The 72,089-nt window shown below is 39.0% G+C and overlaps 2 protein-coding genes across 2 annotated transcripts; both read left to right on the top strand.

Moving 5' to 3' along the window:
• Window positions 1–4,157: 4,157 nt before the first annotated feature.
• On the top strand, window positions 4,158–7,118 carry LOC140858834 (uncharacterized). The gene is made up of 4 exons (XM_073260112.1): window positions 4,158–4,434; window positions 4,807–4,956; window positions 5,016–5,248; window positions 6,897–7,118. The coding sequence occupies exons 1-4, from the start codon at window positions 4,158–4,160 to the stop codon at window positions 7,116–7,118; spliced, it is 882 nt and encodes a 293-aa protein (XP_073116213.1).
• Window positions 7,119–57,105: 49,987 nt separating this feature from the next.
• On the top strand, window positions 57,106–64,317 carry LOC105060137 (homeotic protein knotted-1). The gene is made up of 6 exons (XM_010943745.4): window positions 57,106–57,933; window positions 58,032–58,145; window positions 58,237–58,375; window positions 61,802–62,022; window positions 62,281–62,538; window positions 64,130–64,317. Exons 1-5 carry the CDS (start codon window positions 57,613–57,615, stop codon window positions 62,491–62,493), a joined length of 1,008 nt encoding a protein of 335 aa, XP_010942047.1. The 5' UTR covers window positions 57,106–57,612; the 3' UTR covers window positions 62,494–62,538; window positions 64,130–64,317.
• Window positions 64,318–72,089: the final 7,772 nt, after the last annotated feature.

Below are 72,089 nucleotides of genomic sequence, written 5' to 3'. Positions count from 1 at the left end.
GCAGGTCTCTCTTGACTCCAACCATCAATCAATACTACGTCAATTGGATAACTTAATAGTTTTGATAAAATTTACAAAGTAAAATCTTCTTTTTGATAGTTAATAATATTCTTAAGAAAAATAAAGAAGACGAACATGAATATAACAATCCGAGATCTTATTCAAAAAATCTAGTTAAAAAATATTATTTAGTTCTTTTAATTCGATATAAATATATGTGCCTATATCAATCTTGTATATTTCTCCGTCTAAACTTAATGTACTTGCTAGGCCAAAAGTCCAAATATATTTAAGTTTAATTATAAATAATATAAATTGAATTACAAGCATTATGATCAATCTACGCTCAACCGCATAACCTATTCGATATATAGCTGGTATGAACTAAATACATATCCATAGAGATCCTCATAATATCATATCATGATCATGAAATGACAAGTAAATCAGATTTTAGATGCCACCAGTAAGGTTCGAAATGGACATCCTTCGTGTGGAAAGGGATGCAACCAATTGAGCTAAGATTGATTGACTAGACGTGAAGTTGATATTTATGAAGTTTCTAATTATATCACGTGAACATCACGTGCGCTCGATACTTGGTCCCTAAGATGAGGAGGAATTGAAGAGCTAGCGGGGACATGCCCTGTAGCTTGAGGAACGTGGAGAGGGTTCTTGAAAAGAAAAGGATCAAGAGAGCAAAGCGTGCGGGGCAAGGAAGGAATGACAATGATTTCAACTGAACACGAGAGGAGCCTCCCTTCTTCTGTCCCCCTTCGGAGGAGGCCACAGTGGGTCACGTCCACGTGATGTCCCTCCAACCCACCCCTGAAGGGGTCTTCCCCCGGAATTAGTTCTACTTTGGAAGGGTCCTACAACATTAGTCTTATGTTCCTCTTAGAATCCATGCAATCAACTCCTTTGTCTTTTAATGCTTCAGCTTTTCTTTTACGTTCTCAAAGTCCAAGTTGATTGGAAGGTGTCACATAAATGGATAGACTTTGAACATCGAATTAATTGCAATAGTTTATACATGGTATGTCAAATACCTGCAACGTGTGGCGCACGAAGTGACAAATGGTGCAATCCTGCATGTGCCATGCAGGGTTGCACTCTTGAATGGTTTTGTTTGATATAAAGAGAGCTATCAATACGGTCTTATGTGCCGAATTTTCGTCAACACATACATATCATGCCAGATGGAAAATATGTCATCCGTCCTGATGTGATTTATTTGACATGATCTCTGATACAAGAGATCTACAGAGAATTTTATCCAATGGGACATTCAGATCTCAACAAAGATGGTGGTGCAATATAAGGATGGATTGTGATTGTCATTCAAGACGTGTGACATGTAATCCAAGTCCAATTTTACCTTGTTCACCTTGAGAATAATAGATTAAATTCAATAGCAAAATGTAGGGAAAAAAAGGGGTGAAACAAATCCTAGTCTGCCAGGAGCCTACATTGGAGACCGTTGTGGTCCCAGCCCAGGCGAAGTTTCTTGGCTACTTCTCTGTTACTTTCTATACTACTACTATAATATTTGTTTCTGGGAGCGTCCTGAGCCATGAAGCGTGCGTATCATATCTATCACATTCATCACTGTGAGTTATCCATTTCGCCACGAAAGATCTTGTCAGGACCACCTATATTTTTTCCTTTTGACAAGCCAAAGCAACCCCTGCCCCTCTTTGATCTTTACCTACCTAGGTGGGAGACACCTACCTTGCTACCAGATGTTTCCTGTCAAACACCCAAGGCAGCAAAGTGTTTTATTGCCAAAGCCCACCAAAGGAATGCCACACCCTCTTGCCTCAGTTGGGCTATGATGTAGCCTGCAATTAGTAGTTTGATGGACTACCCTCTGGCATCCACTTCGATGATTTGTATTTTAAGCACCCCTATTGCTTGAGGATATGTGTGTACTATATAGCGGTGCACACCATCAAGCATAGCTGCTTGTTTCTATGGATGCTTATCTTAGTGCACCAATGTAGAAATGAGCGGTTATGATTGGTGGCGTATACAATCATATGGTGCATACCATATTGTGGACGTCGCTCATCAAGTACTCATCTCAATATATCATTATAAAAATATGCAGCTATAGTTGGCGGTGTACATAACCATATGGTGCATGCTGTGCACAATATAATTTCTAATTTTGAGTTAGGTTTCTTTCGTGTAGTACCTGTAGCAAGTATTGTGCTAAGTGTATGATGACAAGGAGACTACTTTGTGCCATAGCTTGTGGAAAAGGACTTTAGCTCTTAGTCACCCTAAGGAGAATGGAATAAATATCATTGGACAATAGACACACTAGATATATGATATGGAAGAATCATTAGGACCACATAGATGTGGTCCAAGGGTTGGTGATCACCTGATCTTATGAACACAAGAGGACCATTCAATGAGAGAACTTCCAAGGGATAAAAAGGCATCCTATACGTGAATCATTGGGTTTATGTAGTACAAAGCAGTGGGCTCCCAGAACTTCCATTATCTGCTTTTTCTGGATTGGGATAATAGCTAGGGAGATGTAGCTCTCCCTTTCAACCTTATTCTCAATAATGATTTTTCTCCAGCATGTAATAATTAAATACTCTTTACAAGATATATATCAAATAATTAAATAATAGGGAGAGATGAGCAAGATGCTTATGATTAGCATGCTGAGTATACTGAAATGCTTCAGCAAGATGAATGCCCCACTCACTCATTCTTTTTGAGTAAAAAAGGGGAAAGGTATCCTTAAGTTGCATCAAAATCTAAACTCATGAGTACTGATCAGAGATAATAAATTAAGAAAATATTAGCGAATGAGGATCTATATCTAACTGGTAGTCAATTGTCTCCATAGTGAATGCAACATCATTAATTGGTTAATAAAAAAATATTGTGGAAAATACTTGAGACAAGGAGAACTATGAAGCATAAAAGAAAATAGAGAATATAGAAAATTTACATGATTCTGCTTATAGCATACACCGAAGAAGCTTCTATAGAGATGTGGAGAATATTAAGGGATGAGTGCAGAAAATTTTCCTTACAAGAAACAAAAAAAATGGCTGCAAAAAGTTAAACAACGTTCAAACCATAAAATATAGACCCTTGCATCCCAGCACAGACCATGACCTTAGGCCTCTTGAAGGGCCATGGTCTAAAATGGTCCACGTCTAAGTAAATGAAAGAGATCTCCAACAGCAACCAATTATACAAGACACCATCAAAACTGGTATTTTTGACACAGTATTTAGTACAGTAGAGGCACTTGGGAGTTTGTTTCTTTCTTCTTCTCTAGAAAAGAATGTTGAAAATAAAATTATGAAAAATATAATTTTATTAAAAAAAGAAAATTAATTATGAGTGGGATAATATGTAGTTGAAATCAACATTATTTGCTTTAATTAACATCATGAGACTTCACTCACTGTAAAGGCATCGGCCTAACTCTTATTCATTACTCTGGACAACATGTACAAGAAGAAGCAGGTGCAAAACCCATCCTCTCCTTTTATTTTTTCCCTCTTCAAGAAATATCCAGGATTGGAACTTGGACCTCTCCAATGACAAGTCCTTTGGGGAGAGGTGTTCATTTTATTCAAAATGATCAAATGAAGAGTTACAAAATCTAGCAGATATCATCAATGTTGGAAAAGGTAAAAACTTAATTGTGTTGAAGAAATCAAAGAGTCATGTTGAATTTTGTAAACTTAATTATGGTGACAAAAAATCAAGAGTCGCATTGAAAACTTAAGGGTCGCTTTGAAAACTTAAGGGTCACATGGAAAATCCAAAAGTCACATGGAAAGTTTAAAGATCACACTTGTTGCATAATGATAAATTTATTAGGAGAGTCAAAAGATCACTTCTTATACCTATAAATAGATGGTTGTTGTGAAGAAGAACGTATGGTGAAGTGAAGAAAAGAAAAGAAAAGGAAAAGAGAGGGCTTGTGAGAAAAGAAGTTGTACTCTATTGTTTTATATAGTAAAAAATATTGTCTTATACTTTTGTTGTATGTTCCACCACCGTTGCATACTCTATTAAAGTGGTATCAAAGTGTGGAGGTTGAAAAATTGTCTAGCAACATACAATTTTTCATTCCACGGCTCACCACTACCGATTATGAGAACTGAAACATCTAGATGAAGGCATTGCTAAGCTCTCAAGATATTTGGGAGGTTGTTGAGAAGGGGTATGAAGAACCTCAAGATGACCACGGACAAACGGCGGCGCAAAGAATAGTGCTTGTCGAACAAAAGAAGAAAGACAAGAAGGTCCTTTATTTCATCTATCAAGGGCTAGATGAAATTGGATTCGAAAAGGTTGCCTGTGCCACCAACTCGAAGCAAGCTTGGGAGATCCTCGAGAATGCTCATAAAGGCGTTGAGAAAGTGAAGGTGTACCTCCAAATGTTGAGAGGCGAGTTCGAGACTTTAAAGATGAAAGAAGGAGAATCTATCTCGGATTACTCACAAAGTTTCTCTCTATTGTAAACCAAATGAGAAAAAATGACGAGAATGTCGAGGACAAGCATATCGTGGAGAAGATCCTAAGATCCTTGGATCAGAAGTTTGACTATGTTGTGGCTGCAATTGAAAAGTTCAAAGATGTGGACACTATGACAGTTGATGAACTCATGGATTCTCTACAAATCCATAAGCAGAGGATCTTGATGCAGAAAAAAAAACCTTTGGAGCAAGCCTTGAAGTGCAAGCTCACCATACATGAGAAGAAGGATGGCCCAACTAGCGAAAGTAGTTAGATAAGTCGCAGTCATGGTTATACCTACAGATATGGTCATGGATGAGGCCGTGGATGAGGACGAGGTTCCTTTGGATGTGGCAGAGAAAGAGGAGGCTCAGGAGTTTCACCTAATAAAGAAAGCACACAAGGTCCCTCTGATTGAAGAGGGCAAGGAGGTTTCTCAAGAGGAGGACGAAGGTATGACAAAAGTAAAATTAGATATTATACTTGTGGTAAATATAGTCATTACTCCTCAGAATATTACCATAATGAGAATAATCAAGTACATGAGAATGTCAACTATGCAAAGGAGGAAGCAGAAGATGGTATGCTACTATTAGCAGAGAAGGAAGAAGAAGCCTTCAATGAGAACATATGGTACTTGGATACCGGTGCAAGCAATCATATGTATAGATACAAACACATCTTCAAAAAGTTAGATGAGACAGTGGAAGGCAATGTTTCTTTCGGTGATACCTCAAAAGTTCAAGTGAAGGGGATAGATAAAATCCTAATTCAACTCTAGGATGGTTCTCAATAGTTTATTTCTAATGTTTACTATGTGCCTAATATGAAAATAAATATTTTGAGTCTTGATCAATTATTAGAAAAAGAATTTGATGTTGTCATGAAAGGTAGATATCTTTACTTGGAAAAACATGATCAGCTGATTGCAAAAGTACCTATGACCAAGAACTGAATATTCATGTTCAATATCAAGTATGTTATGACAAAGTGCTTGAGTGCATGCATGAAAGATGATACATGGTTATGGCACTTGAGGTTCAAGCATGTGAACTTTGGTTCCTTGAAGCTCTTATCCTCGAAGGCGATGGTGAAGGGATTACCTCTCATTGAGGATATCCCTAAAGGAATATGTGAAGGATGTATTGTCGGAAAACACTTAAAAGCTAGCTTTCCAAAGGAGTTCATTTCATCAAGCCCAAAGGCCTTTACAACTCATCCATACGGATATTTGTGGTCCCATCACACTAGTCTCATTTGGAGGTCGTCATTATTTTTCAATATTTATTGATGATTTTAGTAGGAAAACTTGAGTGTACCTCTTGAAGGAGAAATGGGAGGCCCTAGAGACATTCAAAATGTTCAAAACTCTTGTGGAGAACCAAACCGGGTGCAAAATCAAAGCTTTGAGATCAGATCGAGGAGGAGAGTTCACCTCGAAGGTATTCGAAGAGTTCTACAAATCTCAAGATATTTGAAGGATCTTGACTGTACCATACTCACCCCAGTAGAATGGCGTAGCAGAGAGGAAGAACTGGATCATTCTTAACATGGTGAGAAGCATGTTGAAGATGAAGGAAATGCTAAAAAAATTTTGAACGAAAGCTGTGAATTGTGTGGTGTACATTCTCAACTATTGCCCAATAAGGAATCTTGAAAGAAGGACCCCTCAAGAAGCATGGAATGGCTATAAGCCAGATGTATCTCATCTGAGAGTGTTTGATTGCATTGCCTATGCACACATCCCAGATCAAAGAAGAAGCAAGCTTGATGACAAGAGTTATCATTGCATCTTTATAGGATATGACCAGAGATCCAAGGTGTACAAATTCTATGACCCAAAGTCGAAGAAGATCCTCATAAGCCATGATGTGAAGTTTAATAAAGAAAGAATCTAGAATTAGAGCACCAACATGATAAAGATGTAAGAAGAAGAACAAGTGAAGGCTCAAGTTGAAGATCCCACACCTCCTTCATCACCTAACACAAGATCTCCATCCTCAAGTGAAGAATCCAGAAAGACAAGAAATATTCAAGATCTCTATGAGGTGACAAGTCTCCTTAATCTTATTTGTTTATATGCTAATGAGGATGTGATCTCTTTTGAAGAAGCGATGAGAAATAAAAACTGAAGGACGGTTATGGATGAAGAGATGAAGGCAATCCAAAAGAATAACACATGGGAGCTTACTACTCTTTTAGAAGGTGATGAGCCCATCGGAGTAAAATGGGTGTACAAGATAAAGAAAAACATAGAAGAAAAGGTGAAAAAATACAAGGCTTGATTAATAGCTAAAGGCTACAAGCAGCAAGTTGAGATTGACTACGAAGAGGTATTTACTCTCATAGCATGTATGGAGATAATTCGCCTGATGATTTTCTTGACTGCACAGAACAATTGGAGCATCTACCAGCTAGATGTGAAGTCGGTATTTCTGAATGGCTTTCTAGAAAAAGTGTATATTGAACAACCCAAAGGGTACATGAAGAATGGACATGAAGAGAAGGTTTTGAAGCTAAGAAAGGCACTTTATAGCTTAAAACAAGCTCCAAGAGTATGGAACTCAAGAATTGATGACTACTTCAAAGCAAATAGCTTCAAGCAATATCCCTAAGAGCATGCTGTGTATGTAAAAGAGAAAAATTCTAACATTCTCCTTGTGTGCTTGTATGTGGCTGATCTTATTTTTATAGGTAATAATCAACAAATGTTTGAGGAGTTCAAGCATGCCATGATGAAGGAGTTTGAGATGACAGACATAGGATTAATGACATATTTTTATGATTTGGAGGTCAAACTACATCAAGAAGGAATTTTCTTATCCCAAGAAGGTTATGCCAAAGAAATCTTGAAGAAATTCAAGATGGAAGATTGTAACCCTATAAGCACCCCTGTTGACTATGGAGCAAAGTTGTCAAAAGAAGATGAAGGAGAGGCCATGGATCCTATTCTCTATAGAAGCTTAGTAGGATGTCTGAGGTACATAACATGTACAAGGTCGGACATTCTATATGCAGTCGGCCTAGTCAGCAGATTTATGGGGAAGCCCAAATCAATGCACTAGAAGGCAGCAAAGAGGCTTCTTCGTTACATCCGAGGTACTAGCACTGATGGACTATTTTATTCCTATCATAGTAATTTTGGACTTGTGGGCTATTCAGATAGGATTGGGCTGGAGACATGGATGACCAGAAGAGTACTTTCGGATTTGTATTTTTCATGGGAGATGTGGCTTTTTCATGAATATCAAAGAAGTAACCTATTGTTACTCTTTCTACATGTGAAGCCGAATATGTTGCTGCATCCGCATATGTATCACATGCTATATGGCTAAGAAGCTTGCTGAAGAAAATTCATTTTGAGCAAAAAGAACCTATCGAGATAAGCATTAATAACAAGTCAGCTATTGTACTAGGAAAGAACCCGGTGTATCATCAAAGAAGCAAACATATTGATGTGTGTTTTCATTCAATTAAAGAATATGTGAAGAACAAAAATGTAGAGCTATAGTATGTGAAGACACAAGATCAAGTTGTTGACATATTCATTAAACCATTAGGAGCAGAGTTCTTCACCTAGTTTAAAAGTTCTCTTGGCATGATGAAGAAAGAATAATTAAGTTTAGGGGGAGATGTTGGAAAAAGTAAATTTAATTATGTTGAAGAAACCGAAAAGTTATGTTGAATTTTGTAAATTTAATTGTAGTGGCAAAAAATCAAGAGTCACATTGAAAACTTAAGGGTCACATGAAAAATCCAAAAGTCACATGGAAAGTTTAAAGATCGCACCTATTGCATAATGATAAATTTTTTTAGGGGAGTCAAAAGGTCACTTCTTAAATCTATAAATAGATGGTTGTTGTGAAGAAGAACATATGGTGAAGCAAAGAAAATAAAAAAAAAAAAAAAAAAGAGGGCTTGTGAGAAAAAAAATTGTACTTCTTCATTGTTTTATATAGTAAAAAATATTTTCTCATACTCTTGTTGTGTGTTTCACCACCATTGCATACTCTATCAACCAAGAATGTTAGAATTTTGTGAATGTTGCATAAAACTCAAAACACTGTTAAAGAATTAGGGCTGCAAGCATATTGGATTTACCAACTTCCAATTAAGAACTAATCTAAAATTAATTTGGTCCAATGCAAACCAAAGCTATTTAAATAAGCTTGGATTTATAAACATCAGCCATGTCGAATATGGATTGGGTTTGGATTACTAAATTCTCAATCCAATCTCGGAACAATATGAAATGAACCAAAAGCAGTATGCAATATATTTCAAAACCCTCCTTAAATATAACAGATTAATTTTGTTTTATAACATAGCCTGTTAATAATTTATTCTATTGATTATAACTGCATCTATTTGTCAACCAAATGTCATAAAAACATGTTTATAATAATGTCTATAATGTCTAAATATTGCTTACTATTATTTTATTACATAATATGTTTATTATATATTCAATAATCAATTTATATGTTTATATGGTTTGTGTTTGGATTATTTTTAATCCACTTTGATTCAAAAAATTCAATGGCCTAATACAATTACCATGAAGTCCAATCTAGTCCAACCCAAAAGGAATTGGATTGGGTCTGAATTGAAACTTTTGACCTGATTGAAATATATATTGACTCTGGATCATTCCGAGTTGGTCCTTTTTCATTCCTGAAATTAGATAAAATAAAAGTTTTCTTTCATGCGGGCCTTCTTTATTTGTAAAGAGAAATTTTTTGTGTATCGTAAGTGGTGCAGAAACATGCACACCGCCCATGATGATTGGCTCACGCATAAGGTCGGAAAAAAAAAATTTTTTTTTTTTTTTGCATGCCATGCTCTGACCTCATATATGAGCCAATCACCATGGATGGTGCGTGCATTCTGCACTACCCGCGGTGCCCAAAAAATTTTTTATTTGCAAAATATTAAGGCTTGCTTTAACTGAAACAAGGGGGATTTTGAATCCACCTGCTTCAATTGAAACAAGGAGGGAGATTTTGAATCCATGATCGACAACATGTTCAAAAAGAGGCTTAAAGGAAAATTCTTTGTGCACTGCAAGCGATGTAAAAAATCCAACACGAAGTGCACTGTCTTATTCGATTGGTCCACATAGTCACTGTTTTCTAATGCGCATTTAATGTCTGCAATTTTACTTTTTTATTTAAAATTTTGAATGATGAATATATCCCTATTCTTTAAAAAAATTATAACTTTCTATGTCCATATTATGACATCCTGCATTTAGAAAATCATAATTTTTATCTACAGGATGTTATAATATAACGTAAGATGTCATAATATAACGTAGGATGTCATAATATATATAGAATGTCATAATTTTTTCTAAAGAACAGAAATATTTTTGTCATTCAAAATTTTCAAATAAAAAAATAAAACTGCAGGTATTAAATATGCTTTAGAAAATGATTGGATAAAAATGTCCCTTCCATATTATGATATCTTGGGTCATATTATGACATCATGGGCCATATTATGACATCCTGCATGCAGAAAGTCATAATTTGATGCAGAATGTCATTATATGTACAGGATGTCATAATTTCCTAAGCCATATTATGACATCCTACGTATAAAAAATCATAATTTTTTTAAAAGATAGTATTTTCGTCATACAAAATTTTTAAACGAAAAGTAGAACTGTAGATATTAAATACACATTGAAAAACGGTGGTAATATGGACCAATCATATAAAACGGTGCGCTCCACGTCGGATTTTCTACACGGCCGTAGTGCATAAAGAATTTCTCGAGGCTTAAATAGTGGCATACATGGCCCATGCTGGCCCACTAAACATGGCTCCAAAAGAACAAACCATGGGCTAAACTATTCAACCTCAATGCCCAATAAACGCCCAATTATTTTGGCCCAGATCTCTGGCCTTGTCGGTCTCCATCCCAGCAGGAAAAATACCCAGTTTTGGATTGGACTCAAGCCTGGTATCATCGTCCCTGCGGCCGAAATCCGGCCAGACTTCTAAACCATGCTAACTCTGGCCCGACCCGGCCTAGTTTGTGGCGTTAGTTTGCCTTCACATCTAAAGTAATCTTGCAAAGATCACTAAATCTAGAATTTTAGCTGCAGGCATATTCAAGAAAGCATTTCAAAGCAAATGACAAATAATTTCAGTGATTCTTTGACATATTTTCTTTTCAGTTAAATTATTTTAATATGGTTGGAGATCAAACAAATTGCTACACTCTAAGCCAGTAGAAAGAGAATTGAGTATGAGGTACCTACCAAACTTGATCGCTAAGAAGTGTCAAAACATTATAATCTTTTATTATCTTGTTTCCAACATAGAATCTTACATAACATCGAAAAAATGAATCTAACTTATAGCATACTAGAGAAATTTATAGAAAAGCAATGTTGCGTGGTTATTTTTTTATGATTTTTTGAAATTCAACATGAACAATGGGCTGTGCCATTCCTACTGAGTATGAGGTACCTACCAAACTTGATCACTAAGAAATGTCAAAACATTATACTCTTTTATTATCTTGTTTCCGACATAGAATCTTACATGCCATCAAAAAATTAAATCTAACTTACAGCGTATTAGAGAAATTTATAGAAAAGCAATGTTGCGTAGTTATTTTTTTTATAATTTTTTGAAATTAAACATGGACAATGGGCCGTGCCTGAAACGGCACCATCCAGGCCCATCGGGCTGAGGGCTTAATGGGCCGTGTCTGGCATGGCCCATTTAAACAAAATCAAGCTTGGCATGGCCCTAGGCTCAGGGGTGGCGGGCCGTGCCTAGCATGGCTCATTGGCCTATTAGGCCCATGGGACTGATGGGTCTTTTTTTTATTTCTTTTAAAAAAAGATCATGATGGGCCGTGCCTAACACAGTTTGTTTGGTTCGTTATAGGCCAAAAAAAAATATTTCCTCATCTTTTTTATATTTATTCCCAGACGATCCTAACCTTTTTTTAATTTATAAAAAAATTAATTTTTTAAATTCAAAAAAAAATTACAGGCCATGTCAGACATGGCCCAAATGAGCCAAACTAGGGCACGACTCATGTTAAGGGGGCCGGGCTGGCATGTGAGCCGGGCCTAGAGGTGGCAAAAATGGACCCGACCCACCAACCCGACCTACGTTCGACCTGTCTTAAACAGATCTAGTTTTGGATTAAATGGGTTCGGATTGTAAACGGGTCAATCCGTTTAACCTATTTATTAAGTGGATCGGATTTGGATTTAAATTTTTCAACCTGCCCAATCTATTTAACCTATTTATGACTTTTATTGAAAATTATTTAAGCCTAGGGCCCTGTAGTTTCTTGGGCGATCATCCATGCGGGCTTGCCGCAGAGCGCACTTATTTTTCCCAAAGCAAAATATTCGCCCGCTCGCGTGCAAAATTGGACCGCGTCTGCACTACCATTTGATTTCATGCCTGAGAGATCGAGTCCGAGCCCCAGTTCCCTGTTCCCATCCCATAGCCTGCTCGGGCTTTTCTTCTCTTCTTGTCGGCCCTCTCCTTTCCAGTGAAGCGAGAGAAGGCGGAGAGGAGAAGAAGGGCTAGGGTTCTCTTGAGGTCAGCCAGCTCAGGGCACAGGGGCAAATGAGGGGAACCTCGAGGTGGAATCGCCCTATCATGGAGGCTTCAGAGCAAAGGAAAGGAGAAAGAAGCGTGGAACCAGAGAGAACAAAGAGGAGACCACAACCCGGCTAGGGTGAAATGATTCGGGGTAAGCTTATCTGCCTCTTCTTTTCTCGTCTTCTCCTCTTCTCAGTTTCTCTTTGCTTCGATCGCCTCTGCCTCCTCTTTCACTTCTGCTACCTCTCTAATCCCTATCCTCCCTTAAAGGAAACGGTAGGACGGCATGCGGATGTCGTCCCCGATGGCTCCATCATTGAAGTTTTTGACGTCACTGGAGGCGGTTGAGAGCACGAGGGTAGAGGTCGGAGAGACGATCGGGTAGAGATGTAGCGAGGGCAAAAGTGGAGACAGTCAGCTACAGAGAGTCAAAGATGGAACATGTATTTTTTTTTTTTTTGTAAACAGACCATTAAACAGGTTGTATTTTATTTTTTTAAAAGAAGTTATAAACGAGTTGTAAACAGGTCGGATCGGTAATCTGTTTATTAAGTGGATTGGATTCAGATTTTAAAATTTGACCTATTTAAATAAACAGATCGGGTCCAAATTCAGAGTTTTTTTGACTCGATCCGTATCTGATCCGATCCGTTTATATCCAATCCGACATGCTTGCCATCCCTAGTCGGGTCGTGCCGAGCCTGCGGGTTGTGCCAGCACAGGCCCTTGTGGGCCGTGTCAGGTGTGGGCCATAAAATTTCGAGCCTAATCCGGCCTCCTTATACGTACCGTGTCTGATACAGTCTGTTACTGTAGCAAGTAAGCCATATCAGATATAGCTGAATTCATACCGGATCAAGCTATGTCATGAGTGGCTCGGTCCAATGTCCATGTCTACTTAAAATGCTCATCCAGGGTGCTGTTAGAACAAGAAAAATGACAGGAATTCTGAGAGAGAGAAAAGTGACTGAAATTTCAGGGAGTTAGTGTTAGATGTATGTCTTAAAAGTCAATATAGCTGACATATTGTAATAAATATAGGACACAATTTTGTACTTAATTCGTTGATTGATAAATAAAAGATAAGTTTGATTTTCATCAAGTGTGATATATTCTTGAATCGTCCATAAAATTAACATTTCAATACATATTCTCAAAGTATTGAGAATTAGAGACATGTATATAATTCTTAAATACTTTCGATCATAGTATCATCATGAGAATGGTGATCGATCCGAATAGACCGATGCACAGATCATTTTCTTTGAGATAGATAAGTTTCTGATCTATAGTGTAGAGATACTGAGCGACGAGTGTGGATAGTTGTTACAGAACAACTAACACTAAGCGTGACCATACGAGAGATCACTTAGATTTTTACTTGATCGTCAGTGATTATCTCGATACTGTAGTTGTGTGAATGATCTTTTGATCTATGATGGTACGACTGCTTGCAGTAAGACTGCTGAAGTTTGACTGACACATAAACATGGTCTCAATGAATTCTTGTAGTAGATATTGACGACAGTTGGTCCACTATAAGAGTAAAGTACGTATCTAGATGGAATCTATCGATCTTGATAGAGAGGAATAGTCCTATGAGATTTGAGAGGCAAAGTCTGAGAGTTTATAGCCACAGTAGTGTGATTGATGGAAAAATTTTTTTATAAGGATCGTAATTGGATTTGAACTGATCGAATCTATCATATGACTGATGATAAAATTTGACTATTTATCTATGATCTACCATCTAGTCGGGACTCATGATAGAGGGACTGAATCACATGTGAACTACATCTTAAGGTTCTTTTTCAGTTCTACCACTACATACTACTAGGTATCATTGGTGGATGGTAAGAGCTCATTAAGATTGCTCAGGATCGATAATCCTTGATGAGTTAGAGTGGAACTATTTCGATCCATTAAAAAGAATTTCAATGATGCTATAATAAAGATCATTATATATCTCACTACTAGATAGAATTGAATTATAAGATCACACAATAAAGAAATTAGATATAGAATAAGCAATTGGGCTTGTGAAGTCTTGATTGGGTTTAGAGAAATCCTATTTGGTTCAGGATAACCTTACTAGCACATGGTTGGACCCAATTTTCTCTTTGCGTTTGAATTTTTTATTTGATAAAATTAATTCAAATTAATTACCTCCTAATAACCTAAATGAATTAGATTTATTAGGCTTCAATTATTAGGTGCCTAAGGTTTTGGATCAAATGTATTAAGGATTCAAATCCTTAAAATATTTTCTTGATAGTTTTGATTGGGCACCACTTAATTTGATCAAGTTAGGTGTGCACACACTAAAGAGGGTGTGTGGACCTGATTGGGGCATCCCATGGTAGCCATGTGGCATGTATATTTATGGGTGCAAGGGCTCCAAAAGTTGGTGCTTAAAGGATCTCCTAAAGGGGGTTAAATAACTAAAAGAATAAGGATTCCTAATGCAAGTAGAACTTGTATTAAACGATAGTTTGGTTTTGAATGGGATTCAAACCTTATGCTTATTTAAAAAGGCCTTCCCTAAGGATCTTTAGCTCTAAATTTCAGCAGTTCACGCCTCCCTTAAAAGCTCCCCATGCCCCCTCTCTCTTCTCTCTCTCTTCTCCTCTTGAAGTCCAATGCCCAAGGTGTTGGGCGTCCCACTTCTCCATGCCCAAGAAGAGCTTGGGAGTCTCTTTACTTATTATTTTTTAGACCTTGATTGCTTCATAATTAAGAAAAAAAAGTAAGAGAAAAAAAAAAAAAAGATCAAAAAAAAGATCAAAGAGTTGATCACGATCCAGGCTTCATTCAGATTCGCAGGCTGATTGTTCTTAAAGAAGAAAGATCAACACCAAAGAGAACTGATCCAGACTGATTCTGAGTGGATACCCATAGAGGTCGAACACTTACATGATTAAAAGAGAACTTACTCTCTTTTAGATCCAGATTTAAAGAAAAAAATTGTGAAACAGATTTATGATTTGATCACATATTCAATTTCAGCTTAAAATTCAGCATGTGTTCAATTTTAACATATGAAGTAGATCCTTGTGTTCTATATTTTATGCATACATAATTAAGATTAAAAGATATTTTAATCTTCTATTCTACTATATTATTTAGAAAAAAAATTTGAAACATACATTCATGCCCCGACATAAAATTTCAATAGTGGTATCAAAGCCACGGATTTCATATGTATGAAATTGACATATATATTTTGAAAATAAAAATTAAAATTTAATTTTTCTTGATATGTAAGATATGCAAATATTTTTTTTGAATCTAAAATTTATTTTAAATTTAATTTTTAGATCATATAGTTGATATGTGTTAGCATGCATAGATCTAAATTTTATTCTAGAACGATTTCTAGTTCATATTTATACAATATGTAGATGCATGTATAAATCTAAAAGTTAATTTAACTTGATTTATGATTCATATATGAGATATGTGATTGCATATTTAGATCTAAAAATTATTTTTAATATAATTTATGATTTATATTTGAGATATATGACATCATGTTATGATCTGAATTTATGTTTAGATTTGAATTTTACATACATATATGAGATATATGCTTGTATGTTAAATTTAAAAATTAATTTTATGATTTAAAAATTATTTTTTATGCAAATAGATCTGAAATTTAATTTTAGAATCTAAAATTTATATTTATGCATAAAAATTTTGATTATGAAAAAATTAAAAATTAGATCATATAATCAGATTGCATCTAAAATTTTTGATTTGAACACAATGGATCTAATTAGATTAAGTAATTGATCAAACTGAATCAAGTGTTGATTAGGGTTAGGTTAATTAAGTTATAAGATCAAACAATTATTGTTAATCTAATCGATTGAATTTCATGTGTAGAATCAAGTGACTTAAGGACCTAATTCAGCTCGATGGCTTAAGCCTAATTTGCTTAAGCTAATCTATTTGGATCAATTAACCTATTGGTGTCTAAGGCAAGTAATTGAGAGATGGTTATTTAATTAGTTCTGTTAGCTGATCTGGTCAATTTATTGGTGTCTAAGAAAAGCAATAGGGGGACCCCCACCGACCTCTACTTATCTGGCCAATTTAAAAGATTTGAGTTCTGAATAAGATTGCTTGATAGTTTGATTTAGTCTATGTCAATTAGATTGGTCATAAAATGACTGATTAAATGAGACCTAAACCTAAATCTCCTCATAAATATTAAGTCCATAGGTCTTCCACCGTTGTAGATGTGCGGGTGTGCTACTGATGTTGATTGTTCTCGGCTGGTCATTGTGGTTCAATTATACCGAAAACATGCAACCACTCTATTAGCAAAGAGTTGCTCCAGGATAAGGATAGGGTTGGGTCCAATAACTATTAGGTGAGGGACCCAACGACGGTCTTGCACCTACTTGTGAATAGTGGGTCAAACTTAACTAAGAAGTGTGATCAATAACTATTAGGTGAGCCCACATGACTTAGAGACCAAGTCGCTGCAACATATTTAGAGAAGCATCTAGATAAAGAGTTATCCACGCATCGATGTGCGTATAACTAATAATTATTAGGTAAGGTACATGGCATCGGTGGGACCGTAGCATCCACTAGGAATCCAGTTATCGTGTCAAAATTTTTATTTTCCACCCAGAGAGTTGAGGGATCCAAAAAATTAGTGGAAGTTATTGTTTGCATCTTAAAGTCTCTAGAAGTAAATATAAATTTAAAGTACAAAAGTCTAACTTAAATTTCTGCTATCGTAGTTAAACAATATCATCTTCAAACTCTCTAGCCTGCATCCTTGAATCTAATCATTTAATCAGAACAAACTATAAAGACCGGCTAAGAAATCTGAAGAATGTCCTAACTTCTAAAAAATTAAGTCATGTACTCGATCAGAAACCCCTAGTGTTATCAAACTTTCTACTATAGAGCAAAAAATTGCTTATAAAAAGTGGACGGATGAAGACAATCGGATCAAGTGCTATGTGCTGGCATCCATGACAAATAAGTTGCAGAGCCAACATGAGCATATGCCCACTGCTAGGGTTATAATCACTCACCTACAAAAGTTATATGGTGAACAGAGCCGTACAATGTACTTCGAAGTATCCAAAAGACTCTTCAATTTGAAGATACACGAAGAGCAGTCAGTCCATGAGCACTGTATGACAGTGATCAAGGACATCGAGGAGCTTGAAAAGCTTGGGCTTGATATGCAGAAGAAATTATAGATAGATTTGATCATTTAATCCCTTACTAGTTCATATAGTCAATTTATTATAAATTTTTATATGAACAAACTTAATTGCACTATACCCAAACTGGTCAACATGTTGGTCACTACGGAGGGAACCTTAAAGAGTTCAAGGGGCACTGTTTTCACTGTGAAGAAGACTTCTTTGATCAAAAAAAAATCTGATTAGAAGAAGAAAAATAAATCTGCTAAGATGTAGAAGAAAAAGAGCAAGCCAAAGAAAGACATTCCAAAGAAGACTGAAGCAAAGAAAAAGTATTTTCACTGTGATGCTGACGGCCACTGCAGGAGAAACTATCCACTTTACCTAGAGAGCCTAAAGACTAAAAAAGATGATAAACTTTTAGAATGTATGCTCGTAATTGAATCTAACCTCGCAGTTTCTTCTACTTTTAGTTGGTTATTGGACTTTGATTCGAGTGCTCATATATGTATCTAAATGCAGGATCTAATAGAAAGTAGAAAGTTGGAGGAAGGTGACATGATCCTTCGGATCAGTAATGGAGCAAAAGTTACTGCAGAAGCTGTTGGCACTTATATTTTTTGATTACCATCGAGATTTAGATTAGATTTAAAAGATTATTATTTTATTCTTATAGTCAGTCAGAATTTGATTTTCGTGTCTGTGCTAGCACAGGATGGTTTTGAATTTAATTTTAATAAAAATTTTTGCTCCATTTATTTATGAAATAAATTGATTACACGTAATTTTTAATTGGCAGTTTATATTACTTGCATATTGATACGAATGTAAATTTGAACGAGCAAATAGTGAGTGTCGTAGGTCAAAAGAGATCCAAAGATGAAATTAATCAGAAGTACTTGTGGCATCATAGACTAGGCCATATTGAAAAGGACAGGATAAACAAACTGAAAAAGGATGGAATCCTTGGCTCTCTTGATCTTGAGTCATATCCAGCTTGTGCATCTTGTCTTCGAAGAAAAATGATCAAGTTATCCTTTGTAGGACATGAAAAAAAAGCCACCGAGTTATTTGTCCTGGTACACATCAATATGTGTGGGCCATTTGATGTGTAGACTAAGGATAGTTATAGCTGCTTCATCACCTTTACCGATGATTTATCTCGGTATAGATATATGTATCTGATGAAACACAAATCTGAAGCCTTCGAAAGATTCAAAAAATTTAAAAATAAAGTAGAAAAATAAATAGACAAACCCATTAAGATTCTTCGATCTGATCAAGGAGGTGAATATCTTAGTCAAAAATTTTTGAAATATCTTAAAAATAATGGCATAGTCTCTCAATAGACTCCTTTCGAAACACTTCAGTTCTACGGGATATCCGAAAGGAGGAATAGGATCCTGTTAGATATGGTCAAGTCCATGATGAGCTTCACTGATTTACCCCTATATCTTTGGAGACATGCCTTATTAACTGCAATTCACTTATTGAATAGGATTTCATTAAAATCTATTTCTACCACACCATATGAGATATGGTATGGTAAGAAGCTGAGTTTAGATTATCTTAAGACTTGAAGATGTCCGATCTATGTCAAGAGACAGATGGATGATAAATTAGAGGATAAATTTTTAATAGCTTATTTTATAGGATATCCAAAAGAATCAATGGAATACTACTACTTTTCACAAGATCATAATATGATTGTCAGACAGAATATCATATTTCTAAAAAAATAGTTTATCCAGAATGGTGGCAGTGGAAGGTTAGTTGAGCTTGAAGAGAAGGTCTTTGAAGAGTAAAGAGCTATGGATCCTCAGGAACCCACTATTCATGAGCCAGTAGTTGATATTCCTCTACCATCTCGTAGATCTAGTAGGATCTTCCGACCTCCTAAAAGATACATGTGTATGCTTACGGAGGAAGTAAAAAAATATTTCTCATGGGAGATAAGGATCATAGTGATGATCCTAATATTTTTGACGAGGCAATGTCTGACATCAATTTTGAGAAATGATTAGATGCAATGAAGTTAGAGATTGACTCAATACACTCGAACTAATTATGGACCTTAGTGGATTCACCTTAAGGTATAGTACCCATTGGATATAAATGGATCTACAAAAAAAAATATGTACCGATGATAAAGTAGAGATGTATAAAGCTAGGCTCGTGGCAAAGATTATAGTCAGCGCGAGGGCATTGACTATCAAAAAATTTTTTCGTCCGTAGCCATGCTGAAATTCATTTGCACTCTACTCACTATTGAAGCTTATTATGATTATAAAATCTGACAGATAGATGTAAAAATTATTTTTCTGAATGAATATCTTGACGAAGATATCTATATGGAGCAGCCTTTGGATTTTACATCTGATGATGGTGATTATAGAGTTTACAAGCTGCAAAGGTTCATATACGGATTAAAGTAAGCTTCTCGAAGTTGGAATTTTCATTTTGATGATGCAATCAAATTATTTGGTTTCATCAAGAATGAAGAAAATCTTGTGTATACAAAAAGATCAGTGGGAGCATAATAATACCCTCATATTATATGTGGATGATATTCTTCTCATTCAGAATGATATTTTCATGCTAACCACGGTCAAAAGATGGTTGTCTAAGAAATTTTTCATGAAAGACCGAGGGAAAGCATCCTATATTCTTGGAATAAAGGTCTACAGGGATAGATCTAAGAGGATGTTAGGCCTATCACAAAAGCTGTACGTAAAGAAAGTGCTACAAAGGTTCTGAGTTGTAAGTCGAGGGGTATACTAATTCAGACTTCATGTTTGATCCTGATGATAAAAAGTCTACGTCAAGATATATGTTTGCATGCAATGATGGCACAGTCAGCTAGAAGAGTTCCAAGTAACCCATCATAATGGATTCGACCACAGAGGCTGAATATGTTGCTACTTTGGATGCTGCAAAGGAAAGCTTCTGGTTCAAGAAGTTTGTCACAGAGCTTGAGATAATGACATCGGATACCATACTATTTTACTGTGACAACAATGGAGCCATAGCACTTGCTAAGGAGGCAAAATCTTATAAAAAATCAAAGCACATTGAGCGGCGATATTACATCATACATGATTACTTCGAAAAGAAATATGTCGAGATGTGAAGAGTAGACTCTACGGAGAATGTAACAGACCCGCTGATAAAGCAATTAAACTCGCCAAAGATGGAAGTCCACTTTGAGAAGATGGAACTTAGATTGGTGGCCAATTAACTTTACTCTAAATGAGAGATTGTTAGATATATGTCTAAAAGTCAATATGGTTGATACATTGTAATAAATTTAAGACATAATTTTATACTTAATTCATTGATTTGATCAATAAAGGATAAGTTTGATTTTCATTCAAGTGTGATGTGTCTTTGAATCATCCATAGAATTAACATTTCGATACATATTCTCAAAGTGTTGAGAATTAGAGATATATATATATAATTCCTAAATACTCTCAGTCATAGTATCATCATAAGGATGGTGATCGATCCAAATAGATCGGTGCATAGATCGCTTTCTTCGGGATAGATGAGTCTCTGGTCTACAGTGTAAAGACACTGAGCGATGAGTGCAAGTAGTTGTTAGAGGACAACTAATATTGAGCGTGACCATATAAGAGATCACTTGAATTTCTACGCGATTGTTAGTGATTGTCTCGATACTATAGTTGTGTAAATGATCCTTTGACCTATGATGGTATGACTGCTCGTAGTGAGGCTGCTGGAGTTTGACTGATACATAAACATAATCTCAATGAGTCTTTGTAGTAGATGTAGGCGATAGTTGGCCCACTCTAGGAGTAGGATGTGTATCTAGATGAAATCTATCGACCTTGATAGAGAGGAGTAGTCCTATGAGATTTAAGAGACTAAGTCCGAGAGTCTATGGCCACAATAGTGTGCTTGATGGAAAAGAGTTTTCATAAGGATCACAATTAGACTTGAGCTGATCGTATTTGTTATATGACTGATTATGAGGTTTGACGATTTATCTATAATCTGCCATCTAGTCGGAACTCACGATAGAGAAACAAAATCACATGTGAACTATACCTTGAGGTTCTTTTGTGATTCTACTGGGTTGTCACTACATATTGCTAGGTATCACCGATGGATGGTCAGAGCTCGTTAGGGTTGTTCATGATTGAAAATCCTTGATGAGTTAGAGTGAAACTATTCTGATCCATTGAAAGGAGTTTCAATGATACTATAATAAAGATCATTGTATATCTCACTATCAGATAGAATTGAACCTATGGGGTCATACAACAAAGGGATTAGATCTGAAATAAGCAATTAGACTTATGAAGTCTCAATTGGGTTTTGAGAAACCCTATTTGGTTCAGGATAATCTTGCTAGCACAAGGTTGGACCCAATTTTCTCTTTGCATTTCAATTTCTTATTTGATGAGATTAATTCAAGTTGATTATTTGCTAATAACCTAAATGAATTAGATCCATTGGGCTCCAATTGTTGAGTGTCTAGGATTTTGGATCAAATGTATTAAGGGTTCAAACCCTTAAACAATTTTCTTGATAGTTTTGATTGGGCGCCACTTGATTTGATCAAGTTGGACGTGCACACACTAGAGAGGGTGTGTGGACCTGAATGGGGCATCCTATGGCAGCCATGTGGGTATGTATTTGTGGGTGCAAGGGCTCCAAAAGTTGACATCTAAAGGATCTACTAAATGGGGTCAAATAACTAAATGAATAAGAATTCCTAATACAAGTAGGACATGTATTAAGTGGTAGTTTGATTTTGAATAGGATTCAAATCTTATGTCTATTTAAAGGAGCCTTCTCTAAGGCTCCTTAGCTCTGAATTTCAGCAGTCCATGCCTCCCTTAGAAGCTCCCCACACCCCCTCTCTCTTCTCCTTCTCTTCTCCCCTTGAAGTCCAATGCCCAAGGTGTTGGGCATCTCACTTCTCCATGCCAAAAAAGAGCTTGGACATCTCTTTGCTTGCTGTTTTTCAATCCTTGATTGCTTTATAATCAAAGAAAGAAAAGCAAGAAAAAAAAAGAAGAAAAGATCAAAAAAAAGATCAAAGAGTTGATCGTACGTCATCCAGACTTCGTTCAGATTCGCAGACTGATTGTTCTTAGAGAAGAAGGATCAACATCAAAGAAGACTGTTTCAGATTGATCCTGAGTAGATATCCGTACAAACTGGGCACTTACACAGCTAAGAGAGAACCTACTCTCTTTCAGATCTAGATTTAAAGAAAGAAATTACGAAACAAACAAGTATGTGATTCAATCACATATTCAATTTCAGCTTAAAATTCAGTATGTGTTCAATTTCAATACATGAAGTAGATTCTTGTGTTCTATGTTTTATGCATGCATGATTAAGATTAAAAATATTTTAATCTTCTATTCTATTGTATTGTTTAAAAAAAAATTTTAAAACATACATGCATGTCCTGACACGAAATTCCAACAGTGATATCAGAGCCACAAGTTTCATATGCATGAAATTGACATACATATTTTGAAAAAGATTTTAAAATCTGATTTTTCTTGATACATGAGATGTATAAATGATTGTTTTAAATCTAAAATTTATTTCATATTTAATTTTCAAATCATGTAGTTGATATGTGTTAGCATGCATAGATCTGAATTTTGTATTAGAATGATTTCTAGTTCATGTTTATGCGATATGTAGATGTATACATAAATCTAAAAATTAATTTGATCTGATTTATAATTCATATATGATATATGTGATTATATATTTAGGTCTGAAAATTATTTTTAATATGATTCATAATTTGTATATGAGATATATGATGTTATGATTTGAATTTATATTTAGATCTTAATTTTACGTATATATATGTATATATATATATATGAGATATACACTTGTATGTTAAATCTAAAAATTAGTTTTATGATTTAAAACTTACCTTCCATGTAAAGAATTTAGATCTAAAATTTAACTTTAAAATCTAAAATTTATATTTATACATAAAGATTTTGGTCATTGAAAAATCAAAAATTAGGTCATGTAATCAGATTGCATCTATGATTTTTTATTTGAACACAATGGACCTAATTTGATTAAGTAATTGATCAAATCGAGTCAAGTATTAATTAGGGTCAAGTCAATTAAGTTATAAGATCAAGTAATTATTGTTGATCAAATCGATTGAATCTCTTGTGTAGAATCGATTGACCTATGAACCTAAATCAGCTCAATGGCTTGAGCCTGATTCGCTTAAACTAACCTATTTGGACTAATTGACCTATTGATGTATAAGATAAGTAATTGAGCGGTAGTTATTTAATTGATTTCGTTCGCTAATCTGATCAATTTATTGATGTCTAAAAAGAACAACGGAGGGACTCTCACTGATCTCTACTTATCTGACTAATTTGGAAGATTGAGTTCTGAATAAAGTTGCTTGGTAGTTTGGTTTAACCCATGCCAATTAGATTGGTAATATAATGACTAATTAGATGAGATCTAAATCTAAACCTCTCTATAAATATTAAGTTTATAGGTCTTCCACCGTTGTAGATGTGCAGGCGTGCTACTGATGTTGATTGTTCTCGACTGATCATAGTAGTTCAATTGCAACAGAAACACGCAATCACTCTATCAGCAAAAAGTTGCTCCAGAGTAAGGATAGGGTTGGGCCCAATAACTATTAAGTGAGGGATCCAATGATGGTCTTGTACCTTCTTGTGAACGGTGGATCGGGCTTAACTAAGAAGTATGGTCAATAACTGTTAGATGAGCCCACATGACTTAGAAATCAAGTCACTGCAACATACTTAGAGAAGCATCTAAACAAAGAGTTATCCATACATCAGTGTGCGTGTTATCAATAACTGTTAGGTGAGGTACATGACATCGGTGGAACTGCAGTATCCATTAGGAATCCAGTTATCGCATCAGGATTTTTATTTTCCACCCGAAGAGTGAAGAGATTTGAAAAGTTAGTGAGAGTTATTGTTTGCATCTTAAAATCTCTAGAAGTAAATATAAATTTAAAGTACAAAAGTCTAACTTGAATCTCTACTCTCTTGTAGTTAAATAATATTAGTCTCAAACTCTCTAGCCCGCATCCTTGAATCCAATCATTTGATCGGAACAAATTATGAAGATCGGCTAAGAAACTTCAAGATTATCCTGACTTCTGAAAAATTAAGTCATGTACTCGACTAAGAACTCTTAGTGTTACCGAATCATCCTACTACAGAACAAAGAGCTGCTTATGAAAAATAGATGGATAAAAATAGTCGAGTCAAGTGCTATGTGTTGGTATCTATGACAAATAAATTACAGAGCCAGCATGAGCATATGCCCACTGTCAAGGCTATGATCACTCACCTATAAGAGTTGTATGGTGAGTATAATCGTACAGTGTGCTTCGAAGTGTCCAAGAGACTCTTCAATCTAAAGATACACGAAGGACAGTCAGTCCATGAGCACTGTATGATAGTGATCAAGGACATCGAAGAGCTTGGAAAGCTCGGCTTGATATGCAGAAGAAATTACAGATGGATTTGATCATTCAATCCCTTACTAGTTCATATAATCAATTTATTATAAATTTTTATATGAACAAACTTGATTGCACTATACCCAAACTAGTCAACATATTGGTTACTACGGAGAAAATCTTGAAGAGTTCAAGGGGCATTGTTCTCACTGTAGAGCGACTTCTTCGATCCAGAGAAAGTCTGGTTGGAAGAAGAAGAATAAATCTGCTAAGAAGTAGAAGAAAGAGTGCAAGCCAAAGAAGGACATTTCAAAGAAGACTGAAGTAAAGAAAAAATGTTTCCACTATGATGCTGACGACCACTGAAGAAGGAACTGTCCATTTTACTTGGAGAGTCTAAAGATCAAAAAGGATGATAAATCTTCAGAAGAAATACTCATAATTGAATCTAACCTTACGATTTCTTCTATTTTTAATTGGATATTGGACTCTGATTCGAGTGCTCATATATGTATCTCAATGCAGGATCTAATAGAAAATAAGAGGTTAAAAAAATGTGACATGATCCTTCAAATCAGCAATAGAGCAAAAATTACTGCAAAAGCCATTGGTACTTATCCTCTTCGATTACTATTGAGATTTAGATGAGATTTAAAGGACTATTATTTTGTTCCTGTAGCTAATCAAAATTTAATTTTCGTATCTGTGCTAGCACAGGATGGTTTTGAATTTAATTTTAATAAAAATTTTTATTTTATTTATTTATGAAATAAATTAGTTGCATATGATTTTTTAATTGACAGTCTATATCATTTGCATATTGATATGAATATGAATTTAAACGAGCAAATAATGAGTGCCATAGATCAAAAGAGATCTAGAGATGAAATTAATCAGAAGTACTTGTGGCATCATAGGCTAGGTTATATTGGAGAGGATGGGATAAACAAACTAAAAAAGGATGGGATCCTTGGCTCTCTTATTTCTGAGTCATACCCAGCTTGTGAATCTTGTCTTCAAGAAAAATGATCAAATTACCCTTTATAGGACATGGAAAAAAGATCACCGAGTTACTTGCCCTCGTACACACCAATATGTGAGGGCCATTTGATATGCAGGCTAAGGGTGGTTATAGCTACTTCATCACCTTTACTGATGATTTCTTGATACGGATATGTGTATCTGATGAAATACAAGTCTGAAGCCTTCGAAAGGTTCAAAAAATTCAAAAATAAAGTAGAAAAATAAACAGACAAACCCATTAAGGTTCTTTGATCTGATCAAGAAGGTGATATCTTAGTCAAAAATTTTTGAAATATCTTAAGGACAACGGTATAGTCTTTCAATAGATTCCATCCAAAATACCTCAGCTCAATGGGATATCTGAAAAGAGGAATAAGACCCTATTAGATATGATCAAATCCATGATGAGCTTCACTGATTTATCCTTATATCTTTAGGGATATGTCTTATTAACTATAATTCACTGATTGAATAAGATTCCATCAAAATCTGTTCCTACCACACCATATGAGATATGGTATGATAAGAAGTCGAGTCTAGGTTATCTTAAGACTGAAGATATCCGGCCTATGTCAAGAGACAGATAGCTGATAAATTAGAAGATAGATCTGTATAGCTCATTTTATAGAGTATCTAAAAGAATTAATGGGATACTACTACTTTTCACAAGATCACAATATGATTACGAGTCAGAATGTCATATTCCTAGAAAAATAGTTTATTCAGGATGGTGACAGTGGGAGATTAGTTAAGCTTGAAGAGGTCTCTGAAGAGCCAAAAGTTATGGATCCTCAGGAATCCATTATTCATGAGCCAGTAGTTGATGTTCCTCTATTATCTCGTAGATCTAATAGGATCTTCCGACCTTTTGAAAGCTACGTGGGTATGCTTACGGAGGAAGTAAAGAAAATATTTCACATGAGAGATAAGGGTCATGGTGATGATCCTAATATTTTTGACGAAGAGATATCTAACATCGATTCTGAGAAATGATTAGATGCAATAAAATCAGAGATTGACTCAATGCACTCGAACCAAGTATGGACCTTAGGGATCCACCTGAGGGTATAGTACCTATTGGGTGTAAATGGATCTACAAAAAGTAAATAGATGCTGATGGTAAGGTAGAGATGTATAAAGCTAGGCTCGTGATAAAAGATTATAATCAGCGCAAGGACATTGACTATCAGAAAATCTTCTGGTTCGTAGCTATGCTGAAATCCATCTGCACTCTGCTTGCTATTACAGTTTATTATGATTATGAAATCTGACAGATGGATGTGAAAACTACTTTTCTGAATGGATATCTTGAGAAAGATATCTATATGGGGCAGCCTTTGGGTTTCACATCTGGTGATGGTGACCACAGAGTTTGCAAGCTGCAAAGGTCTATATACGGATTAAAGTAAGTTTTTAGAAGTTAGAATCTTCGCTTTGATGATACGATCAAATCATTTGGTTTCATCGAGAATGAAGAAGAACCTTGTGTATACAAAAAGATCAGTGGGAGCGCAATAACATTCTACATATTATACATGGATGATATTCTCCTCATTAGGAATGATATTCCCATACTGACCACAGTCAAAAGATGGTTGTCCAAGGAATTCTCCATGAAAGATCTAGGAGAAGTATCCTATATTTTTGAAATAAAAGTCTATAGGGATAGATCTAAAAGGATGCTAGACCTGTCACAAATGCTATACATAGAGAAAGGGCCGAAAAAGTTCAGCATAAAAAATTCTAAAAGAGGACTTTTACCTCTAAGCCATGGTATTCATCTTTCCAAGACGATATGTCCGACCATATCTGAGAAAGTTCAGTGCATAAGTAGGATTCTTTTTTCCTCAACCATAGGGAGCCTCATGTATGCCATGCTATATACTCAATCTGATATTGTCCTTGTTGTGAGTGTCACGAGCAAGTATCAGTCGAATCCAGAGGAGGAATACTGGATAGCTGTGAAAAACATCCTTAAGTACTTGAAAAGAACTAAGGATTTGTTCTTGATTTTTGGAAGAGGTTCTGAGTTGTGAGTTGAGGGGTGTACTGATTCAGAATTCATATCTGATCCTAATGATAGAAAGTCTAGTCAGGGTATGTATTCACATGCAATGGTGGCACAGTCATTTGGAAGAGTTTCAAGCAATCTATCATAGCGGATTCGATCACAGAGGCTGAATATGTCACTGCTTCAGATGCTGCAAAGGAAGACTTCTGGTTTAAGAAGTTCGTCGCAGAATTTTGGGTAATGATATTGGATGCCATACTACTTTATTGCAACAATAATAGAGCCATAGCAATTGCTAAAGAGCTGAGGTCTCATCAGAAATTAAAGCACATCGAGTGGCGGTACCATATCATACACGACTACCTCAAAAAAAAATATGTTGAAGTGCGAAGAGTAAACACCACGGACAATGCATGTGACAGATTTGCTGATAAAGCAATTGAGCCAGCTAAAGATAGAAGTTCACATTGAGAAAATGAAACTTAGATTAGTAGCCAATTGGCTTTATTCCAAGTGAGAGATTGTTAGATGTATGTCTTAAAAGTCAATATGACTGATATATTGTAATAAATCTAGAATATAATTTTATATTTAATTCATTGATTTGATCAATAAAGGATAAATTTGATTTTCATTCAAGTGTGATGTGTCCTTGAATCATCTATAGAATTAACATTTCGATACATATTTTCAAAATGTTGAGAATTAGAGACATGTATATAATTTCTAAATACTCTCAGTCATAATATCATCATGAGGACAGTGATCGATCCAAATAGACCGACACACAAATCGCTTCTTTTAAGATAGATGAGTCTCTGGTCTACAGTGTAGAGACACTGAGTGATGAATGCAGGGAGTTGTTAGAGAATAATTAGCACTGACGTGACCATACGAGAGATCATTTGAATTTCTACTCGATCGTCAGTGATTGTCTCGATGCTATAGTTGTATGAATGATCCTTTGACTTGCGATAGTACGACTGCTCGAAGTAAGGCTGCTGGAGTTTGACTGTCACATAAACATGATCTCAATAAATCCTTCTAGTGAATGTTGATGATAGTTCATCCACTGTAGGAGTAGGATGCGTATCTAGATAAAATCTATCAAACTTGATAGAAAGGAGTAGTCCTATGAGATTTGAGAGGCTAAGTTCGAGAGTCTGTGGCCACAGTAGTGTGATTGGTGAAAATTTTTTTTCATAAAGATCATAATTGAACTTGAGCTAATCGAATCTATCACATGACTGATGATGAGGTTTGATGATTTATTCATAACCTGCCATCTAGTTGAAACTCACAATAGAGGAACTGAATCATATGTGAACTACACCTTGAGATTCTTTTTTGGTTCTGCTGGGTTGCCACTACTACTACTAGGTGTCACTGATGGATGGTGAGAGCTCTTAGGATTGCTCAAAATCGACAATCTTTGATGAGTTAGAGTGAAACTGTTCTGACCCATTGAAAGGAGTTTCAATGATGCTATGATAAAGATCATTGTATATCTCACTACCAGATAGAATTGAATCTATGGGATAACACAATAAAAAAATTAAATCTGAAATAAGTAATTGGACTTATATAGTCTCACTTAGGTTTAAAGAAATCCTATTTGATTCAAGATAACCTTGCTAGCACATGGTTGGACTCAATTTCCTCTTTGTGTTTGAATTTTTTATTTAATTAGATAAATTCAAGTTAATTACATGCTAATGACCTAAATGAATTAGATTCATTAGGCTTTAATTGTTAGGTGCATAGGGTTTTGGATCAAATGTATTAAGGGTTCAAATTCTTAAATAATTTTCTTGATAGTTTTGATTAGGCGTCACTTGATTTGATCAAGTTGGGCGTGTACACACTAGAGAGGGCATGTGGACCTAATTAGGACGTCCCATGGTAGCCACGTGGCATGTGTATTTTTGGGTGCAAGGGCTCCAAAAGTTGACGCCTAAAGGATCTCTTAAAGGAGGGGTCAAATAACTAAAGGAATAAGGATTCCTAATGCAAGTAGGATTTGTATTAAGTAGTAGTTTGGTTTTGAATAAGATTCAACCTTATGCCTATTTAAAGGGGCCTTCTCTAAGGCTTCTTAGCTCTGAATTTTAGTAACTCATACCTTCCTTAGAAGCTCCCCATGCCCCCTCTCTCTTGTCCTTCTCTTCTCCCTCTCTTCTCCCCTTGAATTTCAACGCCCAAGATGTTGGGCGTCCCACTTCTCCACACCCAAGAAGAGCTTGGGCATCTCTTTGCTTGCTATTTTTCAGTCCTTAATTGCTTCATAACTAAGAAAAAAAAAGCAAGAGAAGAAGAGAAGAAAAGATCAAAGAAAAGATCAAAGAGTTGATCACGATCCAGATTTTGTTCAGATTCGCAGGCTGATTGTTCTTAGAGAAGAAGGATCAACACCAAAGAGGACTGTTTCAGACTGATCCTAAGTGGATATCCATAGAGATCGGATATTTACATGACTAAAAGAGAACCTACTCTCTTTCAGATCTAAATTTGAAGAAAAAAATTATGAAACAGATATGTGATTCGATCGCATATTCAATTTCAGCTTAAAATTCAGCATATGTTCAATTTCAATATGTGAAGTATATCCTTGTGTTTTATGTTTTATGTATGCATGACTAAAATTAAAAGATATTTTAATCTTCTATTTTACTGTATTGTTTAGAAAAAAAAAATTTGAAACATACATGCATATTCCCATACGAAATTCTAACAGTTAGTTTGTGAAATTTCAATTTTCGTTGAGTCTATAAATCAAGGAAGTTGGAAGGCAAGTGAACTTCTAGGTGGTCAGAAAGAAAGATAGTATATACATAAAGAATAAAGAATGGTACTTTTTTTTTTGACAAAATCAGATTTATTAAACTAATCTAGGGAAATATGTACATTCGTGTATATCAAAAAAAATAAACTATACTGTTGGGGAATACCCACCGACCGACCGACCGACCGACCGACTGGCGGCCCGACCAACTCCGACTGGCCGATAGACCGAGCGATCGTCGGTCGGGGCGACCGACCGACGGATGCCATCAGCGGCTAACTACCGGCCATTCAACGGTCCATCGCCGACCGAGGGTATGTCGGGCGTATCCATCCCGACCGACTGAACCCAGAGGTCTAATGGCCGACTCACATGAAGTTCGCCGACCGACGGAGGAACCCGACGCCACTCTGATGGCCGCCGACCAAGGGTCGGCCGACTCCTCCGATCGCCGTACAGCCGTCAGACCTTGTCAGCTCTGACACGAACATGTGGCGCAGTTACCTAGGGGCATTGTCCCGCCGAGAGTGTGGTCAACCCTGATGATTAGACGGCCACACGGCGACATGACGTTTTTACGGTGACTCTGACAGTCTACAGTGAGTTGACAGTTCCTCACTTGTCCGCACCATTAATGACGGCGCCATACCGCGCTCCGCTATATAAATCGGGGAAGGCAACAGCGCAGGGGATCGATCCGCCCGTCTCTCCCACATACGCAGGCTCGCTCCTCCCTCCCTCTCTCTCTCTCTCGGAGCTCTCTGTCTACATTTCACTGTTGCCCAGTCACCTCTCTGACTTGACCGTCGGAGGGTCCCCGCCGGAGCCGCCTCCGGTCAGTGCAGACTTCCTTTTGCAGGTGCACGCTCCCCGGCGATCGGACGACGAGGCGATTGGCCGCAACAGATTGGCTCGTCAGGTAGGGGCCAGCATGACAAAGACAAGAGCTCAACGATCGAGAGTCACTGGGTCGGCCAGGCGCTCTTCCCGTCGGGAAGAGGCCTCCCCGCCCCCACCGGCTGCGGAGCCTAGCTCTCCGCGCCCCGCGGTGACCACGGAGGCCCAGATTGCGGCCATCGTACGGCAGATGACCGTACTGACCGACGCAGTCAAAAGCCTCCAACAGCAACCGGCGGCCCGACCTATGCCCTCCAGGAGCAGCCGCCTACGACCGCGCCGATCCCTGTCACCTCCATGCGAGCGCTCCCAACAGCGCTCCCGCGGAGAGGAGGATGGACGGCCGCGGCGCGACGACCGACGGTCCCAGCGGCCCTCTCCCTCCCCATTGGAACGGGCAAGGAAGGAGAAGCGGCCGCGCACACCGTCGGCCTCCCTCTCGGAATCCTCCAGAGACTCCACTCCTGGGGTCTCCCAGCATCGACGAGCAGACGACTACGAGCGACGGTTCGAGGAAATCGACCGCCGACTCGCCCAGTTGCAGATGGACGGCCAGAAGTCTTCAAACGACGTCGACTTCCAGACCGCCCAACCTCTCTCCCGACTGGTCCTCGACGAACCGATTCCTAGTCGGTTCAAGATGCCGCACGTGGAGCCATACGACGGCTCCACCGACCCAGTCGACCACCTCGAGAGCTATAATGCTCTCATGACGATTCAAGGGGCAACCGACGTTCTTTTTTGCATCGGCTTCCCCACCACACTTCGCAAGGCTGCCAGGGCCTGGTACTCCGATCTCCGATCGAAAAGTATCCATTCCTTCGGGCAGCTCGAGCACTCATTCGTGGCCCATTTCAGCACCAACCGGCCAGCCAAATCGCTCCCATTGTCGCTCCGTGGCCCTTCGCTCAGTGGGGAGTCGACATTCTCGGCCCATTCCCACCGGCGTCGGGCCAGAGGAAGTTCATCATTGTCGCCATCGACTACTTCATGAAGTGGGTCGAGGCCGAGCCCTTGGCGCAGATCACTGAGCGGAAGATGGAGGACTTTATCCAAAAGTCCATCATCTTCAGGTTCGGATTGCCGCACAACATCATCACCGACAACGGACGACAATTCGACAACCAAGACTTCAAAGACTTCTGCACCAGGTTCCACATTTGCCACCGACTGACTTCAGTCGGGCACCCACAGTCCAACGGCGAGGTCGAGGTGACCAACCGAACCTTGCTCCACGGACTCAAGACCCGACTGAATGAAGCCAAAGGTCTTTGGGTCGACGAGCTGGGCTCCATTCTGTGGGCTTACCGAACGACCCCCCACATCCCGATCGGGGAGTCGCCGTTCAGTTTGGCCTACGGGACGGAGGCGATGATCCGGCTCGAGATTGGCCTACCATCTTCAAGGGTCGAGCAGTACCGAGAGCCAGACAACTCCGAGAGTCGGAGGGCCGACCTAGACCTCCTCCCCGAGCTGCGAGACGAGGCTCAAATCCGAATGGCTTCGTACCGACAGAGGGTCGCCCGGTACTACAACGCCAAGGTCAAACCAAAGCTTTTCAGGCCTGGCGACCTGATCTTGAGGAAGGCAGAAGTGTCGAAGCCCTTGGACCAAGGGAAGCTGGCTCCAAACTGGGAAGGACCCTACAAGGTCGCAGACACCTTTGGGCCGAGAGCCTATCGGCTGGAGACCCTTGAGGGGAAGCCCATTCCCCAGATTTGGAACGCCGACAACTTGAAGCTGTATTACCAGTGAATTTTCTAATTCAAAAGTCGGAATACAAGTTCAGTTTGGAAGTTCGGAGTTTTAACTCTTCAACTAATGGTCGGTGCTCAGCCCCTACATATCAACGTGAGCCTAGCATCCACCTAAAACCGTCGACCTCATCGTCGGTAACGCATCGGACTCTTGCGAGCACCGACGCATCTACAATGACGGGAGTTAACGCTCCTTCGACGACACGTCGGACCCTCACAAGGGCCGATGGACTCTTATAAATGGGAGTTACACTCCTTCGACTTTCGGCAACACATCCGCCCCTGACAAAGGCCGATGCATCTGTTGCGACGGGAGTTTATACTCCTTCTACGATCGAATTTTCGGGCAGATCCACCAGCCGACAGGCCGATCGGGCCCCGACCAAAGAAAGGCTAAAAGCCCACGCGACTATTGTCGCGACTTCCGACCAGGCTAAGGCCGGTCGAGGGATATTCGGCTTACCACCATCTATCACACGATGCGACCTTAGTCGCATCCACGACTTGCCAACCGACCTACGGCCGGCTGAACGACATTCGGCTTGCTACCGTCTGTCGAAAGACACAGAACCCGACGCAGGAGCATGGGGGCCCGACTTACTATCGTTCCCTCGACACTGCACCGCGCGACGACCGACTAAACGCATCTGTGGAAGTCTGACTACCGAACCTTTACCGGGTTCGGTCTGCTCCCGACTCAACAGATGCACCCGACTGACGACTTCGACTATCGGAAGCCGACCTAAAGTCGGGACACATTCTACTTTCGGGGTTGCGCAAGTTGTCGAAGTCCTACCGACTTACGTGGGTTAGCGACTTGCTTAAGTTAGCGACTAAAGTTCGACATCGCAGCAATAGTCGACATTACAAACAAGAAGAAAAAGAAGAAAGTTTCATTCATTGATGAAAAGAAATTACAAAGTCGGGTCGAAGCCCGATTACATGTATTTTCAGAAAACAAAAAGTGAAGATAGTCGGCAGGGCCGATCATCCGTCCTAGTCGATCTCTTCGACCAACGGAGGATCGGGGATGATCGACGTCTCGGCCATGAGCGGTGCTGGGTCGGCGGCCGAAGGATGGGCTTCAGTCGGCAAAGGAACTTCGGTCGGCACCTGCTCCGGGACGGCTTCCTCCGCCACGATGACGCCTCCCGACGGCTGGTCGGCCATCTCCTCGGTTCCTTCTCCTTCGACTCCTTCCTCCTCGGCTAGCGGCGGGACGACGCGGCTGACGTCCAGCTCCGGGTACAAGGCTTGGACGGCATCCCGACCGTCCTCGAACCCGACCCGGTATGAGGCGAAGCCCGATTCGAGCATCTCCTCCCGGTATTGGTCGGAGGACCGGAAGTCCTCCACCGCCCGATCGGCCGACTCCCTCGCCGACCTTGCCTCGTCCTCAGCACGGGCGAGCTCCTGCCTCGCCGACTCCGCCTCGGCCTTAGCCATTTCGGCGTCGACCTGGGCGATGGACAGCTCCTCTTCGGCTTCAGCGAGCTTCTCCAGGCTGACCCGAAGTTGCTCGCGTTCCCCCTGGAGTTCGACTGTGGCACCATCCCGTTCACGCCGAAGGCAACGCACGGCCCGACCTTTGTGCTTGGCCTCCTTCTTGGCCGACCGGAGTTCGGACCCAAGTCGGGAGACCTCGTCAACTAACTTGGCCTCCCGATCGGCCGATTGCTGAAGTTGGTCGGCCAACATTGCCCTCTCAGCCTCGGCCGCCGCCGACCTCTCCTTGAAGGCTGCCCGGACGTCGCCGAACCTTCGGTATCCGGCCTCCAGTTCGGACATTGTGAAGATCAGCTGCCGATGGAAAAGAGCTTCGTCAGAATCGTATGACAAATAAAAATTCCTAAGGAAAATTTCTAAGGAAAAGATGATGCGAAGCTTACCTCAACCATCGTCGGGTAGAACCGCAACAACATCTCGGTCACCTGCCGAGATCGCAGCGACTCTACGTCGGCTGGGAGGAGGATCCCTTGGCACAACCTCCTTGCAAGGTTATGGTCGGCCAACGCCGACGCGCCCTCGGGGTAGTATGCGCTTGGAGGCATTGACCGACTCCCCGACCTATCCTCCTCCGCGGGCTCCATCGGGGCTTTCCCCCGATCAGCTGCCCCGACCGACGGGACTGGCAGCGACGGGACGCTGGAGTTCGACCCGGCGCCCCCCGTTGCGCCAACGGACGCCGCCGGACGATGTTCGGTTTCCCGAACATCATCCGGCTCCACCCGCACCGGCGAAGCCGCCGATATTTCTTCGGCCGCCTCCTCAGTCGGCCTCTCCTCAGCGTGGACCATCGGAGCCGCGAGAGCAATGGCCGGCTCCGACTGGTCGGTTGCCGACGCCTCGACGGTCGGTGGAGCCGGGGCTGGTTTCTTTGCAGGGCGCGAAGGGCCGGCCCCCGACGCTGGCCTCTTCCTCGTGGCAAACTGTCGAATCTCGGCATCCGTCGGCCTCATCCTTGGCGGTGTCCCTGCAATACCGACAAGAGCGTTAAAGGCCGTTCCAAAAGCTGACCAAAAGCCGAACAAAAAGAGAAGCCGGGGGATCGGGCGATACCTATTCGGGGGACCATACTCAAGCCGGCATCATAGAGAGCTTGTTCGGTAACAAGCTCCCTCTGCTTCGGTACCGACATATCCTTCAGTCGGTGGAAGTCCTCCCGGTCGTCCGCCTCCACCCGACTGTTGTCGTTGGCTTCAGTTCGGGGCACATCCCAGCGGGAAGGAAAGCCCCAAGGAAAAGAGGAGGAAACAAAGAAAAACTGGTTCTTCCATCCATGAATGGACGATGGAAGACCAGTTATGAAAGCAAGACCCTTCCGGGGGTTGAAGAGCCACCACCCTCGGGCTTTAGGGTGGGGTCGGAGCACAAAGAAGGCCCGGAAGAGTGAAACGTGGGGGTTGGTCGGCAAGAGCTGACACAACAGCACGAAGGAAATGATTAAACGAACAGAGTTCGGCGCCAGTTGCGTCGGACAGAGTCCGTAGTAATCAAGTAGATTCCGGACGAACTCCGAAATCGAAAGTCGAAGACCCGCGAGAAGGTCTTCAACGTACAGCGCCAGATCGCCAAGCGGAGGGTTGTTGACCCGACCGCCGGCTCCTGGAGCGGAGAGCCGAAACTGCTCCGGGATGCGATAGTGCTCCCGAAGCCGATCGACGTTCGGCCCCGAAAGCGAGGAGGCCTCATCTTCCGAAGCCGATCGGGAGTCGTCGGTCGGGTTCCCCGACCGAGCTCCCTGGGTCGGTTTCCTGGTCATTATGCCGGAACCAAAAGAAGAAGAAAGAGAAGAGAAGAAGAAGAAGAGGAAGTCGGGACCACGAACCAGGTGGATCCCCTCCGAAAGCAAGAGAGCTCTGCCCGCGACGACCGAGAAATCGCCCGGACAGAGTTTCCCCAGTGAAATGGCAAGTGTGGGTCAGGGGTCCGGGAGGTCCTATATATATAGGGCCGACCGACGGCCGAGATGCTTCCGCGCCGACCGAAGACCTGCAGATGTGCGATGCGTGGCGCCCGTCGATTGGCGGAGGATTCGGCGTGCCCCGTCCCGGGACGGCCGCACCGCCCACATTAAATGCCGGAGGGGGCGCCGGCCAACCACCTTGACACGCGGCGCGCGGGGCGCGGCTCCGCATTCATGCGCCCGCGCCGATTCACGTTCCCGATGGGACGCCTGGCAGCGGCCCACTTTCCCGCGATCGGCACCGAATATCCGGTCGTCTGATGCCGTGTCGTCCGGCGCCCGATCTTCTGACACCGACGTAACGTCTGACGATGACAAGACGTGGAGTCTGACATCTGACGCCGACGTGACTTCTGACATCGACTAGACATCCGGATCGCTTGGCATTCATGAGGCGTCTGACATCGGATCGTCCGGCGGTACGGTCGGATCTACACATGCGACAAATCCACTCCCAGTCATCCGGGATTGCTGCCCGAATGAAAGCATCGGCCAGCTCACCACCCGACTTAGGAGTGGAGGGGGGCAACTGTTGGGGAATACCCACCGACCGACCGACCGACTGGCGGCCCGACCGACTCCGACTGGCCGATAGACCGAGCGATCGTCGGTCGGGGCGACCGGCCGACGGATGCCATCAGCGGCTAACTACCGGTCATTCAACGGTCCATCGCAGACCGAGGGTATGTCGGGCGTATCCATCCCGACCGACTGAACCCAGAGGTCTAATGGCCGACTCACATGAAGTTCGCCGACCGACGGAGGAACCCGACGCCACTCTGATGGCCGCCGACCAAGGGTCGGCCGACTCCTCCGATCGCCGTACAGCCGCCAGACCTTGTCAGCTCTGACACGAACATGCGGCGCAGTTACTTAGGGGCATTGTCCCGCCGAGAGCGTGGTCAACCCTGATGATTAGACAGCCACACGGCGACATGACGTTTTCACGGCGACTCTGACAGTCTACAGTGAGTTGACAGTTCCTCACTTATCCGCGCCATTAATGACGGCGCCATACCGCGCTCCGCTATATAAACCGGGGAAGGCAACAGCGCAGGGGATCGATCCGCCCGTCTCTCCCACATACGCAGGCTCGCTCCTCCCTCCCTCTCTCTCTCTCTCGGAGCTCTCTGTCTACATTTCACTGTTGCCCAGTCACCTCTCTGACTTGACCGTCGGAGGGTCCCCGCCGGAGCCGCCTCCGGTCAGTGCGGACTTCCTTTTGCAGGTGCACGCTCCCCGGCGATCGGACGACGAGGCGATTGGCCGCAACATATACCAAAAACTAAGGGAATTCCCGACGAGAACAATACATATTCATGGACACCTTTTTTTTCTTTTTGGAAATAAGGCAGGAACAAGGGAAGAATTGTTATTGTGGCCAAACCAATTTATTCTTAAAATAACTATTCCAAGGGAACAAAAGAATAACTTTATTTTTGAAATAACACCCTCTTGGGGCTTATGTACGTCGTTGTATGGGTTAAAATTACCAAAAGAATAGAAAAATGTGGGAATAGAATGATTCTGTAATAACACCCTCTCGAGGCTTTGTATGGTTTAGATGGTTATAGAAACTCAAGAAACATGAGACCCTAGCTAGGTTCATGATAAACCAGGCCTTTCTGGAGCAACATTGTGCCAGCCCAAGCCTATCCACATTTGACTGCCCACAGCTCACATAACTTAGCTCTAGCCAGACTTCTTCTGGGCCCTCCATTTCTAAACAAATACAAGGAAACCTACTCAACTGGCTCCAACTACTTCAGCCTGGAATACAAGGATTGCACACTTGCCAGTTGTCATAAACAATGTTCATTAGGCATCCTTTATTAATATACTTTTACTAGTCTTATTTTACTACGGGAGTATTTGGGATTGCAAATATCTATAGGTCTATCTTTGTAAACCTATCTTCGTCTTGTATCAGCTATCTGAGAAAATAACAACTGTTTTCTACAAAATATATTGTTTCATTAATTTGATATTTATTATTATGATGTCTATTATAATAGTAGTAGATAATAATAAAAAATATTGATAGTAATTTTTATAACCTTTTACATGATAAAATAAATAAAACTAATTAAATTGTATAATTTCATTTAGGCAAACCCTGATGCAAAAATATTTGACCTTTGAAAAAAATATTTAGTTAAAAAATGATGTAAATGAAAATAATGATTGTTATTAAGATCAAAATCAAGTGTTATAACACTAAATAATGTGTTATAAGAAATTAGTTGATCAAAAATAAGAAATTAATTTATCAAGATAGAAGGTATTAAGATTTTACAATTTACTAAGGGCAAAAGATCAATTCTCATCAAGAGTAGAGAATTTGATGAATGAATAAAGAACTATGGTAAATGATAATCTTGCTTATTATCGAAAATAAAAAATCATGTCAATGTTATTGTTCATTTAAAATATAGAATCATATTAAATAAAAGTCTTACTTATTAATTATTCAAAAATAAATAAATTATATTAATAATATTATTGATGTGGACATCTATATAGTGATTAGAGAGTTCAATACAAATTGAGCTTCTATTTAATATACTGGTAGATAATAGTAGGGGTGGCAAAATATTATCCGACCCACCAATCTGACCAGTATTCGATCCATCTTGAACAGGTTTGGGCCTAGCCTAAATGAATTTGGATCGTAAATGAGTTAACTCATTTAATCTATTTAATATTTTAATCAAATTTATGTTTCAGATGTCTAACCTGTTTAACCCATTTAATTTTTGGGCCAGATCGATTAACTCGTTTAATCCTGTTTTTTTAGGTGAACGATCTAAGATTCTGGATTCTGAGGGTGGGCTATTTGAAATTCAAAATGAGCGCTTCTAATTTTTATTTGCAAATCATGAGTTCGCAACCATGGTCCATCTCGAATCTCTGCCATGTGCCCACTATTTCGACCCACCCCATTTCCATCGGGCTCCCCGAGAGGCCAAGACCCTACCGGCATTCAATCATCTCTAGACCTCTCAGTTCTTTGATTCTCTTCCTTTTGCTCTTGGTCGATCAAGCAACATCCTGTTTTCTCATTGATTGAGCAAGTAGTGACTAAGCAGCGACCTCTTTTTCAACTCTTGGTGTCTCCGAAGTCCTGATTTAGCCAACAAGTGATCTCTTTCTCCGACAATCTTAGGTAGGTATTAACGGTTTATACTTTCTCACCCCTATTTGCCTAAGGAGTGACCTCTTTCTCCAATGTTCTTACTTGAGGATGATTAAATCTAGATCTAATCCTCTATCTCAAACTGTAACTCCCTTAAAATCTCCATCCTCTTTCACAACTCAAACTTCAACTTGCTTCATATTTTCTTCTCTTATTGGACTTATGGTTGGCTTAATGTTCTATTATAGTATCCCGATTCAGCCAGCGAGCGATATCTTTCTCCGATGATCTTAGTTAGATATTAGGATTTATACTTTCTCGCTCTTATTCGACCAATGAGTGACCCCTCTTTCTCCGTGTTTTTGCTTGAGGAGGATTAGATCTAATCCTCTATCGCAAACTATAACTCTCTTAAAATCTCCATCCTCTCCTCAACTCAAACGACAACTTGCTTCTTATTTTTTTTTCTTATTGGACTTATGGTTGGTTTAATATTCTATTATAGATTTGTAGTGTTATCAACTCGAGGGAATATCCAAAGACAGTAAGATAGCAAGGCAATGATCTTTTTCTCCTCCTTTTTTTTTTGTTTTAGTTTTGTTCCTAAAATATTCCTCTTAAATTGAATTTACAAAAACTAAGTTCCAGGTTTGTTATCTTATAGTTTTAGAATCAGGATATTAGTCAATATAGTTAGATAACAAGGAAAAGAACAATTTGAGGATATCTATTATTTCTCAATTATATTTAGAAATATGTTTGATTTGTTCTTTTGTTGAATTCTCCTATTTCTTTTTGGTTCTTATCCACTCTTATTTTATTTCATTTCATTGTTCAAATGAAATGTAAACCTTAGTATACAACATTTATTTGTAATACTACTAACAATTATATTATTCCCATTCCTAATAGTAATATCAAAAAGAGAAAGAAGAGAGTATAAGTTACAATGAGAGAAGCTGCATGTGATCAGCCTTTTTTTCAAAATTCCTTTCAAAGATGACATGTAGAGAAGAAAACATTATCATAGTTCTAATTAAGTCCACTAGAAGAATATTTGCCTAATTTTATGAATGTAGAGATCAAAGTAGATATCCAAAAATTAATAACAGTGTTTCAAATTCATAAGAGGGGGACAAGATAGAAGTTCAGTGGTGAATTGAGTGCTTCTTTTAGTTGGAATGGTAGATAATAAATGGACAATTCTCATGTATACAAACTCCAGGCATTTGCATACAAGAGCTATTGTTTTAAGCGACCCATTCTTCTCATAGATTGCTGTTGCGGCCAATCCCCTCGTCGCCTGGTCGCTGGGAACGAGCACCTGCAAAAGAAATCTGCACTGACCGGAGGTGACTCCAGTGGGGACCCTCCGATGGTCAAGTCAGAGAGGAGACTAGGCAACAGTAAAAAAGAATCAAGGAGCTCAGCGAGAGAGAGGGAGAGAGAGAGAGAGTAAGCCCAAGAGTTTCGAAGGGACCTCCTCCAGCACTGTTGCCTTCTTCGTTTTATAGTAGAGCGCGGCATGGCGCCGTCATTAATGGCGCAGACAATGGGAGGAGTTGTCAAATCGTCGGAGGCTGTCAGAGTCACCGCGGACTATCAAATCACCACGGATTGTCAGAACGAACCCATGTCCTCGGCAGGACAATGTCCCAGGATAGCTATGCCGCATGCCTTTGTCAGGACGGCGGTCCTCAGTAGTCGTACGATGTTTGAGGAAGCCGACCGATCATACATCGGTATTTGGTTGTAGGATGTTGGGTGATGATATGGAGACACCGTCGGCTGGTCAGGTGTCTTGCTTAAGTCGGACGTCGGCTGTCACCCCCGACAGTGAATCGGTAATAGGGGTTCGACCGCTCGATCAGTCGGGAACAGCATGGGTCGGTTCAGCCGACACTCCTTTAGTCGGAAATGTCGGCAGCTACTATCGACAGTCGTCGATCAGTGCGGTCGGTAGAGTCGGGCGTCGGTCGGAGTTATCCGTCGGTCGTCGGTCAGACCAGCCCGAGGGTAAGTCGGCATATGGGGGTCAGTCGGTATATCCCAATAGTTGCCCCCCCCACTCCTGAGTCCGATGTCGTGTTGGCTCGCTTGAACACGTGGGCGACGGCTTCGGATGAAAGGAGTGATTTTCCATCATGTCTTGCCCCGACTCTGATGATCGCATCAATGAATGATCCGATGTCGGTCATCCCGACTGTAGGTCGAGCATGCAAGTCGGATCGGAGGTTGGCCAACCTCCGAGCGTAGTATGACACGATCATCCCGTAGAGTCTGATAGTCAAGTAGCATCCAACGTATCCGATAGTCGAGTAACGTCCGACGTATTCGGATAGGATAATGATGGCAAGTCGAATATCTATTGTCCGGCCCCTAGGTCGGGCGTGCACGTCGGAACGTATGATAAATGGTGGCAAGCCGAATATCCTTCGATCGGTTGTGACCGGGTCGGTATGTCGCAAGTCGAATATTCGTTGACGTAGCATGTCGAGTCGTATGATAGACGGTGGCAAGCCGAATATCCTTCGATCGGTCATGATCAGGTCGGTATGTCACAAGTTGAATACCCATTGTCCAGACCTTGGTCGGGTGGGTATGTCGTGGTTGTCTTGGTGTTTTGCCCTTTCTTAGTCGAAGCTAAGTTGGCAAGTTAGCCAGCCGTATTGGTCGAAGCCCTTTTGCCTTCAGAGGCCGAGGTCATCGGTTCGACGATCGATGATCGAGCCATTGATTCGACGATCGATGATCGAGCCATATTGGTCGAGGCCCTTTTGCCTTCAGAGGCTGAGGCCGTCAGTTTGGCGATCAGTGATCGAGCCATTGATTCGGTGATCGACGATCTCACCATATTAGTCGAGGCCCTTTTGCCTTCAGAGGCCGAGGCCGTTGGTTCGACGATCGATGATCGAGCCGTTGATTCGGCCATCGATGATCGAACCGTGTTGGTCGGGGCCTTTTGCCTTCAGAGGTCGAGGCCGTCGGTTCGGCGATCGATGATCGAGCCATTGATTCGGTGATCGACGATCGCACCGTATTGGTCGAGGCCCTTTTGTCTTCAGAGGTCGAGGCCGTCGGTTCGACGATCGATGATCGAGTCATTGATTCGATGATCGACGATCGTGCCGTATTGGTCGGAGCCTTTTGCCTTCAGAGGCTGAGGCCATCGGTTCGACGATCGGTGATCGAGCCGTTGATTCGGCAATCAGCGATCGAGTCGTTGATTCGGCGATCGACGATCGAGCCATGTTGGTCGGGGCCTTTTGCCTTCAGAGGTCGAGGTCGTCGGTTCGACGATCGATGATCGAGCCATTAATTCAGCGATCGACGATCGAGCCGTGTTGGTCGGGGCCTCTTGCCTTCAGAGGTCGAGGCCGTCGGTTCGGCGATCGATGATCGAGCCATTGATTCGGCGATCGATGATCGAGCCATGTTGGTCGGGGCCTTTTGTCTTCAGAGGTCGAGGCCGTCGGTTGTGTTGGTCGGGGCCTTTTGCCTTCAGAGGTCGAGGCCGTCGGTTCGGTGATCGGTGATCGAGCCGTTGATTCGACGATCGACGATCAAGCCATGTTGGTCGGGGCCTTTTGCCTTCAGAGGCCAAGGCCATCGGTTGTGTTGGTCGGGGCCTTTTGCCTTCAAAGGCCAAGGCCGTTGGTTCGATGATCGATGATCGAACCGTTGATTCAGCGATCGACGATCGAGCCGTGTTGGTTGGGGCCTTTGTGCCTTTAGAGGCTGAGGCCATCGTAGATTCTTCGCTCCTTCGATCTCTATCAAGATCTGTACATGAGGAGCGGAGAGAGGGGTGTAGGAGTCATATCTGCGATGCGTCGGTCTCAGACTCCGTTGTCGGGATGAGACCCATCTATCGGTGGGGCCCATTGGGTTCAACAGGAGCTTGATTTTTCTTCTGCTTCTCCTTCTGACCCGTGCCCTTAGTCAAGCATCGGTAGAAAGCTCCTTCGTCCGTGTGCATGTATTTGCATGCGCGCTCCAGCAATTCGGCATACGTCTGGGGGAAGGTCTTGTCCAAGGAATAGGTGAACCGAGACCCCCTTAGTCCCCTCTTCATGGTCGAGATAGCCACGTCTTCGTTGAGGTCCCGGACCTCAAATATGGCCGCATTGAACCGGGCCACAAAGTGTCGGAGCATCTCATTTTCTCCCTGCTTGAGGGAAAAAAGACTGTCCGAGGTTCGTGGGGGCTTCTGGCTAGTGCTGAAATGGGTCACGAAAGTGTGTTCGAGCTGACCGAAGGAGTGGACACTTCCTGAGTGGAGGTCGAAGTACCAGGCCCTGGCGACCTTGCGAAGTGTGGCGGAGAAGCCGATGCAGAGAAGGGCATCGGTTGCCCCTTGGATCGTCATGAGAGCTTTGTAGCTCTTCAGATGGTCAATTGGGTCGGTGGAGCCATCGTAAGGCTCCACGTGAGGCATCTTGAACCGACTAGGGATCGGTTCATCGAGGATGAATCAGGAGAGAGATTGGGTGGTCCGGAAGTCGACGTTGTTCGAAGACTTCTGGCCATCCGTCTATAGCTGGGCAAGCTGACGGTCGATTTCTTCGAACCTGCGTTCATAGTCGTCGGTCCGTCGGTGCTGAGACCACGGGGGTGGAGTCTCCCGACGAATTCGAGAGAGAGGCGGACGGTGTTCGCGGTCGCTTCTCCTTCCTTACTCGTTCCAACTGGGAAGGAGAAGGTCATCGGGATCGGTGGGCGTCACGCTGTGGCCGCCTCCCCCCTTCTCGGTGGGAGTGGTGAGATGGCTGCTCTTGAGAAGGAGATGAAAGTGGACGCAGGCATCGACGGCTGCTTCTGGATGGCATGGGATGCATCGCCGGTTGTTTCGTCGATGGTCGCGGCAACTGAGTCAGTCGCTACTGGAGATTTTTGACCGCATCCATCAGGACAGTCATTTTCTGCACGATCGCCGCAATCTGTGCCTCCATGGTTACCGTCGGGTGTGGAGAGCTGGGCTCCACCATGGAGGATGAAGGAGAGAGCTCTTCTCGATGGGAAGAGTGCCTCACCGATCCGATAGCTCTTGATCGCTGAGCTTTGATTTTCGTAATCTCGAGAGGTCTCTTCAAGCTTCTGTGGAGCTTGTTGTCTTACCTCTGTCGAGCCCCTTCCTGGCACGCCAAATCTGTTGCGGCCAATCCCCTCGTCGTCTGGTCACCGGGAACGAGCGCCTGCAAAAGAAGTCCGCACTGACCGGAGGTGACTCCGGTGGGGACCCTCCGACGGTCAAGTCAGAGAGGAGACTAGGCAATAGTAGAAAAGAATCAAGGAGCTCAGCGAGAGAGAGTGAGAGAGCTAGAGAGGAAGAGTTCAGAGGTTTCGAAAGGAACCTCCTCCAGCACTGTTGCCTTCCCCGTTTTATAGTAGAGCGCGGCATGGCACCGTCATTAATGGTGCAGACAATGGGAGGAGTTGTTAAATCGCCGGAGGCTGTCAAAGTCACCGCGGACTGTCAAATCACCGCGAGTTGTCAGAACGAACCCATGTCCTCGGTAGGACAATGTCCCAGGACAGCTATGCCGCATGCCTTTGTCAGGACGGTGGTCCTCAGTAGTCGTACGATGTTTGAGAAAGTCGATCGACCATACGTCGGTATTTGGTTGTGGGATATTGGGTGATGATCCGGAGGCACCGTCGGCTGGTCAGGTGTCTTGCTTAAGTCGGACGTCGGCTGTCACCCCCGACAGTGAATCGATAATAGGGGTTCGATCGCTTGATCGATCGGGAACAGCATGGGTCGGTTCAGCTGACACTCCTTTAGTCGGACAATGTCGGCAGCTACTATCGATAGTCGTCGATGAGTGCGATCGGTAGAGTCGGGCGTCGGTCGGAGTTATCCATCGGTCGTCGGTCAGACCAGCCCGAGGATAAGTCGGCATATGGGGGTCAGTCAGTATATCCCAACAGTTGCCATAGAGTACCTACATTTGAGTGCAAATTCAAATCAATAAATGGATATAACTTAAAAATCCTCACATTGTAAGGATGAAATCATTCCCCCTACTAAAATAAAATCATTAAGTTGAAAATTTCTATACACTTCAAGAAACATAAAAAAGAAAAAGCATGACATGTAAACAAAACATTATATTAGTTTGATAGGTTACTGATGATGGTACATCAAAGGAAAATGACATAATTTAGAAACAAATGATATGATTTTTGACTCATTGACCATATTTTGTGAAACAAGTCAAGAACTATGTTTCCTATAAACTCATGAATATGATGTCTGGATCTTTTATGCTTCTCCTTTCATTTACTTGGTAAAAATGATGAGCCTTGCCTAATCTTTACTCAAATTCAGAAATAGATATGTTGATGTAAAGCATTTTGAATGAAGTCTAATATACTTAGGTTATGTTCTTATAATATTCTGATATTTGTATAAATTACTACTCTAAGATTATTCTAAAATTTTGATTGTTTGTTTTCTATTTGTGATTTATATGCTTAATTTGTTTCTTACTTATTTGTATGAATAGACTAGGATAGATTCTTTGATGAGTTTTTGCTAATTCATAAAGAATCAGTTATTTCTAATGATAGACAATCTTGGATGGTCAGCTTCTACAGACAACCGAATGCAACTATTTTGATTTAACTACAATAATGAATCTAAGCCTTCTCTTCCTCTTTTCTTTACTTCTATCAATTTTATATTTATATGAAGAGGCTAGGATGCTTCCTGGATAAGTTTTTACTGATTTATGAAGCAATAATTAGCTATTTCCAACGACAAGCAATCTTGGATGGTCTATTTTTATAAACAACCAATTACAACCATTTTGATTTAATATATGAAATGATGAATCTGAGCCTCCCCTTCCTTTTTCCTTTGCTTTTCTAAATATTTGCTGGTTGTATATGTTTATTTCTTTCTAGATTGGTCTATTGATTTCTTTTTAAATTATATGATATAGATGGATAAAGTGATCATCGTGAATGTGGAGTTGGATAGTCGTGATGATGATAGGGCAAATGAATCGGTGCCTCTAGACTCTAATACAATTACAGCATATGACTCTTATAAAGCAAACATAAAAAAAAGTTAACTTCACCTGTTTATCAATTCTTTCATATAAATGAGGCAACTTAAAAGCGTAAGTGTAAGAAGTATGGTGTAGAATATCCATATGGCAATAAAGCTGGGATCAAAAATCTAAAACATCATATAGAGAGTTACAGAAATAATCATGACATAAGATAAATGATCTTATCACAATCTGAATGATCCATGTCAATGCATTTTAATAAATTTGATCTTCAAAAATTTCATCAATTGCTTACATTTGCAATTATCAAGCATGATCTACAATTTCAATTTGTTGAGTGTAAGGGTATTAGATCATTGTTTGCTTATGTTTATAAGGATGCTAAGTTGGTATCAAAGAATACAGTAAAGATTGATTTGCTAAAGTTGTATTAAAAAGAGAAGAAAAAATTAGTATTATGGCTATATTTAATTTTTATTAGGATAAGTTTGACTTCAAATTTGTAGAATTCTATCACTATTGATGGATATTTGTATTTAACCACCTATTTAATTGATGAAGAATGGGTATTACAAAAAAAATTCTCAACTTCTATTTCATGCCTCCTCCACATAATAGCATATCTTTGTGTGAAGTAATTTATAAATTGTTAATTGGTGGGGGGATTGCAAAAAAATTGTACTATATGACTTTGGATAATACATTGATAAATGATGTATTTGTTGATATACTAAAAATTTAACTTAATTAGAAAAATACACTTTACTCAAATAATGAGTTTTCTCATGTCTGGTCCTATTCTCATATTCTTAACTTAATTATATAAGAGAAACTAAAAGAGATAGATGGACCTATCTTCAAGGTTTATAAAAGCATTAAATATGCAAGAGGTTCACTAGTTCAAAAATAAAAGTTTTTGAAATATGTTAGACAAGTTTTTTTAGAAAATAGAAAAGGTTTGAAGCAAGATATTCCTACAAAATTGAATTCTACTCTTTTGATGTTAGAGGGTACTCTTTTTTACCAATGTGTATTTCTTCATTTACAATTAAGTGACTCTAATTATAAGTATTATCCATCTAAATAGGATTGAAAAAAGCTAAAAAGATTAGCAAGTTGTTAAGTGTGTTCTATAATGCCATTCTAATATTTTCAGGAGTTAAATATGTTACAACAAACTTATATTTTTTCTCAAATTTTCTTAATTGAGCTTACTGTGAGGCAAGAGATATAAAGTGTAGATATTTTCATGCAAAGAATGGCATGGCAAATATACAAAAAATTTAAAAAATATTGATTAGATCATAATTTGATCTTGGCAATAACGATCATTTTGGATCCTTGGTACAACTTTCAGTTTGTGAAGTATTGTTATAAACAGTTGAATGGATATAGTTATAACGAAAGCATATGCATCCATGATTGTATATTTTCTTTTTTCAATCAATATATACTAGCTTCTTCTAAAGCTTGAAGTACTAGTATATCAACTCATGGAGACATGAAGAGTGGTACTTCTCAAGAAGTTTTTGAACCATTCACTACTACAAAATAGGGTTATGGCAACAGTGGAAAATCACTACTGTCAACCACTGCTATAGTGTAAAAAATCACTGCCATAGCCAACATCTAATCGCTGCCATTGTGATCGTCGTTGTAGGTCTATGGTAGTGATTTTTTAGGATATGACAATAGTTGTGTCAACTGTTGCCATAGAAAGATATGACAGTAATTTTGCAACCGTTGCTATAGAGCTATGGCAGCGGTTGCCAAACTACTACCGTAGTCTTTCACTGGTCAAAATGGCCGATACGTAATGAATAGTGGTTGGCCGAAGGGGGACGACGACAGCGGCAGCGAACAATGATAGTGGCGGTCGGGGGAGGCGGCCAGAGATGAGCAACTGCTGGCGGTGGCGAAGCCCGGGTAGAGATTGGATCTATATGGTTGACTACTTAAGTCTTATATACAGATCATTCATTTCTTTTACAACTGATGTGGGACTATCACAATCAATTATAGATTGGACCTACGATAGTAGTTACCAATAATCGCTGTCATAGGCTGATCAGCGATTATCAGTAACCGCTATCATAGGTCCAATCTATGACAGCGGTTGATGATAACCACTGTCATAGGTAAAGATATAATAGCAGTTACATCTAACCGCTGCCATAAGTATGATATGACAGCAGTTAGTAAATCGCTACCATAGACCACTAGCAGCAGTTATTAGGCAACCGCTGCTATAGATATAAAATATATATTTTTTTTATTTTTTTTGAATATCATATAACTTTAAAATTTAAAATCCATCTTCATCGTTCATTATCTAAATAATTATTATTAGAGTATCGTCACAAAAGATCGTCTTAAATCGATAGTCCTAGATATATCGATCATTAAAATTTAATTTTGAAGATCACGAACAGTTGCATGATGATCTGATAGATAGAGACTATCGATAGATCTAAAAATTTATAATAATAATTTCAGTGATATTTATATTATACTATCAAAATTTTACTTCAATCAGATATCATTATCATGATCAATTTAGTATGAGATAATATGGATCGTTAAATAAAAAATGAGTGATGAAAAGGTCAAACAGCATCCGATTATAAGATAATTTTTTAGATAAATAATTTTTACTACTACTTTGATCGTTTGTACGGTGATGATCGTAAAATTTAAACCGTACGTATATAAATGATCTAAAATTATATGTCGCTTGCTACTCATTCTTAAATTTTTCAAGTAATTGTGCGTGTGCTTTTATAAGATGTGCTCAAGTAGATTTCAACATATATATACAATTTGAATTTTATGATCACCATCATATAAATTATTAAAATACTAATAAAGATTATTTATCTAAAAGATCATCTCAATCAGACGTCGATTGGTCTTGTGATCACTCATTTTTTATCTAACGATCAAGATTATTTCATGCTAAATTGATCATGCTAATGATGTTCGATTGAAGTAAAAATTTGATAGTATACTACAAATATCATCGAGATCATCGTCGTAAATTTTTAGATCTATCGATAGTCTCTATCTATCAGATCATCATGTAATCATTCGTGATCGTCGAAATCAAATTTTAATGATCGACATATTATGTCGGACCTATGACAGCGGTTATTCAAAACAGCTACCATAGATTATGCCTACCGTAGTGATTATTATAACCACTAGCATAGGTAGACCCTACGGCAGTGGTTATTTATAACTGCTGCAATAGGCATAACCTACCACAGTGGTTAATATAACCTTCCGCAATGGTTACAGATAACTGCTACCGTAGGTTTTATGACAGCAATTTTAGAAATCGCTGCCGTATAAGCATTGCTATAGCTCCTTTTTATAGTAGTAATTTACAAAATCAAATATTTTTAAGATAATTTTAAATTAAAATAAATATATTATACTAATATATGATATTATTTTTGATAATTAACTCTTTTTTTCTAGTAATATAGAACTTTGATATATTTGAAAGCTTTGGTTTTGTGAATGCTGCATAAAAATCTTACTTGGAGTTATATTTGGATGAGCCAAGATTTGATAGAAAGTCCAATCTAAATATCCTAAATTTTTGAAAAGTGAGTCAGTTTTGATATCTAGAACTTTCTATTGTGGCTAATGATATGTTAACTATTTCAATATCTATCATCATCTTTGAATCTATTTTTATTGTTGGTGGACAAGTACTTGATAAATATCGTAGTTCATTTAAATCGGATATTGTTGAGGCAGTGATTTGCACTTAAGATTTGGTGTTTTTGAAGTAAAGGTATATGTTTGATTAGTTACATTGCTATTATATTTTGAATAAATTTATTATATATTAACTATTATAATATTTCAATATAGATATTTTAGAATCCGAATTAGATGAGATTATAGAAGATGTGATGAAGTCAAATTCCGCCAATGAAGTTCAATCAACTCAATGCTCGATCAATATTGATGCCAACCAATAATGAGATGAATCATGGTCATGGATACTTTTTTGGATTGTGTTGCTCATATTTATTAGACATATTATCTTGTTATGTTGTCTTTTGTTTGGAACTCTTTTTTTATTTTTTTTTGTATATGGATATCATCATAGTTTAGGAGACTCTTTTTTATTTGACTATGGATGTTGTTAATCAACTTATGGAGTTATAATGGTGGTTAATTTTATGGTGGTTATAGTTTAGATTCTTATTTTATGATGGAATTAAGTTTCGATATGTGCATTTTACAATTTCAGATTATAATTTTATTTCTAAATATTTTGTTTAATTTTAAGTTATCTACTATATGACTATATCCTAATTATTCTATGTAATATATTTTATTTAAGTTCTTGTTTCCAGCTCTAATGGTCATATACTCAAAGCCCAAAAGTAGAATCCCGAGATCAAGGTCTTCTCAAGTTTTGTATATTGCCAGATTTATTAGAACATTATTATGGAGTTTCTTGTCTTATATTTCTATTTATTATGACATAAATTAGTATGCTTTTTGGGCTAATATGCTGAATTATGTTCGCTATGTCTAATTTTGAATGTAAATGCTATATAAAATTTTTAAAATATTTTTAATATTTACTTTCTTCTAAAGACTGTATGTAAATTGTAGCCTCCAAAAAAGGATTGAATGTAAATGCTATCTAAAAAATTTATTGCAATATTTTCTATAATCAGATTTCTTTTTTTTTTTTTGGCTATTTGATGTATTAAATAGGTTGGATTAGGTTGGGTCAGGTTAGGCTAACATATTCTGTTTTAAATAGATTAAATAGGTTGGGTTGGGTTGGGTTGGGTTGGACCAACAAATTATTTTTGTATTAAAAAGGTTAAAGAAATCGGATCAAGTTGAGTTAACAGGTTACCATTTAATAAATAGATTAAATAGATTGGATTTGATTATCTATTTATTAAATACGTTAGGTTTAAATTATAAATTCTAATTTATTTAATAAATAGATTAATTTCAGATTTACAATTTTCTGATCCTATCAATATCTAACCTAATCCGGTTACGATTGATCTGACCCGATTCTCACCTTTAGATAATAGATCGATGCATGATAGATTGATATGGACATCTACATAGTAAATAGAGAGCTCAGTACCAATTGAGCTTCTATTAAATATATATAAATGGGTAGATAATAGATGTACGGTAGAAAATATTCTCAAACCACCGAACAAAGGTTGTCAATTGGCTAAGACAAATCCAGCTAAGCCGGCTCACATGATTAATTACTAATTTTGTCCACTCAAAGAACTTATGTAGCGTAGATATCTAATACAACAAAGAATATTATACAACCAATCTGAAGCATTATATGCCCTGATTTTTCGTTCTTTTGAGACTATTGTTGCCATCCCATCGTTTTACCTTTCCACTACATGATTAGACACATCGAAGTCAAATCATTTCATAGCAAAGAAAAAAATCCACCAATGGTCTCACAAGTCGCAAAATAATCATACTCTATTCGACCAATATTCTACTAAACTGTATTTAGCACCTGATATTTGGGATGTAAGAGAATATCTACATACTTATTTCACAATTTGTATAGCTTGCCATGCATTCCATCCCCTTACGACAAGATATGTGGGCCCAGTTATCACCATAGATTTCAACACTAGACTGGAGTTAAGAAGCTAGGCTCCAAGGTAAGAATGAGAAAGTGCACCAGTAGAGAAGGACATGCGGTACAAATGACATGATAGAAGAGGGCCTCCAGTTCGTAGGAAATGGATGTCGATGTTTCCCGGGAATCGTCGAGGAGCGCCGTGGGCCACGGGATGAGTCCGGAAGGATCGGATCGTACATTTCGCACGAAAGAGCGCTTGCTCTGCTTTCAAGACGATATCCGTTGGATCGAAATCTACAAATCGCTTCGAGTCATGCGAACACATGGCTGCACAGCTCCCGAAGCGATCGTTGCGAGATCCAACGGTGGATCCACGCGAAGGAAGGCGAATCATTCTTTCGCGGGAAAGATACAATCCGAACCGGTGCCCGGATGTGGGGAAAGATTTGATGGATGACTGGCCGAGGAACAGAGCCCGCGCGAATCGCGGTCCGAACCTGCTGCCAGGTAACTTTGTCTGTCTGATCCCACGTCCGTTGACCACCCCCCCAATGCCTGGTCCTCACTTTTCCAAACTTAGAAGCTTGGATCAAAAAAATTAGGACCCAAGATGACCGCCCATCACAGCACAAAGAGCGATTTTTCCATTCCTGCATTTATGGAGTGTGTGTGTGTGTGTGTTTTTTTTTTTTTTTTGGTACCAGCATTTATAGAGTTTTATATGGGGCACGGGTATACCACACTCTAGTGAGGCATAACTTGACTAGAATGTAGAAGTAGATTAGATTGGTTTTGCAAGAGACTAGTGACCATACAAATGGAAGATTAGAAGTCTGTAATAGAAAGTGCTTTAGAAAGATAGTGGTGCTTTACTTAGGGAAATGGAATAAGGTTGTTTCTCATAGTTGCTATTGATGATACTAGCACTTTTGTTTTGTGTTGCACTTCAAATATGTGAGACGTTTACTGATGGTCAAGAGCTCGCATGTTTGAATTTAGCTTTCTTGTTTGAGGATAGTTGATGAACTATTTCAATGGATAGATAAAAGTTTTCTAGGCTTTACAAATTTCTTAATGAAATAATTTTCAATCAATCAACAGTTTTTGCATACAATTAATTTTGTTGCAAGTTGTGCTAAAAGAATAAACCATAAAAGAGTGCTCTTGCTTGTCAAAAATTACATGCATGACAACTATCATTAGCAAAAGTAGAAAAGGAAATTCTTAGACATAACTTCGATGAGATAAAGTGCTCCTAAGTTGTTGGAGTCTTTAAAAAAATAAACTATAGTATTAAAACCAGTCCAAACGAACAGATAGCTAAAATCTAGCAGCATAATGTGTGATATTTCGAAGGCAGTAACTTATGCCCGCATAGGTAGTTAATATTGCACCATACCCTAGACCAATAGGATGCATTAAATAAAAATCACCCCTTCTACCAAAAAATAAAAATAAAAATCACCCAAAGTGCGTCTGCACCCTTGGACCAGAAACCTGCCATGTTGAAGTCAGTAACGAAGAATGTATTTATGAATCAGTGGTACGAAACCTCGGTGTAACCCAAATTGTTGTTTTGGTGTTCTTGTATCTCTATCAAATAGTGAACAGCAAGACGTTGAAGATAAACATTTGTACAAACTTTTACTGCTTTTATTTTTACTCTTGAAAAAAAAATAAATCTTGACTATCAATATCTCTAAAAAAAATTATAAAAGTTTTTAAAAAAATTGTCATACATATCATTGAATCTAGTTTATTTTTATTCTTAGATTTTTTTTTTCTTAGTTTATGTGCACCCATGGGAGATTAATATAATAATTGTCATGTCATAATGGTCTTAACAACCAAAACATTACCACTATATATTTACACAGAATTTTTGTAACCGCGCGCTATAGTTTATTATGCATTGTAACCGCGCGCTATCAGTAGTGATTATTAAAATAAATGATAAAATATAATTTTTTATCTAATGCAACCCGTACATTATTCACAATGACTTACAAATAGGGACATATTAAGTTTGGTTGAGCTTGATTCTGACAAACCTTGACCGGCTGAAGTGTAAGATCAAGTTTGGATTGTTTTATTAATTTGACCGAGTTTGATCCAATGTAATTCTCAATCTACCTAATCGCCAACATATTTCCAATGGCTTTATAGACTCAATTAATTGTGACCCCAGTAAAGTTTCCAATTAAGATTCTGTTCAAGTCTGATTTAAATCCGAAAAATAAAATCATCCCAATCCAATTTGTCTAGCGATCCCTAACTAAAGATGATCCCGACTTTAAGTTCGTACATAAATACAAAAACACATGTTGTTCCACCATTATCTTCTAGGTCAAGCATTGATGTTAGGTAAACTAATGCTACAAAAAGTCCGCTAGATCTTTCATCGTTTCCCCATCTTTCATTTGTTAGGAGTTGGTGTCATTCAAAATGATTGGTGGCACCATAGAAGATCACTCGCTAGGTGCCATATTAGCTGAGGCGATTTAGCATATATTACGTACAACATTACTTATCTTGATACTTAATGTTTTTCATTTTCTTTTAGCAATATGGTGGCAATGTGCGACCAAACTTTGAATCCTAGACCTCCTCAAAGGCAAACCCTTAGCAAGGTAATTAGTACAATTTATAGGTATTAGATTGATTTTGATGAACAAGGAGTAATAAATATTAATTTATGAGTAATTAATATTAGAAGAAATTATTATGACATCCCTTCGACTTTGAACCATACTCGGAGGTTCCCTCTCAACTTTAAGATGTTTCAAACCAACCCTTCGTATTTCCAAATTATTCCAAACTAGTCCTCCAGCTCTCCAACCAGTCGATGCCTCTAGCAGGCCATCATAAAAGAAAAAACTGCCCTTCTCCCTCAACAAGAATGCTCTCTCCCAAACTCTATCATCCTAAGCTGTCTCGCCCTCATCTTCCTCCTCATTGCATCGATCCTCAACCTCCATTCAAGAACTTATTTGCACCAATGACCTCCCTCTAAGACTCCTACCAATCGGTGGAGTCCTTCAACCGCCCCTTGGAGATAGCATTTCGAGGAATGGAGTTATGAAGAAATAAAATAAAAACCAAAAAACAAGAACACCGTCGTATTAAAATGCTTTATATACAATGCACCTTTGAAAGTTGTCTCAGAATCTCTTTAGTTGAAAAGATTTGTATAACCAATATAATTTTAATCACAACTATTGTTCATGCTACAATGGTTAGGGAATATGAGGGAGACTACCGAGCAATCCTTTTTCTCTTGTTTGCTCAACTATTAATGAATCATAAAAATAGAAAAATCCATTTATTTTTTAGGTATTTAAATCTCAAAGTCTTGCATTTTTTGTCCTTCTGTTTAGTGAAGATGGATAACCCTGCTCTAATCTGCTCCTATTTTGTTTGGAATTCTATCTCCTTGTAACTTATTATAGCAATGTCAAAGTCATTATAAGGGAAAGGTCTTCCCACTGCCTTGTAGCTTTGGAATTGTACTTCATTATTCCCTACCAAGTTACAAATATGACCCAATACTCATAGATTAATTAATATTAAGGGAAAATTATAGTGACACGCATAAGTATTTGGTTAAAGTTGTAACTTATTATAGCTTTGGCTGTCCTTCTTGTCAATCTCCTTCAATTTCATTGACAGTCTTGGCAGCTACTCATTTGTTTCCAAAAGGCACTTCTCCTATTATAATTTGTATTCTAATATTCCCTACATGCCCCTAACCACTTGCATCACCATCCTAGGGTCACTGTGCTCTTTTGAACCTCCACCAAGGAAAAGTGGAGCTCATACTTTCCCAAGAATATTCCTAACCCCAGATACCCCCAATATAAAAAGGAAAAATTTAAGACATTGATGTAAAGTCTAAATGACAAAAACAAGAAACCGAACCTCTAAATCGAAGTGGTTAATCTATATATAATGAGTACTTTATATAGGGTTTATGCTTTGATCGCTAACATGCCATCCATATCTTGAAGATTATGGGCCATCTCTCAACTATGCCAAATAAGATGGCTTGTAATATAAGACGAATTGAGAGATGATTGACAGCCATATATTCATCTCTGTGATAAGCTACCTGTCGTCCATTCAAGAATTTACCATACGTCTTTCACGTATTATAGAGTATTCTGACATAATGTAAAGGCCAAACTCTTTCTCACCAATCCAAGATCCTCTACGGTGCGGTATGCACTGCAGAATATTGTGCAGTTGGATGGCAATTAAACAACACGCGCCATATATGGCACGAGAAAATATTCGTTGCAATGATGATATCACGTCATTATTATAATAAATTAATAAAAAATTAAAAATAAATAAAATATATAAAAATAATGTGAGATATTATTTATGAAAATCGGTATAATATATGAGAATCGATGAAATATAAAAATTTTTATTATTTTATTGTAAATTTGATATGATATCATAATTGCAATGAATATTTTTTGATATAAAAAAATATATTTTATTTTAATGATCCATCTTTTGATGTCGGCCATCAAGTATTGCACGGTACTCTATGGTGCAAACTGTGCACCGCAGAGGATCCATGCTGCCCTCTCATCTTGGGCCTCCACTCCCCTCCTTTTCCATAGAAGAACAAAGGAACTGGAGGTCTTTTCAGATACCAAGGCAAGGCCATGGCCTGCTGGCCTCTTGCTGACTGAACCGCCTCATCCTCCTTGGATCAAATCTACAAGCTTTAAACTCTCCATAGAAGAAAAAGAGAAGAAGGGCACAGGACATGAGGTGATGGCACGAGCAGCGTGCACATGCCTCGTTTCATCCACTATTTCGTCTACACTTCCTCCTCTTCAGCTCCCTTTCTTATATTAGATCTTGGGTCAATCTTTCTCCCAATCCGTAGATTTTAATTTCCTTAATCTTTCTGATTTAAAGTTCCAACTCCACTGCGATACGTCTCACCATCCGCTATTGATTTGACATGGGAAAAGAAAGCCACCAGACATGGTTTTCCCCTCACCTCTCCATCTCCCCCTCTCCCCATAGTTCTTGGGTCTATTTGGCCTTCTAGACGGCTTCTACTCTTTCTCTATCTCCCTCCTCCTTCCCCTTCTACCACCCACTTCTTTCCTTATATTTTATCTCTCCTGGTTTCCTTTTGGGCTTGTTCGGTTGGGGGATGGACGAATTCTCCCACTTGGGTGGTGGGAACACTAGGCGGTCTCTCATATACCTTTCCTCCCCGTCTGCTGCCAACGGCACCACTATGGCATCACCTACTCCACCACGGAGCTCCGATGCCTATGGACTGAGCTTCTGCCCTGCTGCGCTGCTCCAAAACCCTAGCCCTCCAATCTTCAAAGACGAGGCTGGCTCCTCCCAGTACCAGTCTCAGAAGCACGGGGAGACGTATCAGGGTGACGTGGAGGGTATCAAGGCCAAGATCATCTCCCATCCTCAGTACCCGAGCTTATTGGGAGCTTATATGGACTGCCAAAAGGTCACCCATTCTAAACTCTATAGTCTATACTACTGCAAATGTATAATTACATAATCCTCTTGGCTTACCATCAATAATTCCCATGTGCTTCTTTATAGGTGGGAGCACCACCAGAGGTGATCGCCCGGCTCTCGGCCATCGCCCGAGAGCTTGAGGGATGCCCTGGCTGCCCAAAGGGGGCATCCGCCGACCCCGAGCTTGACCAGTTCATGGTGCCTCCACAACCACCATCTCTTAATTTGCCTGCATCTCTCTTTTCCTAATTATTTGCTTATGACTTGTGGGGCATAAACTTTATTGTAGGACACCTACTGTGACTTGCTAGTTAAGTACCGGGAGGAGCTAGCGAGGCCATTGCAGGAGGCCACAGACTTCCTAAAGAATATGGAGTCACAGTTTAATTCTCTCACCAACGGAGCCTGGGCTTGCTCCTTCTCTACTGGTAATATGCGGGAGACTCTTGCTATTATAATATGATCAAAGCTAGGGAATCCGAGATAAAAGTAAAACACTTTATTTCATGGGCTTGGGATTTATTATTCGCTGTTTTTCTTTCCATATCGTCTGTGAAAAAGAGATGAAGAGAGATTGTAGGTCCTGTGTTTAGTGTTCCACAACTTTACTCTCCAACAGTGCAATGCCGAAGAGTTTGGCAGTTTGATAGTGGAGAAAAAGAAGTCTAAATACATTTACGAGGTGGCTTCCATCCTCCACTTTTCCCGCTAGGCTAGAAACTTGACCGATTTGTATTTTTATTATAGGCAAAATTTATTTTTAATTTTATATTTTTAGCTTCTGTAAATATATAAATATAATAACTTGATATATGGGTTGGAATTTAAAGTACTAGGTAGGCTCTCTATGACTCCATCACGACGATATAAAACACCCAGCTCTTATGGTCTCAACCTCTCGTCTTCTCATCTATTTAGGTGCCCATTTATTTATTATTACTACTATTGGTGTTATTATCTTTTTTTATATATTGTTTATAGCTAGGAGAAGAGCGCAGGAAGAAGACCTGCTGTTTGTCTAGTAATATATAAACGTACGGAGGAGAGTGAGGAAACCACTCCTTTTCTTTTTTTTTCCCCCTTGGAGTGGGGTGGAGGTGTCTAATGAGCTAGCATTTTTTTTTTCTGATGAGAATAAGCTAGCATTTTAATCCAGGATCCTTTCACTTCAGAGTCTTGTATTACCACTGTGCATGGGCGGCTCTCCTTTATCATGCGTTTTTGGTTCTGACGAGGCCCCTCTTTACTCCTCCTTTCCATCGAGAAAGGCCCTCTTTTGGGTTCAGATAGAACACTCCTTCGAGAATAAATGATCTTCTTCTTCTTCTTCTTCTTCTTCCTTTTTTTTGTTTTTTTTTTTTTTTTTTTTTAAGGATAAGGGAGGCAAAATGAATAATAGTATCATGGTCTTTAACTTCCGCCATTTCAAAATCTCTCTCTCTCTCTCTCTGTCTCTCTTACACCGAGCAACGTGGGATGCCATTCTAATCACTCTCCCACCCACCAGCAATTCCAGCTACTTCTACTGCTTCTATATAGTACATTTTTGTCAGGTTTTGGCCTGCCCCATGGCAAGGGAACCGTGTTAGTTCCTTGAGGATGCAACACACGTGTAATGGTACACCATACCCACTTTTACAAAGTATATAAGGGATCATATTTTTTTCTATTTTTGTTTGTATAATATATAATGGATGAACATAGACAGTGCAAGTATGTTTAACCCATTTTCCAATGCTCAGAACTGAAGGATTATAAGTCTTTATATATTCTATAAGAGAATGGGAACAGTACTTCGAGGATGGTTTAATTGGTTTCTTTAGCTTATGCATGGAGCAGTTTTGTGAGGTCATAAACCCATGTTGTGCGGGGTATTGTTTGTTGTCCAAGGACTTGGTCATAGTTGGTTCGTGCTAGCATTGGAATAGATTGCAGCTAATTTGACCCTCTGCTGTGACGTGTCTTAACAGTTCATGGGGTGAACTGTATGGATTAAGCGTCTCTTCTTTTTGACCGTGAAGAGCTGTCGATTTTGACAATTGATTTCAGTGCGAAGATGTTTTTTATCTAAAAAATATATGGGAATGATTAAAGTGTCAAGTACTGTGGCAAGATAACGCTATGCCAATGGAGAAGAAATGTCTTGCCAACCTAACAATCTGCTGAAAGTCTGTGACAGGCTACTTAACCTTTTTCACTTCAGAATAGTTGAGAATCAACCAATCAAATAATCAGACCCCTTTAAGTCCATGCTTTTATAAGATTTCCAGGCTTTTCTCCAATCATAGCTAGCTTTTTGTTGGGGCAAAATTATTATCGTATGCTTTTTTTTTTTCCCTGATTGAAATCGTATGCTTATATGGCTGCTGATCATTGATTTTAGCTGCAACTAAATCAGCCGAGCTACAGCTGCTGCCCTATATATCCTACCAAACATAATACGTAAAAAAAGTATATCCTTGTTCTATATTCTAAATTCTGTATGGTGGTAACAGCAGCTGATGTTCTTGAAGACATCCCTTGGCACTTTCGGACAGACCCTCTGAAATTTTGTACATTCCTTCACAAAATGGAGCATAAAAATAGTTATGGAACAGTTTAAAATTTAAAAACTTAATAACCAAACGGGCTCCCAAATGTTCTCCTCATTTTATTCTACGGAACTCCTCATTTTGTTCAACTTCCGATAGTTTCATTTGGAATTTTATGATGCCACTTTTGAATACAGTATATTTGTAATCATTGTTCAACTTTAAATACTTGATGCCAGCATCTCTTCTGTATTTTATTAGTATGATTTCCTTTTGTTGGTGGCATCGAACATACGTACTGAGTGGAATTCATTAGTAGAGTAAATGAAAAAGGACTCATAAAACTGATATCAGAAAATAGAAGTCTATGCCTTTGTTTGACTTCGCAGAAAGCATTTGCATGTAAAACCTGATCATCAACTGGATTATTCCAAGTCTCTGATGTTTCATCCGGTTCATTCGTATTTTGGAGGAAACTGGTGGGCTACGTCAATCTGATAATATCTTGTTGGCACTATACACTAGATACGTCGCATGCCAACTTACAACTCCACACTTACGTTCCGAATGGATTCATACTTAGATATATCTATAGAATAAAGCCTGTTAAAGACCTTGATTCCATGTTAATTTTGACTTCTTATCTCAATCTTGCTTTGGTAGCCTTTTTGAGTTTAGTCTCGTATTTCTGTATATTTAGCTTGTAACAACCAATTAGCACCTCACCTAAAAAGATTAGTTGGAAGGTTTTCTTTTTGGATCAGATTCTGAGTTATTATAAATGATATGAGAGCTGATCCAACCCATAGTCCCTGTGGATTAGAGGACACTGTAAGATGGGTTTATTAGGGTTGACTATGGACTTAATCATAGTATTTATGAATGGATTTGTATGAATTTTGATCCTTAATATGGTCAGGATATTAAGGTTTAAATGGGAGGAGTATATGAGGATCCATACAAGCATATGTTTAGTCCCACGTTAGTTATTCGCTGAGTAGATCATGCAGAATCAAAGAATCCAAAAATGTACTTCTCACTTAGTTTTTCTGAATGAGCCCCTAGGTTATTACATAGTCAATATTTAGTCTCCTTTGGCCACTAGCTCCAATTCAACTCGATGGCTTCAAAAATTGGACCATTGATGTCAGATATTTGTCCTATCTTCTTAACATTAAATAAAGTGAGGCATTACTGAAACAATATTTCAGAAAAAGTTATTGTTGTTGTTTTTTTATTATTATTATTATTTTTTCCTACTCCCTAACTTGTTATGATCATTGTTTCTTTGAGCTTTTTAACTTGTTCCTGTGGAACCTGCAGATGAGAAATGTCAAGGTGTTGGCTCATCCAAACTCTGGGAGATTGACCCCCATGGCGAGGACAAAGAGCTGAAGCGCCACCTTCTGAAGAAGTATAGCGGGTACTTGGGCAGCCTTAGGCAAGAGCTATCCAAAAAGAAGAAGAAAGGGAAGCTGCCAAAGGAAGCGCGACAAAAACTACTCCATTGGTGGGAGCTGCACTACAGATGGCCATATCCTTCAGTACGTGCTATAATTTAGCTGATATATCCTTTCATTAAAAACATCACATTACACACTATCTACCATTCCTTGTGGCTGACTTGAACAACACAAACACCGTATAAACTTGGTAAATTGTTTTTGCCAGCCTACATCATTGGGGTTCTTTTAACCTTATTGTTGACATTGTCATGGCTTCATATATCTCTGGCATTGCTTTCTGTCTCAAAAAAATTGTAGCTAACTTGGATCCAATTCGTCTATGTATATATTGAGCAGGAAATGGAGAAGGACGCCTTGGCAGAATCAACATGCCTCGATCCAAAACAGATCAACAATTGGTTCATAAACCAAAGGAAGCGGCATTGGAAGCCATCGGAGGACACACAATTTACTGTGATGGATGGATTCCATCCACAGAATGCTTCTGCTGGTGCTTTCTTCGTGGAAGGACAGTTCATGGGTGATGGCATGTACCGCCTTGGCCCATGATTTATGCCTGGTACAACCGACCTAAAATTCTTCTAAGGCATAGATGTAAGCTTCTGGATATAGCATTATCTATATGCAGTTAGATGTAGGAATAATATCATTATTTCTGAATTGTTATTATACCAAATCATCATAAAAGTACTTAATTAGTAACATTAATTGTAGTTTGCTTATATTCTTAGTTTCATAAAAGTTGCTACATATATATCGATCGTAACATGTTCAGTGTTAATCTTTGGCCTTCAACCCTCGAGAGGTCATTGCTGTTCATAGTGCTAATATTTCGGGATAGGATGCTTTTGTTTGGCTATGCTGCTTTATTGTTTTGATGTGTAGGTATAGGATGCTTCATGCTTTTTTTTATTCTATCTTTCACTTGGTAAATGTGATGGGAATGGCCTAAATGGACATGCTGGTTGGTGAGTCAACCTGATTAAATTCAGTCCGATCTGTTTTTAAAAATTCATAAGTTGGATAGCGACGAAAAATTAGACCTATTTAGAAAACTAGGCTAGATCTAGATTTCATAATTTTCAGCATAACCTAGCTTGTATGTCGCAGGTCTAATTTGGATTAACGAAGAATACCCTTTTATTTCTTCCTAATTTTTTTCCTCTAATCCATTGAGTAAATTTTGACCTAAATTCATCCGTCTTTGTTTGTCCTAACAACCCACATTTTCTCACCTGCTCTCATTTTATTATACTTAAGCATTCATCATTTGCTTTGTTAGATCATATTTACAATATTCTAAAGCTGTAAACTAGTAATTAAGAATGTTCTTTTTCTCTAAAAAGGAATATTCTATGTTAAGTTAAGAATTTTTTGAATAAAAATTTATTTTATGTTTGCATGATTTTAGTTTTATCTGAACTTTTTGATAATTTATATTTAATCAATATTATATATTAAGATATAAATGAAATGCTAAATAGTTAATTAGAATTCCAAATTTATCCCAACCTAGGAAGCCCCAATCAATCTGATTCGATAAGCCAACGGGTTGATTTTGGATCTAAAATTTATATCCAAAAATATATTTGGGTCGGATCAAGGTCAAACATGCCTGAGTCCATGTTTGCAACCCTAGCTTGAACAAAACGAAGAGGAGTACCCATCGAGATAAGGCTAGTTGTCTAGTTAGATGCTTCATATAGCTTTTCTGTATATTCTACAGGCTTTCAACTGTTTTCTAAACACTGATATGTTCTAGTTATGATCTTAGCCTTCAACTTTTTCTAAAATCGTGATGCAAGTCATCTACTTCATTGATATTTAGAAAGCTGGATCCCACCTCCACTAAAGTTTTAGGGTTTTCTTCAAAGAATTTATATTTACAAGAAATACAATGCAATGCTGGGCTTACATTAAGCTGTTTATACCAGAAGAAGTTAAAGTCTCTATTGTGGTAATTCTCTCTTTATGTAGCATATAATTTGAAAGTAGAATGAGATCAATATCCACCTCACAATCTTCTATACCATTCTCCAATAGAGATTTTAGGCTAGCTAGCTACATGGCATGCTTCTACCGGAAGAGATTCTAGGTTCAAAATTGGATGGTTGCATTTTCCAGAAAAAATAGGAAAAAAATATTAAATGTAGATTTGTTGACTATTTTGTATTTGCTTTCACAGGAGTTTAAATGATGTCATGTTAAATTTGGTGGCTGGGACAACAATGAGATCAACAGTTGCTATGTTGTCATCCTAAACGAACTCAAGATCTCACAGCTAGAGGGGATTCAATGATTCAACCATGATTATTTATTGTTTTTGATATTTGAACGGAACTTGTTTTATAAGACGTGCAATTACAATCTATGCTTGCTATTATAATCTTTAATTTATTTCCTTCCTTGCATTTTCACTAAGCAATTCAGGTTTGAGGTATAGATGAACATATGTGCATATCCCCTTGGTAGATAATAGGATACTTTCTGTAAATTTCAGCTAATAACAGTAATTATTTTCGAACATGTAATAAACATTTATAAGACCTAGATGCAGTCCTTAATCATGACTCTTGTGTTCTCCCTCTAAAGTATAAAAAGTTTGAAAGATCTATAGCATGCTACATGCATGTAACTAAAGAGTACGTATAGCCATTATCATAATAACATCCCGCTACAAACTTCAGCTTCTTGTGTCCCCCAAAATTCCATACCATTTCTTCACGTCTAGTTGCCTATATCTTGGGATGCCAATTGAGCAAGTTAACTTCGCAAGCTTGTTCACTCATTTTCTCAAAACGATGAATCCGGTGACCTAGGTGATTCTGACTGGGAGTTCTGGTTTGGATCAGCTTACCATAGCGAGCCTCTACAATCTCATCATCCACAAGACAACGCATCAGGGGGTAGTTCACCAAAACGATGTAACCTAGGTCACCACCCTCAATCCCGACGAATTTATGCTCTCTCTCTCTCTCTCATCTTGACACCCAACGTTGTGGACAAGATCAATTATACACCTAAATCATACCTAACTATAGCAACCCCTAGCGTGTTCATTGTATTTAAACTACTAAAGCTAGCGACTATCCTAATGAAAATGATAACTCCCTTGATGGTTTCAAATTTAAAACCAAACTCATTTTCAAACGGTCTGATTTTCATTGAGCCTGCGTCTACTACTATTTAGAATACTATACCTTCCACCCCTACCAAAAAGGTAACCCTTTACCTAATGGACTCGGTGCCCCCTATGGTGCAAAAGTAACCTACCTCTATCCCATGGCGACCTATCCCTATATCCCAGACCTTCAAATCCAATCTCAAGGTCATAAATCACAACCAAGCCACTCTCACTACACCAACTGCTGCCAAAAGAAGTGCTCGTATATGATCCAAGAAGCTCAAAACCTTAGGGATCTCTGAATAATGCTTGAAGGAGGAGGATTTCTTCTTCATTAATTCCCTTCAATTGGAGATTTTGCTAAGGTGACTAAAAAGTATGGACTGATCCTCCCTACTGTTGAAATTGCAACCCCTATAAAGATTAATGCTAAAGAGCCTTGAAGCACGATGTTGTATTCTCCCGATAATGGAGAAAGAAATTAAAACCAAAGCTGGATGACTACTTGCACCTCAAAAAACCCTTATGTCTTGTTACTCTCAGTTATGATAATGGTTCAGTTCGCTCCTTCTATTGGTGTGATGCTGACAACTACTACATCCTATACTTCTAAGGAGGCCAATAGTTCTTATGACTAATTACTACTATCCATCAGTTTGCTCTCCTAAGACTGACATTTTGTAAACACAATCATGTAAGCAAGCCTCCTATTAGGACCTTATACTTAATGTGGCTATCAACTTGGCCTTCTTTTGGTGCTCATCAATACCTCCCATATGGTTGTCTTCATTTCTTTTTGGATCTATGGCTCTCGCTAAATTGACAATAAGTGCCTCAAATAGGGCCTTCTTGCTATTGTTTCAATTTCTAAAAAGCTGATGAAAATTTTTTTCTAGAATATTAGAGGGAGTGGTCTTCCCATAATGAGACGTCTAGTTAAGGAGACAATTCTAAATGCATGATTATTTGCCTCAAAGAATCTAAGTTAAACCGAATCTCTCTGCATATTCTGAGGTCTATATGTAGTCCCAAACTCGAAGGCTTCCAAATAATGGAGGCCTCTGGGTCTACAAGAGGTCTTCTAACAACATGGGATAAAACTAAAATTTGGAGGAAACCTTTCCATACTAGAAGGCACTCAATAAGCACAGAATTTTTGGTGAAGAATAGCAAAGAGAAATTCATAGTCACAAACATTTATGGGCAACTTGATTGAAATAGTTGTATCTCCTTCTTGACTGAAGTGGATGCTCTAAGATGCTATATCAAATCTCCTTGGGCTTTGGTAGGTGACTTTAATACTACTAGATTCACTATCGAAAGGTCAGGAGCATCTGAGAATGCCCAATTCTCTACGAACTTCAACAATTTCGTTGACTCCCTAACACTGATCGAGATTAATCTAGCTTCCCATAAATATACCTGGTTGAATCTCAAACAACATGCTAGCTTGGCTAAATTAGATAAATATCTCATCTCTCTAGACTGGCATCAAGCATACCCTTTCTCTGCACTTTCTCCACTTCCTTGAGTAACTTCAGACCATGTCCCTCTCCTCCTTACCCTCAAGCCAATGGATTGCAATGTAAGTATACTAAGAAAATCCTTTTGATTTGAAAATCTTTGATATTATTATGAGGGTTTTGATGGGTTGATAAAGAACTGGTGGTCTAAAATCCTCACTATTGAGGAAGGGGCTACCAACATGGCCCTCAAACTCCGTCATCTCTGAGCCAATCTCAGGAGGAGTAAAGCAAATGTGGCCAATGTCACCCAAAAGAAACAATAGATTTCTTGCCAAATCAATGATCTACATGAGATAGAAGAGCAAAGGGTCTTAAGCATGGAAGAGTGGAAGTCTAGAGCTGAACTCAACCAGTAGTTAGAGCCAATTCTTGAACAAAAGGAGACCTTTGGCAACAATGATCACAAATCTCTTGGCTTCGAGAGGGTGATCATAACACAATTTTTTCACATCAGTGTATCCAACAAAATGAGGAAAAACCATATAATAGAGATTCAACATAGCAACAACATTCTGAAGATCCAAGCTGAGTTTTGAACAGGTTTTTCTTGAATATTACTCCTCATTAATTGAAACCCCAGGAGTTCAACATGCAGCAATTGACTGAAAAATTCTATATCCTGGGAACCCACTAGATTTACGTCTGTTGACAATTCCTTTTACAGAAGATAAGATCAAGACAACTATCTTTAGCTTGACAAAAAAATAAATCACCAAGATCGAATGGTTTTCAGATGGCCTTCTATCAGAAATATTGGAGTACCATTAAAATTGACATAATCAAGTTATTCTCATATTTTTACAATGGTGCAAATGACCTATCTAGACTCAATTTCACCTGTGTATTGCCGATACCAAAAAAAAACTAATCATGCATCGGTCAAGGATTTCAGACCTATCAGCATTGAGAATAGGATGATAAAGATTATCTCTAAGGTCCTATCACCCGGGCTCTGATCCAAGATGGAGGATCTGGTCTCCAACTCTCAAACGGCATTTGTTAAAGGTGGAGTTATCTTTGATAGCTACATTTCTACCATAGAAATAGTCACCTACTGCAAGCAATCAAAGTTATTGGCCATCCTTTGTAAAATTGATTTCGAAAAAGTATTTGACAATGTATCATGGTGCTTCTTGTTTGTTCTCCTGACTCACAGAAGATTCCATAGCAAATGGTTCAACTAGATAAAGATACTGCTCTATTCATCCAACTTAGCAATGATCATCAGCAACTAAGTAGGGAAGTGGTTTCAAAATAGAAGGGGCCTAAAATAAGGTAACCCCCTTTCCTCCCTCCTCTTCATCTTAGTGACCACTATTTTCACCAAAATCTTAAGGACAACCACATCTGAAAAATTGATCAACGAGATCGGTCCACTCGATTTAGACGAGCACAACTGTTGTTTACAATTAGTTGATGATATCTTAATCTTTTGCAAAGCTAACATATCAAGCATCAAGACCCTAAAACTAATTCTATACACCTTTGAACTTGCAATAGGTCTGAGCATCAATTTCACTAAAACCCAGGTCATTAGCTTGGAAACCAATGATGATCATAATCTCAAATTGGTATCTATACTTGGGTGTTAGGTTTCTAAACTTCCCATCCATTACCTTGGTATCTCTCTCCATCACTCAATTTTGGCCAAGAAAGACTGGTCATTTCTCATAGAGAAAATATCCAAGAAGTTGTGGTTGGAGAGGGAAGACACTAAATCTAGCTAGCTAAATAATCTTGACAAACTCCATGCTTCGAGCGATTCCTATCTACTGGATGTTGGTACTTAAACTCCCATCCATGGTTGTAGGGAGATCAATCAACTATGCCGACATCTTATATGGAATATCCAGCGATCACAATGTACCATCATACATCTAATGAATTGGAATCATATCCATAGGCTAAGATATTATGGTGGCATAGGAGTTAAGGATTACTTCACCCTTAACCAAGTCCTTTTGCTTAAATTACTACAAAAAATTTGACTATTAGTGACGGCTAATTACTGTCACTAATAATTATTTTGCCATCGCTAATACTATTAGCAATGGCTTATCGTTGCTAATTGCTAGTTGAAAAAATCCTAGTTGCTATTTGCCCTTATTAGTAATGGGACTTTTATCCATCACTAATGAAGACTATTAGTGACAGCATTAGTGACTGCTAAGCTCCATCACTATTTATTTTCTTATTTTTAAATAAAATTTTTAAAAAATTTAAAAATAATTAGCGATGGCTTTGTTGTCGCTAATGCTGTCGCTAATAAGTATTGGCAATAGCTCAAGCCATCGATAATTCCATCGATGATATTTAATTTTATTTTTTTAAAAAAATTTGTAATAATATTTTGTTATTAGCCATGGCTAAAGCCATCGCTAATACCATCGGTAATAGTTAATTTTATTTTTTTTTAAAAATTAATAATAATATTTTTTAAAAATTATTTTAATTAATCATAATCAATTATGGTTCCTAATACCTGTTATAATTAAAATCTAAAGATAATATGATAATAATAAATAAAAAATTAATTATATAATATTAAAAATATAAATTATATAATTTTACTAGTATCAAAAAAAATATAAAACATCATGATAAAAAAAAAATAGCCTAGATCCTCCTTGTCATCCTCCTCCTCGTCTTCCTGCTCCTCTCCAGCAATTAGTGGATAAGAGTTGGATATCCCAGCATCCTGAAATGAAAAAAAATAAAATATTATTAATAAATTTTAATACGGAGGTGTATCTTTTGATACACTTCTTCAATTCTCAAACAGACTATTCCTACACGTTTTATTTAATAATACGAAACTATAGACACCCCCGGTCCATTAATTAGATGGTTAGATTAAATTTTTAGCCTATAGATCTCTTTTCCCAACTCAAGCCCAAATATGTGAAGCTTTTAAATATGAAAACTTAAAATGAATAAAAGAGTTTACTAATAGAATTTTTTGATGTGATGGCTGGGACAACGAACCCAACTAGTTGCACAGCTGTAGGTCTCAGAGAATCTCCACGATCGTGTCACGGACGGTATTTCAAAAGTTCTGAGGTCGCTAGCTCAAAAGCCTCTCCATGACCTTCTCTATATGCACATCACTTCAAGTCTAGGACATCGAGGCCTGTGAGGATGCTGAAGAGTATCAAACCACTGGAGGATCGAAGCTGTGATCGAATTCTATGACTCGGCTCCTACTTACCTCTCCGATGACCTTGAGCCGTCCCTCAAGGTCAAGGAAGGGCTGAGTGGATGGATCATCATCATGCCACGCAACAACAAATGGTGCGGACACTAGAGCCATCAAAAATCGACAACATGATTTAAATTTGATTTGGATCGAAAAAGCCTCATTAGATTGATTCTACTTCAGTTATTTATTTTCAGTCAATAAATTTTTAATGCATTTGCTTTGGGTCCATAGGGCCATACTTGGATTTGTCCACATTACCTTTGGAGCCACCACTCTCCACATGCCAAGAGAAGAAATATGCATGCCAGCATGTGCTGTGCTCATGCCAAGTTGTGTCAAGCATCAAGTACCCACATGGAGTTCCATTTCTTCCTTAAAATTTCTTAAGAGTTCTTGGCTACATACTTATTTTGTTGAAGGCTGATTTCTTTTCCATGGTAAATTATTTTATCACATATAATGCTTTATTTTTTTGTGGAGGGCTGATTTCTTCTTTGTAAAAGATAAGAGATTCCTAAAGAAACAGGACCCTTAGAGTCCTATATAAATCCTTGTATCTTTCATGAAGAGGACAATAAATGATTTTACAAACTCCACAAATACTTGTGTCAATCGCTCCGAGAGAGAGTATGTGTGAGACCCAAAATCACCCCACAAGGAGAGGGGGTGAGGCCCACTTTCTATCCTACTCTTTCTACTTAAGATCCAGTATTCCTGCGACTCTGATTCGACTCCACCATCTACCCATGCAAGCCTATTCCACCAAGAGAAGATCTATCTCCTCCAAAATTTTCATCTATCGTACTGAGAGAAAGAGTGATTTCTTATTCTACAGATCATATGCTGTCAAGGACCTTCGTTCCTTATCAGTTAATCTTTGATTTTTTTTAATCCGATGTTGGTAAAGACCTAGTTCTTTATCGATGGATCTGTTTGGTTAAAAGATTAAGAGCCCTAATTAGAGTAGTTTCTTAACTACCCCGATCCGGATTCTTATCATCTTCTTAAATTTTTTTCACAAGTTTAATATTTTATTTTTTCGCATTTCATTCATATTTCTTTTTGCATTTACTCATGAGCATGTTTAATTTCTGCTATCTGTTTATGAAATTCTCTATTGCTAGTTGTTTACTGATCTCTCGAATGACATTCATCTATATCATTTAGATTGATCTTGCTTTAGTCTCATATCAATCAATCACGCCTCCTGAGCAGAGTATGGACAACTATACTGTCTGTCCTGAGAATAATAAGTCCCTGGCTGGATGTGATTTGTTGTTGATGAACAGAAGAGAGCTTGATCATTAGAATTGATTTTTGTTTCTCTCTTCTTTAGGGTTATCCCACATCAATTTGGTATCAGAGCCGGTTGATTAGGGATTTAGTTTAAATTCAGCAATTTAAATTTTTGCAAGTTAAATTTTCACACTCTAAATTTTGTATTCAAGTATTTTAATTTTTATCACACCTTATTTCTGCATCCTAGAGTTGCATGACCACTAGATCAGGTATTTGGTACCAACATCCTACTTTCTCACCCAATACCAATATGGATCCCAATATAGTAGCCATCATTAATGCTCTGACTGAAAAGTTTGATGACATAAAAAATTTTATGAAAATCATGGATGAGAGAATAGTGGTATTAGAAGAAACTAGGCAGAAACAACCTGAACTTGAGTCTCTCCGACTACCTATAGGACAAAGTGGTAGGAATCTAAAACTTGATCGACCTATAGAGGCACGCCCACACTATAATCAATTCAATCAAGATGAGCATATTCTTAGGAATGTGAAGGTCGAAGCCTCAAGTTTTGATGGTTGTCTAGATCCGAGAGAGTACCTAGATTGGAAATCAGGTATGGACCACTATTTTGGATGGTACAAAATGTCTGAAGCAAGGAGAGTTAGGTTTGCTAGGATAAAATTGGTTAGGCAAGTCCGACTTTATTAGAAAAGTGTTAAGCATCTTCTCAATCAAAGAAGACAAGATCCGATAGAAATCTAGGATGAGATGAAAGAAAAACTCAGAGAGAAGTACCTCCCCATCTCTTATCAACAAAGACTTTTAGATCAATGGCAGAGGCTTACTCAAGGGAATAGATTAGTCACCGAGTATATCACGAGATTTGATGAATACCTCATGAGATGTGGAATAGTCGAAGATAGGATTGTTATCTTATATAGATTTAGAGCTGGATTATGAGAGGATATTCAGCATGAGCTCTTTCTGCGAGAGGTAACCACGTTGGAACAAACTTATCAACTTGCCTTAGACTTTGAGAGAATTTCTAGA

The sequence above is a fragment of the Elaeis guineensis genome, chromosome 6, assembly GCF_000442705.2.
Source record: "Elaeis guineensis isolate ETL-2024a chromosome 6, EG11, whole genome shotgun sequence".
NCBI classification, from domain to species: domain Eukaryota; kingdom Viridiplantae; phylum Streptophyta; class Magnoliopsida; order Arecales; family Arecaceae; genus Elaeis; species Elaeis guineensis.
This window is presented reverse-complemented; position numbering and strand designations above follow the sequence as displayed.

Excerpts from the sequence above, each read along its gene's own strand:
- LOC140858834 (XM_073260112.1), top strand. The coding sequence starts at position 4,158 with ATGAAGGCATTGCTAAGCTCTCAAGATATTTGGGAGGTTGTTGAGAAG. Across the intron at positions 4,957-5,015 it reads TTCTCAAGAGGAGGACGAAG|AATATTACCATAATGAGAAT; the intron begins GTATGACAAAAG and ends ATTACTCCTCAG. Across the intron at positions 5,249-6,896 it reads GTGATACCTCAAAAGTTCAA|AACAATTGGAGCATCTACCA; the intron begins GTGAAGGGGATA and ends TTGACTGCACAG.
- LOC105060137 (XM_010943745.4), top strand. The coding sequence starts at position 57,613 with ATGGACGAATTCTCCCACTTGGGTGGTGGGAACACTAGGCGGTCTCTC. Across the intron at positions 58,146-58,236 it reads CCGAGCTTGACCAGTTCATG|GACACCTACTGTGACTTGCT; the intron begins GTGCCTCCACAA and ends ACTTTATTGTAG. Across the intron at positions 62,023-62,280 it reads ACAGATGGCCATATCCTTCA|GAAATGGAGAAGGACGCCTT; the intron begins GTACGTGCTATA and ends TATATTGAGCAG.